Genomic DNA, 71,755 nt, shown 5'->3' with positions numbered 1-71,755 from the left:
CTTGGTGGATGATGCATTCCCGACACCAAACTTAGGTTGATATCAGGAGGGATTTTATTGGTTGTCACAAAAGGAAGTTTGAACTGTAGATTCTACTATCCGTCATTAGGGGGTTCTTGAAGGATTGGATCAATAAGCTCAGTCTGCATGCACCTCTCTTCTTTACCTGCTGAATGTATATCTTTGAAGACATGAAAGACCAGTTGCTCATTATGCACTCTGAGCACTAATTCACCCACTTCTACATCAATTAGAGCTCTTCCAGTGGCTAGGAAAGGTCTTCCTAGGATTATAGAGGCATTCTCATCCTCCCCTGTGCCAAGAATCACAAAATCTTCTGGGAGGAAGAACTTACCCACTTTGACCAAAATATTTTCCACTAATCCATATGCATGCTTCATAGATTTGTCTGCCATCTGTAATGCTATTCCTGTGAGTTGTGCCTCTTGGATTTGCAACTTCTTCATCACAGACAAGGGCATTAAGTTGATGCTTGCTCCAAGATCACATAATGCTTTCTCAAAGGTTGTGCTCCTAATGGTGCATAAAATTTGGAAGCTCTCTGGATCCGGCATCTTCCTTGGCAAGTTATTCTGAATGATAGCACTGCATTCTTTAGTCCAGACCACTGTCTCATCTCCCTTTAAAGGCTTCTTCTTTGCAACTCCTTCATGAATTTGACATAGAGAGGCATTTGCTCCAAAACCTTAGAAAAAGGAATATTGATTTGCAACTTTCTGAAGACTTCCAAGAACTTTGAAAACTGCTTGTCCTTGGCCTCCTTTTAAAGTCTCTGAGGATATGACATTTTAGCCTTGTACTCAGGAGCCTTTGGCAATGTAGGATAAGTGTCAAGAGAGTCTGGAAATGGGTTGTCCGCACGCTTTGGAGGGACGTGCTCTACTTCTTCCTTCTTCTCATCTGAAGCTTCTTTTTCAACTAACTCTTCATTGACCTTGGTCTCAGAGCCAGCTACATTACCACTTCTCAATTGAATAACCTTGCTATCTTCTTTTTCAACTGTCTCCTCATTAACTCGTGCTTTTGTACTTGCCACCTGTCCACTTATCAAGATGATAGCCTTGCATTCCTCTCTTGGATTTGAAATTGTGTTACCAGGAAGGCTATTAGTGGTCCTCTGATCAATTTCATTAACTTTTGTGGCTAGTTAACCCATCTGAATCTCCAAGTTCTTGATTGATGCTCTGGTTTCCTGTCTAAAACTTGTCAATATTGCTTCCAAATCATTGTTTTACTGGGGCTGAGAAGTTGCTTGCTGAGATGACTGAAACTGGTGGTTATTAAAATTTTTCTATTGAAAACCACCCTGAGAATTATTTTTAAAATTCTGTGGCCTCTGAGGTTGCTCTCCCCACCCAAAATTTGGGTGATTTTTCCATCCCTGATTATAGGTCTGAGAATAGGGATCATTATTGGGGTTTCTAGGAGCACTCCCCATGTAATTGACCTGTTCAGAAGACGATTAAGCATAACCATAATTATCATTTTGCACAAAATTACCTGTCATGTCATAAGAGGCCTCTTGAGGTGGATTTTGGGTGTTGATAGCTGACACTTGCATGCCACCCATCCACTGAGTAAGTAGATTTATTTGCTGAGACATAAGCTTGTTCTGAGCAAGAATAGCATTAAGAGTTTCTACTTTCATAACACCCATCTTCTAAGGAGCCTCAGAGTTCACATGATTTCTATTAGATGAGTATAGATATTGGTTGCTAGCAACCAATTCAATCAGCTCAATAGTCTCCCCTGGTGTCTTCTTCTTGTGCAATGAACCACCTGCAGAATTATCTAAGAACATCTTGGACATTTCACCCAAGCCTTCATAAACGATATCTAGTTGGGTCCATTTGTAGAACATGTCCGGAGGGCATTGCCTAGTCAGTAGCTTGTACCTCTCCCAAGCTTCATAAAGAGTTTCACCATCCTTCTGCCTGAAGGTCTGAACCTCCACCCTAAGCTTAGTCAGCTTCTTAGGTGGGAAAAATTTAGTAAGAAACTCAGTAACAACCTTGTCTCAAGTATCCAAACTCAGAAAATTAGAAATAAATTGATTTGGGTCTTCGTGGGGAAGACCATGATACTGCAGTTTTGTTACACCAGGGTGACCAATTGTGGCTTCAACTCAAAGTTGTTCGCAACTATAGGAGGCACCACAATGCTTTTTCCATAAAGATCTGCAGTAGGAACAGAGTAAGAGCCAAGCACTCTCCTTTGTTCTTCATTCCCATTCGGATTTACCACATTTGCATTAACAGCATTATTAGGATCCATAGTGGATTCTGCAGCCTGGTAAAGTCTTGCTTGTTGCAAACGTCGCCTGAAAATTCTTTCAGGTTCAGGATCAAAGTCTAAGAGATGTTTCTTGTCTCTGTTCCTGTGCATAAACAAACAGAAAACAAGCAAAGATGGGAATCTCTATGTCAGAGTGCAGAGAATTCCCAGTGAGGTAACCTGTGTAAAATAATAAAATAGAAATACTAAATAAATAAAATAGAAAAATTTCAAAAATGATAACTGAAATAAAACAAAAAATTTTGAAAATTAACACGGAAAATAAACAGAAAAAAATTGAAATAAAAATAACTAGGGGACACTAAACTTAATTTCAGAAATTAAGAAAAATATTAATGCTATTTATTTATTCATTTATTTATTTTATTTTATTTTTTTCGAAAATAACAACGCTTAAAATTTAAATGAGACTAATGAAATAAGAAAAATAAAAATATTAAAACAAAATAAAGAAGACAAAACAAAATTGAACTAAATTAAAGAAAAGAAAAGCGAAGGAAGGTAGAAACAATCACAACTGAAGTTAACGAAATAAAAAAAGAATAAAACGAAACAGGGCTTGATGAACGAATAGGAAGAAAAATAAAGGAAAAAAATGAAAAACAAAATTAATAATACTCAAATAAAACCAATTAAACGAAAAATGATCTAATCTAAACAATCAAACAATGAGTAGTTGTCAATCACTATCAATCTCCGGCAACGGCGCCAAAAACTTGTTGCGGTGTTTATAACCCACAAACTAACCGGCAAGTACACCGAGTCGTACCAAGTAATACCTTAGGTGAGTGAGGGTCGATCCCACGAGGATTGATGGACTAAACAACAATGGTTAAGTGATTTACTTAGTTAGACAAGCAGAAAATAGTGTTTGGGAGTTCAAAAGCATTTAAACAATAATTCAGAAATTTAATAAAGCAAGGAGTAAATTGATGAGTATAATATATGAGAAAACAGTTAAGCCTTCAGAGTTATCTATTTTCTGGATTGACTTTTCTTACTAATTATTTTAATCATGCAAGATTTAATTCATGGCAAACTATATGTGACTAGACCCTAATTCCTTAGACCTTTCTAGTCTCCTCTAAAATTCATCAACCGCCAATTCCTTGGTCAGTTAATTCCAATTAGAGGGTGAAGCTTAATTCTAGTTTATATGCCACAGAAATCCTAATTACCCAAATATAAGAGGATTATATGTCACGTATCCCGTTAAGTCCAGATAATTAGAAATTTAGGAGAATATGTTTTCAAGCTGTTGTTCAAGTAAAGAGCTTTTCTAAGTTATACAAGAACTCAATTAGAAAGATGGTCATACTTCCGTTCAACCCAAATTCATAAGATAAAGAACGAAAACAATTCTTAAAATATAAATCAAGACATGAATTAAAATAGAAAAATAATAGTATCAATCCATACAATAGACAAAACTCCTAACCTTAACAGTGGAGGTTTAGTTGCTCATGGTTCAGAGAGAAAATAAGGATTGTAAATTGGGCTGAGGTGGAATGAAAAGTTAACTAATTGGAATCCCCAGAAGGGAAGTTTCTTTTCCCTTTTATATCTAATCCTAATTAATTTAAAAATATATTTTCTAAAACTAAAATAATACCTTTTCCTATTAAAAATTAAAGTTTAAATCAGAATTAATAGGAATCAGCATTTTCTGCACGTGACGCACATCACGCGTACGCGTCAGTCACGCTACGCGTCGATGGTCTTCTTCGCGTGTCACGCGTACGCGTCAGGTACGCGTACGCGTCGCTGTGCAACTTCGCTTTTCACGCGTACGCGTCAGGTACGCGCACGCCTCGCCATGGAAAGCTCCAAATCACACGCACGCCTCAGGTACGCGCACGCGTCGCTCTTCGCTGTCATCTCCTGTAATTCTTGTGCTGATTCCATTTGTACAAGGTTCCTCTCCATCCTTTAAGCCATTCCTGCTCTATATGGCCTTCTTCTTTTTTTCTGCGGAAGCTCCATCAAATCCAACCAGATACTACCTAAAATAAACAGAATTGTACACAACTCAAAGTAGTATCCATAGTGGCTAAAAGATAATTAATTCTTGATTAAACTCAACAAATTAAATGCAAATTCACTAGGAAAAGATAGGAAAGATGCTCACCATCACTAGCCTTGAAGGAGAAGAGTAGAGAATGTTCAAAACAATTCATTGGTGTCTTCAAGAAGGATTCTGGCTCCTGACCCCTGGGAGTTAGAAGCGCTGTCATCATATAGCGTCCATTCTGCTGGCATATCATCGGAGATGGGAGCAATAAACTCGGCAACAAAATCGGCAAGGTATTGTGATTTGATTGAGCCTTGGGATTGATATCTATCGGCAAGGTATTGTGATTTGATTGAGCCTCGGGATTGGTATCTGATATTAAACTCAGATAATTCGATAGACCACTTTATTAATCACCCAGCTAGTTCTGGTTTTGTCAGCACTTGTCGTAACGGTTGCTCAATTCGGACGTTGATGGTATGACTCTGGAAATAAGGTCGAAGACGCTTACCTGAGAATACTAAGGCAAGGGAGAGATTTTCTATCTTTGGGTAGCGAAGCTCGGCATTTTGCAGCGATTTGCTAATGAAGTAAACAAGATGTTGCATCTTGTCCCTTTCTGTAACAAGAACAGAACTAATTGCCCAGTTAGTAATGGATAGATAAAGATGAAGCTCTTCTCCAAGTTCAGGGTTTCGCAAAATAGAAGGTTTTGAAAGAATAATTTTTAAATTTGAAAAAGCAGTTTCAAATTGATCATCCCATTTCAAGTTTTTTTTTTCATTTTGAGTGATTGAAAAAAGTAGAAAGATTTGGAAGCTAAACAAGGTAAGAATCTTGATAAAGCAGCGATTCTGCCTGTTAATCGTTGGACCTCTATAACTGTTTGAGGACTTTGTATTTCCAGAACAGCTCGGCATTTTTCAATGTTTGCTTTTATACCTTAGCTTGTCAGCATAAAGTCGAGGAATTTACCTCCTTAGACACCAAAGGCACATTTCTCAGGGTTTAATCTCATGTTGTACTCTCGAATTTGTGCGAAAATCTCCACAAGGTCGTCTATGTGAGATTTTCCGACTTTGGTTTTTGCGACCATGTCATCAACATAGACTTTGATGTTCTGACCAATTTGCTTAGCAAATATTTTTTCCATAAGTCGTTGGTAAGTAGCTCCTATATTCTTAAGGCCAAAAGGCATAAATTTATAGCAAAAAATTAACGTATTCAGTTATGAAAGCAGTTTTATCTTGGTCTAATGGATGCATGAGGATTTGGTTATAACCAGAATATGCATCCATAAAACTTAAAGTGCCAAAGGTAAATGAATTATCAACTAAAGCATCAATGGATGGTAAAAGGGTATGCATCTTTAGGACATGCTTTGTTTAGATTGGTGAACTCGACGCACATACGCCATTTACCAATATGTTTCTTTACCATGACAACATTAGCTAACCATATTGTGAATCTGAGTTCTCGGATGAAGTTGGCATCAATGAGCTTTTTGGTCTCTTCCAAGGACGCTTGTTTCTTTTTCATTCCGAGGTTGCGCTTTTTCTGTGCTATAGGTCGGATTGACGGGTTTATCGCCAGCTTATGAGATATTATAGAGAGATTGATTCCTGGCATGTCTGCGGGTGTCCAAGCAAGTAGATCGATATTTTATTGGAGAAATCGGATGAGCGTCTCTTTTTCATCACCATGCATGGTTGAACCTACAAAAGTGAACTTGTTTGGATCATTGGTTAAAGGAACTTTTTGTAATTCTTCATTTGGGGTAGGTCGGTCTTGAAACTCGGCACGCTGATCTAACTCGGCTAATGATGGAAGCTTAAGTGAGTTGTATTTATTTGTGCACCTATAGCTCGGTTAGATATAGGCATTTTCGAGACTAACGTTATAACAATGCCGAGCTTCACGGTGGTCACTATGAATTATTGTAACAAGGTTGTCCTACACATGAAACTTGACACAGAGATGAATTGTAGAGACAATTGCACCCAATTTATTCAATAAAGGTCGCTAAGTATTAAGTTATAAGGACTAAAACAATCAACCCCAAGGTATTGAACATCCATAGTTTTGGTTAGAGGACTCACACCAAACCACACTGATCCCAACACAGGTACTCGTTCACCTAAAAATCCTACAAAGTCTCAAATGGATGGCTATAGTATGTGATGAGCAGATATTTTATATGATTTTTGGCATCATTTTCAAATCATTTTAGTTATGTTTTGCTTAAGTTTTACTATGTTTCCATAGGTTTTAGTGCAAAATTCACATTTTTGGATTCTACTTTGAGTTATTGTGTTTTATGATGATTTCATATAAATTCTGACTGAAATTGAGGAGTTTTAGAAAAGTCTGATTCAGAGACAGAGAAAGGACTGCAGATGCTGTCAGATTCTGACCTCCATGCACTTGAACGAGCATTGCTAGAGCTACAAAAGTCCAAATGGCACACTCTCAATGGCATTGGAAAGCTAACATCCAGGGATTTCCAGCAATATATAATAGTTCATACTTATCTCTGGAATTGAAGATCCAAAACTGGCGTTCAACGCCAGCTACCAACCCCATTCCTGGCGTTGGACACCCAAAAGGGAGCAGCTGGCGTCCAACGCCCAAAAGGGAAGCAAGGAGGGTGTACAATGCCTAAAAGGGAGTACCAACTGGTGGAGTCACCTCAAACTCAGCCCAAACACTCACCAAGTGGGCCCAAGAAGTGGATTTTCGCACTATCAACCTAGTCTATCTTATTTTCTATAATCTTTAGTCATTAGATTAGTATTTAAGGAGGAGATCACCCATGTTTAGGATTTTCTTCCTCTCCCATTCTAACATTACACTATTTTCTGTAAAAGCATAAACAACTAAACCTCCTAATTTAGGGTTAGGAGCTCTGCTGATTCTCATGGATTAATAATATTACTATTCTATTTCAATATGCGTGTGATTCCATTCTTTTGTGCATTTTCATTCTTCATCTCATGAATTGAGAATGACTCGTGATAATCATCCTTGTTCAACATGGGTTCCGTGTGAGTCCTGCCCAGATAGTATTGAACCATAAGCTAGATAATGCACTGTGGATTCCAAGAGCGTGCCTGGGCGACTTTGGATATGTGACATATAATCCCGTTGACCGTGGGTTACTGAGGTTTCTGTGAGATCAAGGCTAGAGTATGAGAAGCAGCGTTTCTTGATTCGGAAGATACGACCTTGTTTGTGACGTTTTGAGTAGGATCGCGAAGGGGAGTGGATTGCTTAGGTCTTCACCTTCGACTATGGTGAGAAGCCATGAGTTAACTTGATGAGGATGCTACATGAATTGCTCGGATATGGTGGACTGCTATAGTTCAGAAGAGACTAACTTGATGAGGATGCTACATGAGTTCGTCAATTACGGCTGCCATTGATTGAATCGTTTATTGTTGTAGACAGTAAGAAAAGTTAATCCGTTAGAATACGCATCTACGAAGCCTTAACTAATTATCCATCATTGCTTTTACACTAATCTGGTATCTCGTTCTTATTATTTCATTTATGCTTTTAAACAAACAACCATCTTTTCTAATCGCCTGACTAAGATTTACAAGATAGCCATTGCTTGCCCAATCTGACAATCTCCGTGGGATCGACCCTCACTCACCTGAGGTATTACTTGGATGACCCGGTGCACTTGCCGGTTAAGTTGTGCGGAGTTTAATTTCGCGCATCAAGTTTTTGGCGCGGTTGCCGGGGATTGTTCTGAGATTGACAAACTACAAGACTATCTTGTTGCTTAGATTAGGTACTGATGAGCGGATAATTTATACGCTTTTTGACATTATTTTTAGTATGTTTTTAGTAGGATCTAGTTACTTTTAGGGATGTTTTCATTAGTTTTTATGTTAAATTCACATTTCTGGACTTTACTATGAGTTTGTGTGTTTTTCTGTGATTTCAGGTATTTTCTGGCTGAAATTGAGGGACTTGAGCAAAAATCAGATTCAGAGGTTGAAGAAGGACTGCTGATGTTGTTGGATTATGACCTCCCTGCACTCAAAATAAATTTTTTAGAGCTACAGAACTCAAAATGGCGCGCTTCCAATTGAATTGGAAAGTAGACATCCAGGGCTTTCCAGCAATATATAATAGTCCATACTTTGCCCAAGTTTAGATGACGCAAACTGGCATTCAACGCCAGCTCTCTGCCCAATTCTGGCGTCCAACGCCAGAAACAAGCTGCAAAGTGGAGTTCAACGCCCAAACTGGCACAAAAGCTGGCGTTCAACTCCAAGAAGGACCTCTACACGTGCAACACTCAAGCTCAGCCCAAGCACACACCAAGTGGGCCCGGAAGTAGATTTATGCATCAATTACTTACTTCTGTAAACCCTAGTAGCTAGTTTATTATAAATAGGACCTTTTACTATTGTATTAGACATCTGGGAATCTTTGGAGATCTTTGGATGCCTGGTTCTTAGATTAGAGGGGATGGCCATTCGGCCATGCCTGGACCTTTCACTTATGTATTTTCAACGGTAGAGTTTCTACACTCCATAGATTAAGGTGTGGAGCTCTGCTGTTCCTCAAAGATTAATGCAAAGTACTACTGTTTTTCTATTCAATTCATCTTATTTCGCTTCTAAAGATATTCATTCGCACTTCAACCTGAATGTGATGAACGTGACAATCATCATCATTCCCTATGAACGCGTGCCTGACAACCACTTCCGTTCTACCTTCGACTGAATGAGTATCTCTTGGATCTCTTAATCGGAATCTTCGTGGTATAAGCTAGATTGATGGCGGCATTCACGAGAGTCCGGAAAGTCTAAACCTTGTCTGTGGTATTCCGAGTAGGACTCTGGGATTGAATGACTGTGACGAGCTTCAAACTCGCGATTGCTGGGCGTAGTGACAGACGCAAAAGGAGGGTGAATCCTATTCCAGCATGATCGGGAACCTCAGATGATTAGCCATGCTGTGACAGAGCATTTGGACCATTTTCACAAGAGGAGGGGAAGTAACCATTGACAACGGTGATGCCCTTGCATAAAGCCAGCCATGGAAAGGAGTAAGCCTGATTGGATGAAGACAGCAGGAAAGCAGAGGTTCAGAGGAACGAAAGCATCTCTATGCGTTTATCTGAAACTCTCACCAATGATTTACATAAGTATTTCTATCTTTATTATTAATTTCGAAAACTCCATAATTATTTTATATCCGCCTGACTGAGATTTACAAGGTGACCATAGCTTGCTTCAAGCCAACAATCTCCGTGGGATCGACCCTTACTCACGTAAGGTTTATTACTTGGACGACCCAGTGCACTTGCTGGTAAGTTGTATCGAAGTTGTGACAAATTATGAATTGAGATTAGAGCACCAAGTTTTTGAAGCCATTACCAGAGATCACAATTTTGTGCACCAAGTTTTTGGCGCTGTTGCCGGGGTTTGTTCGAGTTTGGACAACTGACGGTTCATCTTGTTGCTCAGATTGGGTAACTTTCTTTTCGTTTTCTTTTCAAAAAGTTTTCAAAAATCTTTCAAAAAAATTTCTCCTTTGTTTTCAAAAAATTTTAAAATAAAAATGTTTTCAAAAAATATATTTTTCTTCAGAATTTTTAAGAATGAATTCTAGCGTTTCATGAAGCATGTTGAAGCCTGGCTGGCTGTAAAGCCACGACTGTAGGGCATGTTAGGCTTGTCATGTCTGAGTTACATACTAAAGCTTGGCTGGCTATTAAGCCATGCCTGACCCTTTGATTGGAGCTTTAGACTAACATGGCAAGATTCCTGGAATTCATATTAAAAATTTTGGAATCCTTATTTTTCTTTTTCAAAATGATTTTCAAAAAAAAAACTAAAAGAAAATACAAAAAAAAAATACAAAAAAATAAAAAAATCATAAAAATCAAAAATATTTTTGTGTTCTTGTTTGAGTCTTGAGTCATGTTATAAGTTTGGTGTCAATTGCATATTCATCTTGCATTTTTCGAAAATTCATGCATTCATAGTGTTTTTCATGATCTTCAAGTTGTTCTTGGTAAGTCTTCTTGTTTGATCTTGATGTTTTCTTGTTTTGTGTTGTATGGTGTTTTTCATATGCATTCTTGAATTCTTAGTGCCTAAGCATTAAAGATTTCTATGTTTGGTGTCTTGCATGTTTTCTTTGCATTAAAAATTTTTCAAAAATGTGTTCTTGATGTTCATCATGATCTTCATAGTGTTCTTGGTGTTCATCTTGACATTCATAGCATTCTTGCATGCATTCATTGTTTTGATCCAAAAATTTTCATGCATTGCATAATTTTCATGTATTTCTCTCTCATCATTAAAAATTCAAAAATAAAAAAAATATCTTTCCCTTTTTCTCTCTCATAAATTCGAAAATTAGATTTGACTTTTTCAAAAAATTTTAAAATCTAGTTGTTTTTATGAGTCAAATCAAATTTTCAATTTAAAAATCTTATCTTTTTCAAAATCTTTTTCAAAAATCAAATCTTTTTCATTTTTTTTAGTTATTTTCGAAAATTTCAAAAATATTTTTTAAAAATCTTTTTCTTAATCAAATTTTTGAAAATAACATCATCAATTAATGTTTTGATTCAAAAATTTCAAGTTTGTTACTTACTTGTTAAGAAAGATTCAAACTTTAAGTTCTAGAATCATATCTTGTGATTTCTTGTGAATCAAGTCATTAATTGTGATTTTAAAAAAATCAAATCTTTTTCAAAACTAATTTCAATCATATCTTTTCAAAAATATCTTCCTATCTTATTTTTTTCAAAAATTTGATTTCAAAATATCTTCTCTAACTTCTTATCTCCTTATCTTTTCAAAATTGATTTTCAAAATTTGTTTCAATTAACTAACTAACTTTTTGTTTGTTTCTTATCTTTTTCAAAACCACCTAACTAACTCTCTCTCTCTAATTTTTGAAAATATCTCCCCTCTTTTTCAAAATTTCTTTTTAATTAACTAATTATTTTAATTTTTGATTTTTATTTTCGAAAATTACTAACCTTTTTCAAAAACTATTTTCAAAAATCACTAACTCTTTTTCAAAACTTATTTTCGAAATTTTCCCTCTCTCATCTTATTCTATTTATTTATTCATCTACTAACATCTCTCCCTCACCCACCAAAAATCCGAACCCTCTCTCTCTCTCTTTCCGAGTTCAGATTTTTCTCTTCTTCTTTTCTTCTACTAACAATAAGGAACCTCTTTACTGTGACATAGAGGATTCCTCTTCTTTTCTTGTTTTCTTCTCTTTCTTATGAGTAGGAACAAGGAAAAAGGCGTTCTTGTTGAAGCTGATCCAGAACCTGAAAGGACTCTGAAGAGGAAACTAAGAGAAGCTAAATTACAACAATCCAGAGATAACCTTATTAAAAATTTCGAACAAGTAAAGGAGATGGCAGCCGAACTCAACAACAATAATGCAAGAAGGATGCTTGGTGACTTTACTGCACCTAATTCCAATTTACATGGAAGAAGCATCTCCATTTCTGCCATTGGAGCAAACAACTTTGAGCTGAAACCTCAGCTAGTTTCTCTGATGCAGCAGAACTGCAAGTTTCATGGACTTCCATCTGAAGATCCTTTTCAGTTCTTAACTGAATTCTTGCAGATCTGTGATACTGTTAAGACTAATGGAGTAGATCCTGAAGTCTACAGGCTCATGCTTTTCCATTTTGCTGTAAGAGACAGAGCTAGAATATGGTTGGACTCTCAACCCAAAGATAGCCTGAACTCTTGGGATAAGCTGGTCACGGCTTTCTTAGCCAAGTTCTTTCCTCCTCAAAAGCTGAGTAAGCTTAGAGCTGATGTTCAAACCTTCAGACAGAAAGAAGGTGAATCCCTCTATGAAGCTTGGGAAAGATACAAGCAGCTGACCAAAAAGTATCCTTCTGACATGCTTTCAGAATGGACCATCCTGGATATATTCTATGATGGTTTATCTGAGCTATCAAAGATGTCATTGGATACTTCTGCAGGTGGATCCATTCACCTAAAGAAAATGCCTGCAAAAGCTCAAGAACTCATTGACATGGTTGCTAATAACCAGTTCATGTACACTTCTGAGAGGAATCCTGTGAGTAATGGGACACCTATGAAAAAAGGGAGTTCTTGAAGTTGATACTCTGAATGCCATATTGGCTCAGAATAAAATATTGACTCAGCAAGTCAATATGATTTCTCAAAGTCTGAATGGAATGCAAGCTGCATCCAACAGTACTCAAGAGGCTTTTTATGCAAAAGAAGCTTATGATCCTGAAAATCCTGCAATAGCAGAGGTGAATTACTTAGGTAAACCTTATGGAAACACCTATAACCCATCATGGAGAAATCATCCAAATCTCTCATGGAAGGATCAAAGGCCTCAACAAGGCTTTAATAATGGTGGAAGAAACAGGTTTAACAATAATAAACCTTTTCCATGATCCACTCAGCAACAGATAGAGAATTCTGAGCAGAATCCATCTAGCTTAGCAAACTTAGTCTCTGATCTATCTAAGGCCACTGTGAGTTTCATGAATGAAACAAGGTCCTCCATTAGAAATTTGGAGGCACAAGTGGGCCAGCTGAGTACGAAGATCACTGAAATCCCTCCCAGTACTCTCCCAAGTAATACAGAAGAAAATCCAAAAAGAGAGTGCAAGACCATTAATATTACCAAAATGGCCGAACCCAAAGAGGGAGAGGAGGACGTGAATCCTAAGGGGGAAGACCTCCTGGGACGTCCAGTGATCAATAAGGAGTTTCCCTCTGAGGAACCAAAGGAATCTGAGACTCATCTAGAGACCATAGAGATTCCATTGAACCTCCTTATGCCATTCATGAGCTCTGATGAGTATTCTTCTTCTGAAGAGAATGAGGATGTCACTGAAGAGCAAACTGCCAAGTTTCTTGGTGCAATCATGAAGCTGAATGCCAAATTATTTGGTATTGAAACTTGGGAAGATGAACGTCCCTTGTTCACCAATGAACTAAGTGATCTGGATCAACTGACATTGCCTCAGAAGAGACAGGATCCTGGAAAGTTCATAATACCTTGTACCATAGGCACCATGATCTTTAAGGCTCTGTGTGACCTTGGTTCAGGAATAAACCTTATGCCCCTCTCTGTAATAGAGAAACTGGGAATCTATGGGGTGCAAGCTGCTAGAATCTCATTAGAGATGGCAGATAATTCAAGAAAACAGGCTTATGGACAAGTGGAGGACGTGTTAGTAAAGGTTGAAAGCCTTTACATCCCTGCGGATTTCATAGTCCTGGATACTGGAAAGGAAGAGGATGAATCCATCATCCTAGGAAGACCTTTCCTAGCCACAGCAAGAGCTGTGATTGATGTGGACAGAGGAGAATTGATCCTTCAATTAAATAAGGACAACCTTGTGTTTACAACTCAAGGATCTCTCTCTGCATCCATGGAGAGAAAGCAGAAAAAGCTTCTCTCAAAGCAGAGTCAACCAAAGCCCCCACAGTCAGACTCTAAGTTTGGTGTTGGGAGGCCACAACCAAACTCTAAGTTTGGTGTTGAACTCCCATATCCAAACTCTAAGTTTGGTGTTGGGGGAGTCTCAACAATGCTCTGAACATCTGTGAGGCTCCATGAGAGCCCACTGTCAAGCTATTGACATTAAAGAAGTGCTTGTTGGGAGGCAACCCAATTTCTATTTATCTAACTATATTTTTCTTAGTTATATGTCTTTATAGGTTCATGATCATGAGGAGTCACAAAATAAATATAAAAATTGAAAACGGAATCAAAAATAGTAGAAGAAAAATCACACCCTGGAGGAAGCATCTGCCTGGCGTTCAACGCCAGAACAGAGCATGGTTCTGGCGCTGAACGCCTAAAATGGGCAGTATCTGGGTGCTGAACGCCCAAAATGAGCAGTATCTGGGCGCTGAACGCCCAAAATGGGCATCATCTGGGCGCTGAACGCCAGAATTGCACCCTGGAGAGGAGCTGGCGCTGAACGCCCAAAATGGGCACCAACCTGGCGCTGAACGCCCAGAGTTGTGTGCAAGGGCATTTTACATGCCTAATTTGGTGCAAGGTTATAAATCCTTGAACACCTCAGGATCTGTAGACCCCACAGGATCATCTCAGGATCTGTGGACCCCACAGGATCACCTCAGGATCTGTGGACCCCATAGAATCCCCACCTACCTCCACTCACTTCTTCTCACCCCTCACCACTCTCTTTCATAAAATCCCATAAACACTCTTCCCCAAAACCCTTCACCAATCACCTCAATCTCTCTTTCCCATCACCTCCTCACCACTCACATCCATCCACTCATCCCTATAAACCTACCTCATAAACTCCACCTACCTTCAAAATTCAAAATCAATTTCCCACCCAAACCCACCCTAAATGGCCGAAACTCCACCCCCCTCCCATCCCTATATATAACCCTCCATTCTTCCTCATTTTCACACAACACAACCCTCTCTTCTCTTCTTGGCCGAAATACAACCCCTTCTCCCTCTCCTCCATTTCTTCTTCTTCATCATCTATTCTTTCTTCTCTTGCTCGAGGGCGAGCAAAATTCTAAGTTTGGTGTGGTAAAAGCATAAGCTTTTTGTTTTTCCATTACCATTGATGGCACCTAAGACCGGAGAATCCTCTAGAAAAGGAAAAGGGAAGACAAAAGCTTCCATCTCCGAGTCATGGGAGATGGAAAGGTTCATCTCCAAAGCCCATCAAGACCACTTATATGATGTTGTGGCCAAGAAGAAGGTGATCCCCGAGGTCCCTTTCAAACTCAAAAGAAATGAGTATCCGGAGATCCGACATGAAATTCAAAGAAGAGGTTGGGAAGTTATAACAAATCCCATCCAACAAGTCGGCATCCTAATGGTTCAAGAGTTCTATGCCAATGCATGGATCACCAAGAACCATGATCAAAGTAAGAACCCGGATCCAAAGAACTATGTTACAATGGTTCGGGGGAAATACTTAGATTTTAGTCCGGAAAATGTGAGGTTGGCGTTCAACTTGCCAAACATGGAAGAGAATGCACGCCCCTATACAAGGAGAGTCAACTTTGATCAAAGGTTGGACCAAGTCCTTGTGGACATATGTGTAGAAGGAGCTCAATGGAAAATTGACTCAAAAGGCAAACCGGTTCAACTAAGAAGACTGGACCTTAAGCCTGTAGCTAGAGGATGGTTGGAGTTCATTCAATGCTCAATCATTCCCACTAGCAACCGGTCTGAAGTTACTATAGACCGGGCCATCATGATCCATAGCATCATGATTGGAGAAGAGGTGGAAGTTCATGAGATTATACCTCAAGAACTCTACAAGGTGGCTGACAAGTCCTCCACTATGGCAAGGTTAGCCTTTCCTCACCTCATTTGCCACCTATGCAATTCGGCTGGGATTGACATAAAGGGAGATATCCTCATTAAAGAGGACAAGCCCATCACTAAGAAAAAGATGGAGCAAGCAAGAGAGCCCGTTCATGGAGCTCAAGAGGCGCATGAAGCTCATCACCATGAGATCCCGGAGATGCCTCAAATGCATTTTCCTCCACAAAACTATTGGGAGCAAATCAACACCTTCCTAGGAGAATTGAGTTCCAATATGGGACAACTAAGGGTGGAACATCAAGAGCACTCCATCATCCTTCATGAAATAAGAGAAGATCAAAAAGCAATGAGGGAGGAGCAACAAAGACAAGGAAGAGACATAGAAGAGCTCAAGGACATCATTGGTTCCTCAAGAAGGAAACGCCACCATCACTAAGGTGGATTCATTCCTTGTCCTTATTTCTTCTGTTTTTCATTTTCTATGCTATGTGCTTATCTATGTTTGTATCTTCATTACATGATCATTAGTAGTTAGTAACTATGTCTTAAAGTTATAAATATCCTATGAATCCATCACCTCTCTTAAATGAAAAATATTTTAATTCAAAAGAATAAGAAGTACATAAGTTTCGAATTGATCCTTGAACTTAGCTTAATTATATTGATGTGGTGACAATGCTTCTTGTTTTTTGAATGTATGCTTGAACAGTGCATATGTCTTTTGAAGTTGTTGTTTAAGAATGTTAAATATGTTGGCTCTTGAAAGAATGATGACTAGGAGACATGCTATTTGATAATCTGAAAAATCATAAAAATGACTCTTGAAGCAAGAAAAAGCAGCAAAGAACAAAGCTTGCAGAAAAAAAAAGAAAAAAAAATAATAGGCGAAAAAAAATAGAAAGCAAAGAAAAAGCCAAAAGCTCTTAAAACCAAGAGGCAAGAGCAAAAAGCCAATAACCCTTAAAACCAAAAGGCAAGGGCAATAAAAAGGATCCCAAGGCTTTGAGCATCAGTGGATAGGAGGGCCTAAAGGAATAAAATCCTGGTCTAAGCGGCTAAACTAAGCTGTCCCTAACCATGTGCTTGTGGCGTGAAGGTGTCAAGTGAAAACTTGAGACTGAGCGGTTAAAGTCAAGGTCCAAAGCAAAAAAGAGTGTGCTTAAGAACCCTGGACACCTCTAATTGGGGACTTTAGCAAAGCTGAGTCACAATCTGAAAAGGTTCACCCAATTATGTGTCTGTGGCATTTATGTATCCAGTGGTAATACTGGAAAACAAAGTGCTTAGGGCCACGGCCAAGACTCATAAAGAAGCTGTGTTCAAGAATCATCATACTGAACTAGGAGAATCAATAACACTATCTGAACTCTGAGTTCCTATAGATTCCAATCATTCTGAACCTCAATGAATAAAGTGAGATGCCAAAACTATTCAAGAGGCAAAAAGCTATAAGTCCCGCTCATATGATTGAAGCTATGTTTCATTGATAGTTTGGAATTTATAGTATATTCTCTTCTTTTTATCCTATTTGATTTTCAGTTGCTTGGGGACAAGCAACAATTTAAGTTTGGTGTTGTGATGAGCGGATAATTTATACGCTTTTTGACATTGTTTTTAGTATGTTTTTAGTAGGATCTAGTTACTTTTAGGGATGTTTTCATGAGTTTTTATGTTAAATTCACATTTCTGGACTTTACTATGAGTTTTTGTGTTTTTCTGTGATTTCAGGTATTTTCTGGCTGAAATTGAGGGACTTGAGCAAAAATCAGATTCAGAGGTTGAAGAAGGACTGCTGATGCTGTTGGATTCTGACCTTCCTGCACTCAAAATGGATTTTCTGGAGCTACAGAACTCAAAATGGCACGCTTCCAATTGCATTGGAAAGTAGACATCCAGAGCTTTCCAGCAATATATAATAGTCTATACTTTGCCCAAGTTTAGATGATGCAAATTGGCGTTCAACACCAGCTCTCTGCCCAATTCTGGCGTCCAGCGCCAGAAACAAGCTGCAAAGTGGAGTTCAACGCCCAAACTGGCACAAAAGCTGGCGTTCAACTCCAAGAAGGACCTCTACACGTGCAAAACTCAAGCTCAGCCCAAGCACACACCAAGTGGGCCCCGGAAGTGGATTTATGCATCAATTACTTACTTCTGTAAACCCTAGTAGCTAGTTTATTATAAATAGGACCTTTTACTATTGTATTAGACATCTGGGAATCTTTGGAGATCTTTAGACGCCTGGTTCTTAGATCAGAGGGGCTGGCCATTCGGCCATGCCTGGACCTTTCACTTATGTATTTTCAATGGTAGAGTTTCTACACTCCATAGATGAAGGTGTGGAGCTCTGCTGTTCCTCAAAGATTAATGTAAAGTACTACTGTTTTTCTATTCAATTCATCTTATTTCGCTTCTAAGATATTCATTCGCACTTTAACCTGAATGTGATGAACGTGACAATCATCATCATTCCCTATGAACGCGTGCCTGACAACCACTTCCGTTCTACCTTCGACTGAATGAGTATCTCTTGGATCTCTTAATCGGAATCTTCGTGGTATAAGCTAGATTGATGGCGGCATTCATGAGAGTTCGGAAAGTCTAAACCTTGTCTGTGGTATTCCGAGTAGGACTCTGGGATTGAATGACTGTGACGAGCTTCAAACTCGCGATTGCTGGGCGTAGTGACAGACGCAAAAGGAGGGTGAATCCTATTCCAGCATGATCGGGAACCTCAGATGATTAGCCGTGCTGTGACAGAGCATTTGGACCATTTTCACAAGAGGAGGGGAAGTAACCATTGACAACGGTGATGCCCTTGCATAAGGCCAGCCATGGAAATGAGTAAGCCTGATTGGATGAAGACAGCAGGAAAGCAGAGGTTCAGAGGAACAAAAGCATCTCTATGCATTTATCTGAAACTCTCACCAATGATTTACATAAGTATTTCTATCTTTATTATTAATTTCGAAAACTCCATAATTATTTTATATCCGCCTGACTGAGATTTACAAGGTGACCATAGCTTGCTTCAAGCCAACAATCTCCGTGGGATCGACCCTTACTCACGTAAGATTTATTACTTGGACGATCTAGTGCACTTGCTGGTAAGTTGTATCGAAGTTGTGACAAATTATGAATTGAGATTAGAGCACCAAGTTTTTGGAGCCATTACCAGAGATCACAATTTCATGCACCAGGTACTTTTTGAGGTTTTATTGCTCTTTTACTTGTTTTCTTATTTTCTTTTTCAAAAACTTTTTCAAAACCTTTCTTTTCTTTATCTTTTGTTAGAGTCTTGTGTCAGTTTTTAAGTTTGGTGTCCCTTTTTGTATTCATATTTTCTTACAAATTTCGAAAATTGTTCTTGGTTGTTCTTCTTGGTATTCAAATTGTTCTTGGTAATTTTTCTTTGTTTGATTCTAAAATTTTAAGTTTGGTGTCTCTTAGTTGTTTTTCTTTTAATTTTCAAAAATTAGTGTCTTTTGATTTTAAAATTTTAAGTTTGGTGTCCCTTAGTTGTTTTTCTTTTTCCTTAAATTTCGAAAATTAAAAAAAATCTTTTATCTTTCTTTAAAATTTCGAAAATCTTAACTATCTTTTCTTATCTTGATTTAAAAATTTTAAGTTTGGTGTTTTCTTATTAGTAAAGTTTAAATTTTGAATTTCAAATCTTATCTTTTTATATCTTTTTCAAATCTTTTATTTTATCTTTATTTAAATTTCAAAAATCCTATCTTATCTTACTTTAAATTCAATTTTTAAAAATTCAATTTCAAAATTTAAAATTTAAAATTTAATTTTCAAATTTAAATATTTTTATTTCAAATCTTATATTTGCAAATCTGTTTCAAATCTTTATCATATCTTCTTACTTTAGGTCCTTCTTATCTTATCTTCTTTTTAAATTTAAAACTTTTAAATTCCAAACCTTTACTTTCTTTTGAAATTAAAAATTCAAAATTAAATCTTTTATTTTCAATTCTTGTTTATTAGTTAGTTACTTATTTTATTTTATTCTCCTTCTATTTCCTTTCTCTTTCTTCTTTTCAAAACTTTCTAACTATTTTCTCTTTCTTCTTTTTCGAAAACTTCATCTCTCTTTTCTTTTCTATTTTCAAAAATATCTCCTCCTCCCTCTCTATTAATTTTCGAAAACTCTTTTAACCTAAAAGATATCTTTCTTTTCTTTTCTTCTCTTCTAACTCTCTCAAAGGACATCTATACTCTGACATAGAAAATCCTTTTCTTCTTTTCTTCTTGCATTCTTCTTTCTTATTTATGAGCAGGAACAGAGATAAAGAATCTCTCTTTGATCCTGACCCTGAACCTGAAAGGACTCTAAAGAGGCATTTACAACAAGTAAGAGCACAACACTCCGAAGGAAACTTCACAGAGCTTTTCGAACAAGAAGCTAAAATTATAGGCATGGAAGCCAATCCTAATGGTGGAGGAGACGCAAGGATGGTCCTAGGTTACTTTAATGTACCCACTTCTGACTTCTATGGAAGAAGCATCTCTATACCTGCCATTGGTGCAAATAACTTTGAGCTGAAGCCTCAACTGGTCACTTTAGTTCAACAGAACTGCCAATTTCATGGACTTCCATAGGAAGATCCCAACAGATTCATCTCTGATTTCTTGCAGATCTGTGATACTGTCAAGACTAATGGAGTGGTTCCTGAGATCTACAAGCTTATGCTTTTCTTTTTTACTGTAAGGGATAGGGCTAGGTTATGGCTGGATTCTCAGCCTAAGGAAAGCCTAGACTCTTGAAAAAAGGTGGTCAATGCATTCATGACCAAGTTCTTTCCACCTCAGAAGCTAAGCAAGCTCAGGGTGAAAGTTCAGACCTTCAGGCAGAAAGAGGGTGAATCCCTCTATGAAGCCTGGGAAAGGTACAAGCAATTAATCAGAAAGTGCCCTCCCAACATAATTTCAGAATGAACCATGCTAGATATCTTCTATGATGGCCTTTCTGAGATGTCGAAGATGGCATTGGACCACTCTGCTGGTGGTTCACTCCACTTGAAAAAAATACTTGAAAAGGCACAGGAACTCATTGACATGGTTGCTAATAACCAATTTTCATGTACACTTCTGAGAGGAATCCTGTAAACACTGTGGTAGATCAGAAGAGAAGAGTCCTAGAGATTGACACTCTGAATGTCATATTGGCTCAGAACAAGATCCTGACCCAACAGGTCAATATGATCTCCCAGCATCTGACTAGAGTGCAAGCTGCAGCTAACATCACTCAAGAAGCCTCCCATGAAGGAGAGGCATATGATCTAGATCAACCCATGGTAGATGAGGTTAACTATTTGGAGAATTTCTCAGGAAATCCCAATAATGAGCCTTATGGAAATACCTACAACTCATCATGGAGGAATCATCCCAACTTTTCCTGGAGGGATCAACAGAAGCCTCAACAAGGTTTCAATAACAATCAAGGTGGAAGAAATCAGAATAGGTTTAATAATAAACCATTCCCATCTTCTCAGCAATAGATGGAGACTCCTAGGAAGAGCTTCTCTGACCTAGCCACTATAGTCTCCAATCTCTCTAAAACCATTCATAGTTTCATTACTGAAACAAGATCCTCCATCAGGAATCTAGAGGTACAGATTGGTCAGCTGAGTAAGAGAATCCTTGAGACCCCTCCTAACACTCTTCTTAGTAACACTGAAGTAAACCCAAGAGAAGAGTGCAAGGCCATCACTGTAGAAGTTGAGGCCGAAACTGAAGAGGAGAAGCTGGTGTTGAACCCTAGCAAGGGAGAAGTTGGGCATTCAACGCCCAAAGAGGAGTATTTTAAGGCGTTGAACGCTAGTAATGGAGTAGAAGCTGAGCATTCAACGCCCAAAGAGGGATAAATCCTGGCGTTGGATGCCACAATAGGAGTAGCTGGGCATTCAACGCCCACTAAGGGTCCCCTTGTTGAAGAACTGAAAGAGACCAAGGCTCATGAAGAGACCATAGAGGTTCCCTTGAATGCTTGGTTGAAGATTATAAAATCTGAAGAATACTCCTCCTCTGATGAGGAAGAAGAAACAAGGGAAGAGCAAATTGTTCGGTACCTAGGAATTCTAATAAAGTTGAATGTCAAATTATTTGGAACAGAGACATTGGAGGAAGAACTTCCAGTGCTCACCAAGGAACTCAATGCCTTGGTTCAGCAAAAACTACCTCAGAAGTTACCGGATCCCGGACGCTTCCTAATTCCCTGCACCATAGGGACAATTACTTTTGAGAAGGCTTTATGTGAACAAAGGTCAAGCATAAACCTCATGCCTCTCTCTGTAATGGAGAGGCTGGGAATCTTTGAAGTACAAGTTGCCAAGATCTCATTGGAGATGGCAGACAAGTCACTAAAAAGGCCATATGGCATGGTAGAGGATGTATTGGTAAAGGTTGAAAACCTCTACATCCCTGCAGATTTCATAATCTTAGATACTGAAGAGGACGAGGATGAATCCATCATCCTTGGAAGACTTTTCTTGGCTACAACCAATGCCATAATGTGGCAAAAGAAGAGCTAGCCCTGCAATTATAGGAGGACCACATCTTATTCAAAATGCCCAATCCTAAATCCTTCCCTAAGGGAGAGACAACTATGAAACACTTAGTGTTTCAACCCTCTTTTTCAGTGCAGAGCTATATAGAGCCACCAGACACCAAATCTAAGTTTGGTGTTGTGAAACCATCCACAAGCACTGAGAATAAGGGTACTAAAAAGAAGGTACCTAAAGGCTGGAGGGATAAGAAAATTCCCACTGAAGGGCTCTCACCTGGCATGAAAGTTGTCTTCACAGATAGCCCAGTGATTCCACACACTGTGAATAAAGTCATGTCTCTAAAACACGTGGAGCTCTTCCATGAGAGTACAGGGAAGAAGTTCACCGTAAGGGGTGACATTCTAAGCCCCTATCCATCTTCGTAAAGGAGCTAACCGTCAAGCTAGTGACGTTAAAAAAGCGCTTGTTGGGAGGCAACCCAACCATAACTAGAATATTCCTGTTTTTTTTCCTTAAGTTTATTTACCTAATATTAGTTTATTTTCATACTTGTGTCTTTTTAGAGTTTGTGATTATGTGCAGTAGTCAGAACAGAGATAAAGACGTTCAGATATAGAAGTAGAACACCCTGGAAAACATCCCTTGCTGGCATTGAACACCAGACAAGGAGAAAAGAGGGGCGTTCAACGCCCCAATTGGGTGAGGAAGTTGGCATTGAATGCCAAGGGAGGAGTCCCTAGAAGGTGTTCAACGCCCAAGATGGAGCAGGAAGCTGGCGTTGAACGCCAGCTAGGGAGCAGAGGCTGGGCGTTCAATGCCCAAGATGGAGCAGGAAGCTGGCGTTGAACGCCAGCCAGGGAGCAGAGGCTGGGCGTCCAACCCCTAAGAAGGAGAAAGAAGCTGGCATTGAATGCCAGCCAGGGAGCAGAAGCTGGGCGTTCAACGCCAATAAGAGGGCAGGGAATTCAAATTCCGTAGCCTTTCAGGATCAGTGGGTCCCACAGAATCTCCACCTACCCCACGTTCTTCTCTTTCTTACTTTCCATCTTCTCCATATACACCCTTCCCCATACACCCTCAACCAATCACATCCACATCACCTTTTTCTCTTCCCAACACCCTTCATCACTACCATCCAACCATTCTCACCAACTCCACCCACTTCAAATTCAAAACATTTCCCTTCCAATTACCCCTCTCCATAACCGAACCTTAACACAAACCCCTATAAATACCCTCTCCATCACCCTTTCATACCCACACATACACAACCCTCATACACCATCTACCCCCTACTTGACCGAATTCATCTCTCCCTCTATCTCCACTATTTCTCTTCTTCTTCTACTCTCTTCTTTTTTTTTGTTCATATTTGCTCGAGGACGAGCAAAGCTTTTAAGTTTGGTGTTAGAAAAGCCTTGCTTTTTGCTTTCCATTCACACTTATGGCACCCAAAGTCGGAGAATCCTCTAGAAAGAGGAAAGGAAAAGCCATAGCTTCTGCCTCCGAATCTTGGAAAAGGGAGAGATCCTTACTAAGGCTCATCAAGACCACTTCTATGAAGTAGTGGCAAAGAAGATAGTGATTTATTAAGTCCCCTTTAGGCTAAAAAAGAATGAGTACCCGGAGATCCAACAAGAAATCCGGAGAAGAGATTGGGAATTTCTGACTAACCCTATCCCAGAAGTTAGAATCTTAATGGTACAAGAGTTCTATGCCAATGCGTGGGTCACCAAAAAATTATGACACTAGTGTGAACCCACACCCCAAAAATTGGCACTCTATGGTCCGAGGGCGTCTTGAACTTCAGCCCAGAAAGTGTAAGGTTGGCGCTCCAATTACCATTAATGCAAAGAGACCCACACCCTTACACTAGAAGAGTCAATTTTGATCAAAGGCTGGACCAAGTCCTTTTAGACATTTGTGTGGAAGGAGCACAGTGGAGAAGGGATGCGCACGGCAAGCTATCCAACTAAGAAGGCTTAACCTTAAGCCCGTAGCTAAAGGATGGTTAGAATTCATCAAATGTTCTATCATTCCTACTAGCAACCGGTCCAAAGAGACCATTGACCGAGCCATCATGATTCACCGCATCATGCTTGGGGATGAGATGGAGGTACATGAGGTGATACCTCAAGAATTGTACAAGGTGGTAGAAAAGACCTCTACCCAAGCAAGGTTGGTATTCCCTCACCTCATATGTCACTTATGCAATTCAGTTGGAACATAGAAGGAGACATCCCCATTGAGGAGGACAACCCCATCTCTAAAAGAAGGATGGAGCATGTTAGAGAGCCGGCACATGAACTACAGCAAGAGCATGTGGAGCTGCCTCAACAAGAAATTCCTGAGATGCCTCAAGAGATGCATTTTCCTCTCCAAGGATATTGGGATCAACTGAATACTTCTCTGGAAGAATTAAGCTCCAACATGGATCAGCTGAGGATGGGACACCAAGAGCATTCCAACATCCTCTATGAAATAAGAGAAGATCAAAGAGTTATGAGGGAGGAGCAACAGAGACAGGGGCGTGACATAGAAGAAATCAAGCGCTCCATTGGATTCTCTAGAGGAAGCAGTAGCCGCCGTCACTAAGGTGGCCACGTTCCATACCTCCTTTGTTCATGTTATTTTCCTGTTTTCTATTGTATTTCATTATCTGTTTTCTGTTTCTAAGTGCATGATCATTAAGCCTGAAATTACTCAACAAACACATCAAGGCATCAAATGGAATTAAAGTGAATAAAATTTAGCAATTATAAAGCTTAAAAAGCATGTTTTCACTTTCAAGCACAATTTAGGGAGAAATTATGAAACTATGCTATTTCAATGGATAAATACAAGAAAAGTTGATGAAATCCATCCAAATAGAGCAAATAAATACCATAAAATGTGGATTCATCAATCATCCTTTGTTTTATCTTAAAGCTATGAAATTTTCATGCATCTCTCACCATACTTAAAAGAAAAAATTTATTCGAAAAAGAGAAGTGAGATGCATGAACTTGAGTTATATAATAAGAATAGTCCAATTAATTGATGTGGTGGCATTACTTTTACTTTCTGAATGCATGAATAGACAGTGCATGTTTGATGTTGGAGTAATGAATGTTGATTCTTGAAAGAATGATGGAAAAGGTGAAGTATTACTGGTAATCTGAAAAATCCAACTATTGATTCTTGAAGCAAGAAAAAGCAGCAAAAAGAAAGAAAAAAGAGAAAAAAATGAAAAAGAGAGAGAGAGAGAGAGAGAAAGAAAAAGCCAATAGCTCTTTAAAGCAAAAGGCAAGAGTAAAAGAGAAAAAGAAAAAAGCCAATAGCTCTTTAAATCAAAAAGCAAGAGCAAGGGGTCCAAGGCTTTGAGCATCAATGGTTAGGAGGGCCTAAAAGAAACTAAATCTTGGCCTAAAAAGTTCAATTGAGCTCCTCTCCTAACTAAATGCTTGTGGTGTGAAGGTGTCAAATGAAAAGTTTGAGACTGAGCAGTTAAAGTCATGATTCCAAAAGCAAAAGAGTGTACCTAAGAATTCTGGACACCACTGGATGGGGATTCTAGCAAAGATGAATCACAATCCGAAAGGGTTCACCCTGTTAAGTGTTTGTGGCATTTATGTATCCGGTGGTAATACTGGAAAACAAAGCGCTTAAGGTCACGGCCAGGCTCTAAAAGAAGCTGTGTTCAAGAATAAAAAAGAACTAAACTAAGAAAGTTAATAATATCATCCAGATTTTGAATTCCTAAAGACGTCAACACTTATGAGCTTCAAAGGATAGTGAGATGCCAAAACTGTTCAGAAGTGAATAGTTACAAGCCCCGCTTATCAATTGGAACTGAGCTTCATTTAAAAAATGCTGAGATTTATTGTATCCTTCTCTTCTTGCTGATCTTACTTTGTTTTTGGTTGCTTGGGGACAAGCAACCGTTTAAGTTTGGTATTCTGATGAGCAGATATTTTATACGCTTTTTGGCATCATTTTCATATCATTTCAGTTATGTTTTGCTTAAGTTTTACTATGTTTTCATAGGTTTTACTGCAAAATTTACATTTTTGGATTCTACTTTGAGTTGTTGTATTTTATGATGATTTCAGGTAAATTCTGAATGAAATTGAGGAGTTTTGGGAAAGTCTGATTCAGAGACAGAGAAAGGACTGCAGATGTTGTCAGATTTTGACCTTCATGCACTCGAAGGAGCATTTCTGGAGCTACAAAATTCCAAATGGCGCGCTTTTAATGACATTGAAAATCTAACATCCAAGGCTTTCCAGAAATATATAATATTCCATACTTATCTCTAGAATTGAAGATCCAAAACTGGCGTTCAACGCCAACTACCAACCCCATTCCTGGCGTTGGACGCCCAAAAGGGAGCAGCTGGCGTCCAACGCCCAAAAAAGAAGCTAGGAGGGCGTCCAACGCCTAAAAGGGAGTACCAAATCGTGGATTCACCCCAAGCTCAGCCCAAACACTCACCAAGTGGGTCCAGAAAGTGGATTTTCGCAGTATCAACCTAGACTATCTTATTTTTTGTAATCCTTAGTCATTAGATTAGTATTTAAGGAGGAGATCACCCATGTTTAGGATCTTCTTCCTCCCCCATTCAAACATTACACTATTTTCTGTAAAAGCATGAGCAACTAAACCTCCTAAGTTAGGGTTAGGAGCTCTGCTGATTCTCATGGATTACTAATATTATTGTTCTATTTCAATATGCATGTGATTCCATTCTCTTGTGCATTTTTGTTCTTCATCTCATGAATTGAGGATGACCCGTGACAATCATCCTTGTTCTATATGGGTTCCGTGTGATTCTTGCCTCGATAGCATTGAACCACAAGCTAGAGAATGCACTGCGGATTCCAAGAGCGTGCCTGGGCGACTTTGGATATATGACATATAATCCGGTTGACCGTGGGTTACTGAGGTTTCTGTGGCATCAAGGCTAGAGTATGAGAAGCAGCGTTCCCTGATCCGGAAGATCCGACCTTGTCTGTGGCATTTTGAGTAGGATCGCGAAGGGGAGTGGATTGCTTAGGTCTTCACCTTCGACTATGGTGGGAAGCCATGAGTTAACTTGATGAGGATGCTACATGAGTTTCTCGGATATGGTGGACTGCTATGGTTCAGAAGAGACTAACTTGATGAGAATGCTACATGAGTTAGTCAATTACGGCTGCCATTGAATGAATCGTTCATTGTTGAAGTAGATAGTAAGAAAAGTTAATTCGGAAAGAATACGCATCTCCGAAGCCTTAACTAATTATCCATCATTGCTTTTACACTAATCTGTTATCTCGTTCTTATTATTTCGTTTATGCTTTTAAACAAACAACCATCTTTTTTAATCGCCTGATTAAGATTTACAAGATAGCCATTTCTTGCTCAATCCGACAATCTTCGTGGGATCAACCCTAACTCACCTGAGGTATTACTTGGATGACCCGGTGCACTTGCTGGTTAAGTTGTGCGGAGTTTAATTTTGCGCACCAATATGTTATCACTCAACTTCATTTTCTTAAATGTGGAGTAAAATAGAACATCGGCGCTGCTTCCTGGGTCCAGCAAGACTTTCTGAACTATTAGGTCTCCTAGTTGAATAGAGATGACGACTGGGTCGTCTAAATTAAGTTCGGTTGAATTGAAATCGGACTGTTGGAACGTCATTTCAGGGAAGATGGGCAAAGTTTGATGATTGTTGTTGGTGCTTTCTACAGCGAGCATAGCTCGGTAAGTGAATTTACAAGCAGAGCTTGATGCTCCACCTCCAGTGAAGCCCCCAGATATGCAATTAATCACACCTCGGGGTTGATTGGGCTGAGCTGTATATGCTATGTCCTTATCCCGAGAAGATTGACCTGCAGAAGATAAGTCAGATTGATATGTGTTGCGCTTTTGGATGTGGCTATCGATGTATTTGTCCAGATGTCTTTGCTGAGATAAGCGCTCGAGCAAGTCTTTGGCTACAACACACTCATCAGTAATGTGCCGGTGTTTTTGATGAAAAGCACAGTACTTTGTCTTGTCCACATTATTCATATCTTGGTAGGTTCCAGCCTTTCGAGGAGGTTTTATTAGCTTTAAATTTAGTATTTCTTTGATGATCTCCTCCCTTTTGGTGTTGAACTGGGTATAAGATTCGTAACGCGGTGTCAACCAAAAAGGTTTCTTGTTGTCCCGAGTTTTATCGTCATCCTTGTTGTTTTGATTCTTCTCGGATTTTTGAGCTTGGTACAACTCTTCAATTTCCATTTGACCCTTGGTTTTCTTTCGAAACTTAGCCAAGATTTTGGGTTTGGCCACTATGATGGCTTCTTGAAACTTTTCGGGACGAAGTCCACTTTTTATAGCATGCAGATGTACCTTAGGGTGATGGTTTGAGATGCCCATAGCTACTTTGGTGAAACAGGTGACATGCTCCCTTAAACTTTCGTGCTGACCTTGCTTGATAGTGTTCAGATAGTCAGAATCATGTAGATAGATGGAAGATGCAGCGAACTAATCTTTGAATTGCTTAGCTAGCTCCTAAAAGCGTAAAATTGAACATGCAGGCAAAGATGAAAACCAATCAAGTGCAAGACCGTCTAAAAAGATAGAAAAATAATGACATAAAATAGGATCAGAAGCATCGTTCACTATCATCATAGATCGGAATTTCTTGACGTGTTTTTTTTTTTTGTTTTATCTCCCATGCCATCATAGGGAGTCAAAGTGATTAGGACCTAAAGAAAGAAGGGTTTTTGTTTCTAGACCCCACGGTGGGCACCAATTGTTTCTGTGGAGGTTGGCCGCTGCATAGCTCATCCGCCGATGAGTTTCTAGAAACTTTCCGTCGAGATGAGTTATACGTCGAAAATAAGAGAACAAGGGAGTGAATACCTGCAAAAGACACTCTGACGCTCAAGTCATTAAGTGAATAATAGGCTTTGCAATTTGCAACAATTTGAACAACATTCTTACTCTTTCAGATAATTGTTGAGTCTCCAAGTAATTTTATCATTAAACGGAGAGTAATAGCGCATTTGAACGTTTTAATATCTATTTTAATGATTGTTGTTGATAACCGATCTATAACATTTATAACAGAATTATAACATATAACCGATTTATAACAGTCATATCATTAAGTAAAAGGTGTTACGTTTTTTTATTAAATAGACAAATTTTAACTCTATTAATAATATTTTATGTGTGGTCATACTATATGACTAAGTATTTTGATCATTAAATTCAATTAAGTTAATTCAATTATTAGTGGTTATATAGGCCACATTTAAATATGTTCACCACCACTCCACAATAGCCACCACCTTTCTTTCCTTTTTTCATTGTGATTATACAAATTTATTATTGTATTTTTTTTTTCTCTTATTCTTTTTTTATTTTTTCATCTTCTACTTCAGCTTCTCCTTCTTTTTTTTTCCTCTTCCTTCTCTTTTTCTCTCTTCCTCTTTTTCTTTCTCTTTGTCTTCCTCGTGACTTCTCTCTTCTTCTTTTTCTCTACTCTTTTTCTTTTCTTTTGTTCTTCGATTCTAAATTCGAATACTCTAAATCTAAACACTCTAACTCTCTTTCATCTAAATTCAAACAAAAATAGTATTTCTTGTCAATGCAAAAGAAAAAAGAGGAAAAAAATATAAAAAATATGAAAAAAAATATAAAAATACTAACTTTTGGATGTATGATGAAAAATAAAAAAAATGAAAAAAATGAAAGAAGAAATTATTTTTTAAAATAATAGTTACAGAATATGAAATATACAATATAATCAATGGAATATTTACAAATAGTGCGATTCTAAAGACTAAAATAAAAGGGAAAAAAAATTAGAAATCGAATTTTACTGAATTCATTTTATAAGTAATAATAATAAAATTAAATCTACAAAAAAATATCTATATTATGAAGATAAAAGATACTATAAAAAGATAAATGAACATTTTTAACAATGTTATCTTTTATATATATTATTATATTATACTTTTTAATATTTTTATAAATACAAGTTAAATTTAAAAAAAAAAACTTTCTTAATTTTTAATATTTTCAAAAACATCTCTAATTTTAAAAAATTTTAAATATGAACATAATTTTTTTTTATTTACCATACACAAAACAATATTTATACAATGAAATATTTCTTCAAAAATCTTTTAAGAAAGTAAGTCTGAGCATAACCAGACTCTCAATTACAACTTAAAACGGGGTAAATATGGCTACTTTTGAATTATTTTAAATAAAACAAATTTGGTTATTATTTAAAAAAATATATAAAAAAAATATTAGATAATTATTTGAATTTATAATTTTTGGCTATCAATATTTAAAAATATAGGCTAAAATATATTGTTAGATTACTAAACTAAAAGAATTGAATTAGATATCTAAAAATAATGACTAAAAATAATAATTTTTAATGATTTTCTAATATTTTTAAAACAAAATTATAAGGGCCAATAATTTCAAGTTATATTAGCTAATATTTTTAATCACAAATTCAAAAATTTTAATCCAATAATCAATTACTATGTTTTTAGTTAGGATCATTTTAGGATGACTATATTATAGTGATTACTATGATTATAGTATTTTAAAAAGTGTGACTAAAATTAAAGTAACACTTTTTATTGTTAAACAACGCTAAAAAATGTTACTTAAAAAAAGTGTTACTTAAATATAAAAAAAATAATTTTAATTTTAATAACACTTGCATAGTCATCATAGCCACTATAATATAGTAATGTTTGAATTTACCTTTTAGTTAATATTGTTAAATACTACTAACTAACTACTAATAGAAAATAATAAAGTATACCGACCTAGTATCACTATTCTTAAACAAAAGTTTAATTATTCAATTGTTTTTTATAATTTTATTAAATTTACAATTAGATTTTTATATTTTTTTCAATTAGATCTCTATATTATTTTTAATTTAGTAATTAGGTCATTTGCATGTCAAAATTATTAAAATTATTAGAATATTTCTATAAAAAAAAATATGTAATTAAAGTTCTAATGAAGATTTAATTATGGATACTTTTAATTTGCAAAAAAATAGTCAGTTAATTATAATACTTTTTATATTAGGAAATACTTAATTACAAAATTAAAAGCAGTATAAAAACTCAAATAAAAAAATATATAGAGACCTAATTGTAAATTTGGTAAAACTATAAGGATTAATAGAGTAATTAAAAAAAACAAATTTCAATAATAATTAATAGAATAAATAGTCAAATTATTCCCTAAAAAATCACTCATTCTTTAAATTAGTCTCCAAAAATTTTTTTTTAATCAAATTCGTCTTACAAAGATTTTAAGTTAGTCATTTTAGTTCTTCTGTCACTTCCATTGCTAACGACATCAAAATTTATTGACGTGACACATTAAGTAATACCATAACGCACACCTAATAGTCTTAATAGGCGGTTAACATGATAACTTTATAAAATTAGATCAAATCAACTCCAAATTGAGGAATTTCAATGTTTCAAGTTTTTCCCTCAATTAAATTTTTATTTGATCTAATTTTATAAACTTATCATACTAATAGTCATTTAAAACTCCTATGTGTGTTGTAGTATCACTTATTGTGTCACATTAAAAAATTTTGATACTATCAACAAAGAAAATGATAGAAGAACTAAAATAATTAATTTAAATTTTTTGAAGGACAAATTCAATTAAAAAAAATTTTTAGAGACTAATTTGAAAAACGAATAATTTTTTAAAAATGAATTTAACCATTTATCCTAATTAATAAGTTTGGAAGCATAGTATCATTTCCTATTGAAGCATTGATGGTTTGTTGGGATATTTAGATTTAGTAGGGAATATTGTTTTTATTATTTTTATTATTATTATTTGAACAATGTTATATAATTAATAAATATTATTATTTTTAGTTAGCAATAATTTATATTTATATTTATAAAAATGTTGTACACAATAAATATATAATTTATATTTATATTATTAAAATTTAAAATATATAAATTAATAAAATTTATTTATTAAAAATAATTTAATATTTATATTAACCAAATAATAATAAAAAAATACTAAAAGTTGCTTAGCCTTTCTCTTATTATTATTATCAATGGTTTTTTTTTTTTAATAAGAAGAGAGGAATGTTAAGGGATCAGTAATTTTTGTGTTTTTTAACTATCAATTGGTAATTAATAGTGTTTTTAATGGTGTGAGATTATATCCAATAATAAAAAATTACTTATTTTTTTTTTATAATTAAGTGCTGGCCACAAAACACAAAAATTGCTGCTTCATAGACTTTCTGGTAAGAAGAGGTTAAGCATGAGCCTCACCAACCATCTCAAGGTGCCTCCCAAAAGCTTCGATTTTAGTGGGAAAAAGAAAAAGCCTCAGGCAGGTAAGGTAACTAACTCAGTGGCAATTATTCAAACACCCTTCATGCATTCTTGGATCCAATAATCTAGTGCATAATCTTCTTCTTCCTTCTTTGATTCTCCATTTTCTCCGTTATTACTTGATTGATTGAGATTTAAAAACAGGTTAGAGGTACTTCAATTGGTTTTCATGGAAGGGTTGGTGAGTTCTGGGATCAACCCAGTTTGCGTTTTTTGTTGCAAGAAACACCAATCTCTTTTCGTTCCTTCATCGACGCTGCATCTGAAGAAGAGGAACAACATTGCCTCTGGGATTGGTGTTGAGATCGTGAAGCATTCTTCGCCAATGGTTGTTGTAGCTGCTGCTTCGTCTGTTGGTGGAGCTAAAGTGGGCCATTTTGAGAACACTATTCCTTCCAAAGGTTACAAATAGGATCTGTCTCTGTTATGGTGATTTGTTACTAATTTGATGAAGACTATCCTTTCAGTCCATTTTTCCAGAATTAGGATCTAATATTATGAATTTATGATCATAATACTTCATATTCTCATTGGCATATTCATGTTATTTGATTTCAAGTTCTGTTATTTGAGAATTATGATTTACATAATACACAGTTAGTATGAGAATGTAGGTGTCATTGTTCAAACAAGTTTAGGTATCTCTTATGCAGGCCTTGAATTGACATTACTGCTTTCTCTAACAGTGTCAAGAAATTTGTCCATACTTATTTGAACTGTAATCACTATATGTCAATTTGAGTGTCTTTAATCATTGTGTACAAATTCTTAGCTTTAATGAATTGTGCAATCATAATAATGTGGATGGGATTCTCAAAAATTGTAGAAACTCTTGATCTTTGGAGAAAGTGTAGTGCTGTGTGCTTTGATGTCGATAGCACCGTCTGCTTGGATGAAGGTATTGACGAGCTTGCCGAGTTCTGTGGTGCTGGAAAGGCTGTTGCTGAATGGACTGCTAGGTTGGATTATTTTAGTTTAGAGTTATTTTTAAAAGATTTCATCTTTGGTTATTTTATGCTCTCTCTGAATCCATTTACTAGTCATCGTTACTTTCTGGTACATCTTTGGAACAGTGCATCCGAATAAAAGGATTCAAAGTGGTACAAAGATGTTGCAGTAACAGATAAATAGGGTATCAAGGAAGTATTTGTTTGTGATTTCTGATTTAAGTGTTAAATTTTTGCAGAGCTATGGGTGGTTCTGTTCCTTTTGAGGAAGCCTTGGCTGCTAGACTGAAATTGTTCAATCCCTCTTTATCTCAGGTTCAGAATTTTCTTGAGCAAAGGCCCCCACGGTATTACTAACTACTTTTTCTTAACCATCTTTGGCAATTATTGGATAGAACTGATTTTACATTCTTAACCAGTTAACTTCCTATATCTTGATTTGCTTTGAATAATCTTAATCATTCTTTGCCTTACAAATTGAATGAATCATTCATTTTATATGAAACATTATCGATATGCTAGTATGTAAAAGACCTTAACTCAATATCGTTTTCTTCTTCAATGCTCTGCAGTTTTTGGATAAAAAAGAATTTCATTAAGATGAGGAGTAGGCATATTTATTAACTATTAGTTTACATGTAGTTGTGCATTTGATAAATGGGTTAAACACTGAGAGAGTAGAGTATCAAGTACGTACTACCCAGTTTTCTGTGCCCATCTCAGACAGATAGATCAGGAGAAGGTGTAGGGTTAAAGACTGACGTATAATCTAGAGAAAATAGTCACTCTAACCAAGGATGGTCTTGACTATGGCAGTAACCAATCCAAGAAATGATGTATTTTTCCATCTGATGCAGTTTTAAGATATATTTGATTTTCGTGCCTCAACAGGAAATGCTGCATAGTATCTAGATTCTAGAACAAAAATAATATATATTCCTTTATGTTGAAATCATAGTTTACCATTTAATGAATGTTATTGAGTGAAAAAAAAAAAAAAAAAGAAGAAATACCATAGATTTACCCCTTGATATGACTAGCCTAAACTTTGACGAAAGATAAGGTTTTATCTGCATCACCAAAGTTCAACTGGGTATCCTCTTTTCTCCTTGTTGAAACAATTCTACTAATTAATATGCAGGCTTTCCCCTGGCATTCAAGAATTAGTCCAGAAGCTGAAGGCCAATCACATGGATGTATATTTGATATCTGGAGGCTTTCGTCAAATGATCAATGTATGGAAAATAGTAGTACTTTCATGGGTTTTCTGATCCATATTGGTTACTATAATTATATTGTGAACTTGGATAAATTTCCTTTAACTGTTGCATTTGAAAATAAAATATGAAGTATTTGAAAACTATTACTAGCATTCCATCGGAAAAAAATAAAAACTATATAACAGAGAAAAAACTAGTTCTTCCATTTAATCAGGAATTGCAAATGATATTTTTCTTTCTAAATGTTATTGTGTTTCTTATGAAGCCTGTTGCATCGATTCTCGGGATACCAAAAGAGAACATTTTTGCCAATCAACTACTTTTCGGAAGCTCTGGAGAGTTTCTGGGTTTTGATGCAAATGAACCTACTTCAAGAAGTGGCGGCAAAGCTACTGCAGTACAACAACTGAGGAAGGTTAGGCTTGCACTTGCATGTGAACTTCAATTATTTTGTTTCTTGTAAAATCTGATCAAAATATTTCATCAGGCTCATGGATACAAGGCATTAGCTATGATTGGGGATGGTGCAACTGATCTTGAGGTAAGAAAAGAAACCTTCCGTAATACTTGCTGCTTGTTTGATCAAATACTTTGTTTCTAATTATGGTTTTCATGATTAGACTCGAGAATATGTTGAATTAACTAATGTTTTTGCTTATGATAAATTGTTTCTAGTTTATATCCTTTGCAATTTCCTATTACACCAAAACAGTTGTACATTTCGCTCAAAAACCAATCGTGATGTTGAAGTGTGGATACACAAATGAACCCACCCATGCTAGTTATATTTTTGGTGAATTTCATTGAGTCATTGATGGAAAGACTTCAATTCTCCATAAACTTCTAATCTGTAAATATAAAATTGTAATGATAATATTCTCTTCCTTTTATCAGTTTGTATAGTCAAGTTTAATTCTTATTTCATATCAAATGTAATAATTTGATTTTTTTTTAATCGCGTTTAGGCTCGCAGACCAGGTGGTGCTGATTTGTTCATTTGCTATGCCGGTGTTCAACTTCGAGAAGCTGTTGCTACAAAAGCTGATTGGCTGGTTTTCAATTTTAAAGACCTCATCAATTCGCTAGAGTAACCTTTTTTTTTTTCAGCTTTTCCTTTTTGGATCCCAATCTGATAAGTGTTCCAAATTTTATAAAGGTTCTGGTAACCTTCTATGATATTAGAGCATTATAGAAGTATGAGTAAACGAACATGGTAACCTGTCTGTGGTACACCTAAATAAGTATGGTGTACCACTAGATCCAATGGTGAATATGTAAGTCTAGAGATGTGTTAACCATTGGATCTAACTAATAATCTGTTGTACTCCATACTTATTTTGGTGCACTGTAGCCGTGGCCAAGAAATATTTTTCGATCTGTATTTCTGCCAATTTCCCCCCTTGATTTAATTGTACAAATGTTCTTATCTTTATGTAATTTTTGTGCTTGAGAGCATTCAGAATTACCCTTTGGTATAGTAATGATAATACTATGATCATACATGAGTTAGTACTCAAATTAGCTCCTGGAATTTTTTCCGAGACTAAAGTTGGCCCTTGAATTGAGACAAAAATTTAAAGGATCAATTTAAGACTCTTGGCAAATTTCAGGGCAATTTGAGTGTTAACTCCATTATACATATATATTGTACGAAATAGGTATATTTTATGTCTGACAAATGCAAATTGTTTATGGAATTGTGTATGAAATTAGAGCTTTGAATTGGAATTGGGTCCATTAATTTCATTTTTTTTTTTATTTTCGGGGTAACATAGAATTGGAATTATAATTCCACATACCAATTCTATGAACTTGAAATCTGAGAATCGATTCTTAGTTCATATGATATGAGTTATGAAAAGTAGGGATACTTTGAAAACAACTGAAATTTACAACCTATGAAGCACGGACACTTCCCTATTTTGTCGCGTCCGTATGTCGGACACATTTCGAACACGACACTCATCGATACTCGTCCGATATGCGATTTTTCCTTGCATCGCCGTGTCTGGTTTTGCCTTCTTCTTCTGCGTTCCTCTTCTGTGTCACTGGTTGTGGTTCTGCGTTCCTTCAACGTCTGGTTCTATCTACTTCTTCAGCATTTCTCTTCTGCGTCACTGGTTGTCTGGTACTCTGGTTTTGCGTTCTTCTTCTGCGTTCCTCTTTTGCGTTCTTCTTCTGCGTTCCTCTTCTGGTTCTGTCTTCTTCTGCGATCCTCTTTACTCTTCAGTCTTCAGTTGTTCAGCCTTCGTCCTGCTGCCGTTGGGCGCTGCACCGCTGCTGGCTGCTGGTTGCTGCCTCATGGAGTCTTGGACTCTTGGTACATTCATGATTCATCAAAAGTCTGAAATACTGAATCATTGATTTGCTTGCTTCATTGCTTATTTTCTTCATTGTTTGATAATTGATATAGTTGGTTTGTTAATTGTGATTGAATTTGTTTTGACGATGTAATTACTAATTTGATTTCATTAATCTGATTGTTAATTGTTTATGTGTATTGACTTATTTTGAATTAGGAATTTAGGATATTATTAGTTGTGTTGGAAATTAATTTGAATGACACATGTTTGTCAGTTTTGTATTTATAATTGTATACTATACTTTTAAATTTGTATAGAATTGTGAATTATTTTTATTAATCAATTAAGTTAGGTTTATAATTTTATCCTACTAGTATTTTACTCGTAATAATATTACGAGAATATACATTTTTTAAAACTACAGTCCAAGATTTATAAAATCAAATTATTTCTACAAAAAAAATTGTAGGTTGACAAAAATCTCTGACTAAGAAGACCAAGATATTTATAAATAAAAAATCAAATAATAAGATTTTTAGTTATGATTTTTATATGAAAAAGTCTAATTTTTTATTAATAATTAATTTTAACATTCGTTATCTAAAATTTAAAATAATTTAACGTGTATACTTTTATATTTAATTAGGTGTTAAGTCTGTTGCATAAATAGAAATAATTAATTTTTATACTTGTTATTTAAAAATAATATTTTTTCTCTCTATGTATATAAAATATAATTAGATATTAGCATAAAAAAATTATATTGATAGTTATAAAATTAATTCAAAATTAATTTTTTTTTAAAACAATCGAATCTTGATTCTAACTTTTAATTATAACATTAGTATTCTCTTCAAATTATATGTAACAAATATTTGAAAGAGGAGAAATGAAAATATAGATTAGAAAGATAAGTGGTGAAAATTTAAAATTAAATAAAAAACTAAAAAAATATGTATATTATAATAATAATTTTTATTTGAATTATATTATTTTGTTAATTTTATTTTCTGTAGAACAGATCTACAGAAAGGTAGAAAAAATAGAGAATGAAAGAAAAAAGAGAGAAAGATAAAGATGAAGAATGAGAGTGAGAGTGAGAGTTTGTTAATTTTGAAAGAAAAAAATTTATTTTAATTGTAATAAAAAAATATCGGATTACATATTTTGATTTGTCAAAATTATTAATATAAAATATAAATTATATATAGAGTAAAAATGATAGAGAGAAATAGAAAAATGGAGGTAGATGAGAGAATTTAGGAAGGGAGTTTATTAATTTTGGAAAAAAATATTTTCGCTCAATTTTAATAAGAGAGTGTCATGTGACACATTTGATTATTAAATTAGATAGTAATATATGATACATAATATATGTATATTTCAATTTCAACTTCAATTTTAATATTTTAATTTTTCTTTTAATGTAATTAAAGAATGTCATGTTGCACATTTTAATTGTCAAATTAATAATTATTAGTCATTGATATTAATATTAATAATGATATATAAAATAGATAGAGTGGTTGAAGGAATAAGAGAGATAGAGAAAGGAAGACGGAGGAGGGGAGAACTCTTTAATTTTTAAGGAAAAAATTTGATTTCAATTGCAATGAGGGAGTGACATGTGGCACATTTTGGTTGTAAAATTAGTATGGAGAAGGGAAGGATTCTCTAATTTTAGAGGAAAAAATTTAATTTCAATTACAATGAGGGAGTGACATGTGGCACATTTTGGTTATAAAATTAGTAGGGAGGAGAGGAGAATTCCTTAACTTTGGAGGGAAATATTTAATTCCAATTGCAATAAGAAAGTGACATGTGGGACATTTTGGTTATAAAATTAGAAATATATAATAGATTAGTAATGGAAAAATATTACAAAAGAACGCTATCATTGAAGATTGGATCTCAAAACAATTTATCAACCTCTTCTAACAAAAGGAGGTTTTTAGAATCCGAAGTAGTCTTATAACAGATCCAGAACAACGATCAAAGATTTTAAGTTATCATCCGAATGACAGAGACAAAATTAAATGTGCATATTTGCAAAAAAGTCCTTGTCAACTAAGGTCTCATGATTTTCTGCAAATTGCTTGTGGTTCTTCTTTTTGAAGATTTAATCCTAATTAGTTTGATGGCTATGATGATGGAGAATTTTTCAAAACCACAACCCGACAAGTGCACCAAATTGTATCAAATAATACCATAGTGAGTAGGTTATCATTTTCACAAAGAATAATGGATTAAGCAACAATGATTAATTGACTATTCTAATTAGACAAATCAAAATCAGAAGAATGAAGGAATTAAACATGAACAGAGGCAAATAAAAATAGCAAATAGTGAGGGAAGACAATGATGGTGAGAATGTTAAGGTTTAAGAGAGTTCACTCCTTAGGAAAACAATCCTTGTATTCATTTATTTGAAGCATGCAGACATCAATCATGACAAATTATAAATAATCAAATTTCAATTTCTTGGCAATTCAATTTCTTTTTAATCTAATTAATCGCTAATTCCTTAGTCAATTATTTAAGAAACGAGGTGAAGCACAAATCTGATTTATAGTTTCAAATAAGATTCAAAAATAGTTCTTAGGTTGAATTATATGTCACTTATCCAAACTAGTCCTAAACAATTGAAACTTACAAGAAAAAATGATTTCCAAAAGTTTTATAATCTAAATTTTATGTCACTTATTCAAACTAGAGCAATTAAGAATCATAAAGCGTCGCACACTCTTTGAAACACTATTCTTAGTTAGATCAAAAAGTAGTGAGAAAGAGTTTTCAAACTAATTCTAATATTACTTTTTTCAAAACAATATTTAGAATCCAAAAAAGAATTAGAATGTTTTCCAACAATTCTAAATATTTAGGGATGAAGAACAAAAACTCAATTATGAAATAGATCAAAACATAAACCTCAAATAAAGAAAAATACTTAGATTAATAATCCATAAGAAAGATGAACAAAACTCTTAACCTTTTAACAAAGGGAATTAGTTACTCATGGTAGAATGAAAATAAAACTGTAAAGTGTGGTGAAGTGTAAAACGTGATATGTTATTCGTGGAGTAAGTCCTTTGACTTATTTAAAATCTAAATCTAAAATTCAAATTCAAACTAAATCAAAACAAAATCAAATCTAATCCAAATCAAATCTTTTTTTAATGACTCTTAACTAACTAGTGACCTTTATTGTAATTGAAATTCAGAACTTAATACCTTGCTTAGTTGAAATCATAAGCTTGAAAATCAATCTTGGGCTAATAAAACAAACTCTTAAAGTTGGAGAGATTAGCGAAAGATTGTGAAATCCTTAGATGATAGTTGATGACAAGTCATCTTAGCCTAGTTTCACTAGCCTTTTTCTTTTGTTTTCAATTGAATTATGCACTTTCTTGAGCCAAAAGCAAGCCAATTGGGTAGATTTTCATGTTTCCTTTGATTTAATCAACCATGTATGAATTCATGCTATTTCATGAGGTTTTATGCTATAATTGTCACATATTATGAAAGAATGAATATCTCATGATTTTGAGCATAGCTTTGATGTGTTTGTTGATTAATGATAGGTGAAGAAAGCTTGGAGAAAGGTTGATGCAAGAAGGAATGGCTAGGAGGAAGAGAGAACAAAAAGTTTGAGCAAAAGTTTGACTCAAACTTTAGCTCAAACTTTTGGATTAATTGAAAATGAACCAGGAAGCAAAAAGCTGGACCAAAAGTTAGCCTCAAACTTTTTGGCTAACTTTTGGGCAAAAGCTGGAGCAAAAGTTAGCCCCTAACTTTTTGGCTAACTTTTGGGCAAAAGTTGGAGCAAAAGTTAGCCCCTAACTTTTTGGCTAACTTTTGGCATGAAAAACACTCCCTGGATGAGCAAAAGTTTGCGCCAACGTTAGCCCCTAACTTTTTGGCTAACGTTGGCACATGAAAAACACTCCCTGGGCTAGCAAAAGTTTGCGCCAACGTTAGCCCCTAACTTTTTGGCTAACGTTGGCGCCATGAATAAGCAAGGGGAGGCCAACGTTGGAGCAAAATTTAGACCCCTAACTTTTACCCCAACGTTGGTATCAGCAAAACAAGGGTGCTGATGTGAAAAGTTGGAGCAAAAGTTAGCCCCTAACTTTTACTCCAACTTTTACTCAAGCTTTCATGATTCCAACCCGGTTCAATTCGGTTCTTCTCCAAACTCCAAGAGCAATCAACCAAGGCCTCTCTCAACCCAATTCCACCAAGAACAAAGGCCCAATTGAAGGCTTGAAGACCATTTGAAGAAAGTGTATAAATAGATTAGAATTTAAGTTTTAAGGGAGCTTCCCTTTTAGTTTTTCAGAATAGCTTTCTTTTCGGTTTGCTTAGAGCTCACTTTTACATTTCTTAGCATTGTTGTTTTAATTCAAGAGAATTTGGGAGGAGAATTGATCTCTCTTCTTCCTTGTTCTTGCCCAGCACTCTTTACTTTTCTTGTCTTGGATTTTGGGTGGAGAATTGAAGAAATTCTGTTTCAATCTCACCTTGAGATCTTGTTTAATTTTCTGCTTAATTGAATTTCAGTTTCGGTTACTTGCTTCTTCATCTACTTTCTTTGCAATTTACAATTTCCTTTGCAATTGTGCTTGTTGGATCTAGGAAGGCATTGAGATCTAGACTTGGTTTTCTAGTCTCTTGGGTCCTGAGATCCGGATTTCCCATTTCCCATTCCCTGTTTACTGTTTTCATGCTTATTTATATTTCTGTTTTAAGATCCGGTTGGATTCAAGACATCCTTTACTTCTCTGTTTGTTGTAATTTACTTTTTCTTGTTTAATTTCTGCAAATCCAACTCCCAATTCCCTTTACAATTCAAGCCATTTACATTTCTTGCACTTTAAGATTCTGCAATTTACATTTCTTGCGTTCTAAGTTTCTGCCATTTAATTTCTTGCTCTTTAAGATTCAGCACTTTAAATTCCAGTTCTCTTTAATTTCATGCAATTTACCCATTTCTTTTACTTTCTATGCAATTTAAATTCTGCAAATCACAAATCTCTCACCAAATCTTGATTCGCTTGACTAAATCAACCACTAAACTAAAATTGCTCAATCCTTCAATCCCTGTGGGATCGACCTCACTCCCGTGAGTTATTATTACTTGATGCGACCCGGTGCACTTGCCAGTTAGATTTGGGTGTTTTGGAGAAATTCGTTTTTCCACGAAAATATCCCATCAAGTTTTTGGCGCCGTTGCCGGGGATTGATTAGATTGACAATGATTAAGTGAGGTGGTGATCTAGATCTAGAATTTTTATTTTATGTACCTTTAATTTTCAATTAACCCACTAACTGTTTGAATTTTTGCTTAAGCTAACTAAAACTTCATTCTAGCAATAGATTGAAGTGTCACTGGTTTGTGTGTTTCTTATGTTCTGCTTGTATGTCAGGTACAAGAAGAAATACACCCATCTTTCATGAACAAGATGAAAGAACTCTTAGAAGATTAAGAAGAGCTGAAAGAGGGAAAAATATTGTTGGAGAAGAGGAATCAGAAGAAGAATTCCAAGATATGGAGGAACATTCAACCAATCCACCAGGTGGAGCAAACAACAACAATAACAATCCACCCCAGAGGAGAGTTCTAGCCTCCTATACTTTTGCAAATCCTAGACATTGTGGAAGTAGCATCTTAACTCCAAATGTCAATGCAAACAATTTTGAACTAAAGCCACAACTCATTACTTTGGTTCAAAACAATTGCTCTTTTAGTGGAGGACCACTTGAAGATCCGAACCAACACCTATCCACCTTCTTGAGGATTTGTAACACTGTTAAAACTAATGGTGTGCCTCCTGACAGCTACAAGCTATTGCTATTCCCATTTTCTCTCAGAGACAAGGCCACTCAATGGTTGGAATCCTTTCCAAGAGACAGCATCAACAATTGGGATGATTTGGTAACCAAGTTCCTTGCCAAATTTTACCCACCTCAAAGGATCATAAGGTTGAAGACTGAGGTACAAACATTTACACAAATGGAGGCTGAACCCATCCATGAGGCATGGGAGAGATACAAGGCTCTAATCAGAAAATGTCCTCCTGAAATGTTCACTGAGTGGGATAAGCTGCAGAATTTCTATGAGGGCCTAACATTGAAATCTCAAGAAGCTTTGGATCATTCAGCTGGAGGTTCCTTGCAACTCATGAAAACTGCAGAGGAAGCTCAAAATCTCATTGATATGGTGGCTAACAACCAATATTTCTTTGCTCATCAAAGAAACTGCCAACCATCACAAAGAAGAGGAGTAATGGAGCTAGAAGGAGTGGACTCAATCTTGGCTCAAAACAAGATGATGCAGCAGCAAATTCAACAACAATTTGAGCAAATGGCCAAGAGGATTGATAGTCTCCAAGTTGCAGCAGTTAACACTAGCCAACCATCAACCACATGGGGATAGAATGAAGAAACTCAAGAAGAACAACAACAAGAGCAAGTACAATATATGCACAACCAAGGACCAAATGAAGTGTATGGTGATACATACAATCCATCCTGGAAGAACCACCCAAACCTCAGATGGGGAGATAATCATACCCAAAACCAACAACCATGGCAGAGGAACTCAAACCAAAACAACCCAAGAAGCAACCAAAACCACAACCAGCAGCAGACTAACCAAAACCCCTACAGAAAACCTCAAAACAACTACCCCAACCCCAGCCAGTACCAATCTAATAACCAACCCACCAACCAAAATGCCTACCATCCACCACCCACATCTCATAACCCACCTCAAGTATCACCTGAAGCCCAAAGAATCACTAACTTGGAGGCCGTGATAGACAAAATATTGAAACACCAGGAAATGACAACCAAGAATCATGAAGCATCCCTGAAGAGCCTAGAGAGACAGATGGGGCAAATCTCCAAGCAGATTTCTCTTGAGAGACCCTCAAGCTCTCTGCCGAGTGACACGATTCCAAATCCGAAGGAAGAATGCAAGGCGATACAATTAAGAAATGGGAGAACATTGATGAGCAACAATGACACTACTAAGAAGCAAGTAGAGAGTAGCACAAGACCAATAGAAGAGGAACAGCCAACACACACAGAGGAAGCCAATGATGATGATGCAATGGCAAGCAAGGAAGCTTCAAAGCAAACTCAAGCAAAGGAGGAACAATCAAAAATTCCAAAAAAAGGGAATGAAGTAGTTGAAGAGCCAACCAAGAATCAAAAGCAACAAGCAGAGAAAATCTTTGTACCTCCACTGCCATATCCCCAGAGGCTCAACAAAGAAACCAAGGACCAACAATTTCATAAGTTCCTTGAGACTTTCAAAAAGCTGGAAATCAATATTCCCTTGGCTGAAGCACTTGAGCAAATGCCTCTGTATGCCAAGTTTTTGAAGGAGCTTATCAACAAGAAAAGAAATTGGCAAGAGAAGGAAACCATACTGCTCACTGAGGAATGCAGGGCTTTGATTCAAAAAGGGTTTCCCCCTAAGCTTGAAGATCCAGGGAGCTTTTTGCTACCTTGCACCATTGGGGAATTAACCATCACTAAAGCAATGTGCGATCTAGGAGCAAGTATCAACTTAATACCATCCTCCTTGGTAAAAAAGCTGCATATAGAGGAAGTTAAACCAGTACAGATATCTCTAGAGCTAGTAGATAAGTCAACAGTATACCCCAGGGGTATGATTGAAAACCTTCTGGTCAAGGTGGACAATTTCATATACCCTGCAGATTTTGTGGTTCTAGATTCAGAAGGGGATGATGGTGACTCTATTATTCTGGGAAGGCCATTCTTGGCCACTGCTAGAGCTATCATAGACATAGAGGAAGGAGAATTAACTCTTAGGATGCATGATAAGAGTGTCACTCTGAAGGTGTTATCAGAAGCACAGTTTGGTAATGAGAAGAAAAACTATATGGAACTTGACAAGGAAGAATCACAGTTAAAGGAAGAAAGCAACAAGGCGATTCACAATAACATCCCAAGGCAAAAGATTGTGCAAACTGATGAAAAAGTCCAAGAGAATATTGGAGTATTAGCCACTGAAAGGATGAAAGATCCCCAAGGTAAGCCTACGGCCAGAAAAGAAAGGTCAACGAAAGAAAGGATGAAACACAGAAACAAAACAAAAAAGGGTTGGAAGAACAGGAAGATTCCAACAGAGGGGCTTTCCAAAGGTGACAAAGTGCAACTGACATATCAACAGCTGGGAGCAAGCCAACAGACTGATGACTATTACACTGTCAGCAACATACTCTCATTAGAGCATGCTGAAATTGAACACCAGAGAACAAAGAGGAGGATCACAGTCAGGGGAGACAAGCTGAGGCACTACAATCCTCAACCACCATAAAAGAAAGCCCCAATGTCAAGCTAGTGACAATAAAAGAGCGCTCCATGGGAGGCAACCCATGATTTAAGATTTATGTCATTTTAAATTCAATAAGCTATGATCATCTGAGAATGAAATTTGTTTTCATGGACTAACTCAATGAATGCAAAAAAAAAAATTTCATATGCTAAGACTTCTAAAGTTTGGTGTGCCTTCAAGCACACCAAACCAGTGTTACAAATATTTTCACATTATATGCCTAGCATATGACCAAACACTAAGTTTGGTGTTTCTCTTCTCATGAAAATAAAAAAATCATGCATCAATGATCATACATTATCTCTTACTGAGACTTTTCAATTAAAAAGAAATCATATTCTGTGATGAAGGCATCAATTGTGATTTACTACTAGCATCTCACATTTACCCCTTAAGCAAGATACAAGTTTGGTGTTCACCAAACTTTGATGCACGGATTTAGGGACACAATTGATCCTTCATGAAAAAAAAAAGAGAGAGAAAAAGGAAAATTATGATGAAAACATTTCTTATAAACATTTGACCATGAATGACATTGGGATTTCAATTTCACTAGTTGGAGGGAGAAACACATATTTTCAACTATATGACCAAACATTAAGTTTGGTGTCCTCCAAGGAAAGTCACGGTTCAAATGGATATAAGGAATGATGATTCATATAGTGTTAATGAAAAGAAGCACTATTGCCACGGTTGGATATAGCTAATGTGTGTTGTCTTGTTGTGATGACTAGGTGGTCAAAGAACACTTTATAAAAGAGACAAGACAAAGGAAAGCATAGCATGAGGACAAAATCTCATCACATGCCTCAAAAAGAGAATCTGCCACTCCTTGAAATGATCACGGCAGAGACAATTGAAGAAGGAAGCTTTGTCTTCATTCATCTTTACATGCACACCTTTGATTCACATAGTATCTAATTGCATCCTAACCCTTCATTGTTCATTTAAATGACATACCACCTCCAAGCCATGCATGTGACCGAATCCTTGCACTCCAACCATTTAAACTTCCCTTCATCATTTCTCATCATAACAAGCTCGGCCTCAAATTTCATCTTTCTCCAAGACACACATCAAAATCTCTAACATTCTTCACACTCCCTTTAACCTCAAGAGTCTCAAACAACCAAGTGATCATGGCCTCTTCCTCAAGAACCAAACGAAGAAGAGGGAAAGATCCCATGGTGGAAGAGAGCACCCCTGAATATGACCAATGGAGATTCAAATCTCGGTACCATCAGATGCAAATTGAATGGATGAATCAGAAGAAGATATATCCAGAAATTCCACTCTTGCTGCCGGATGATGGATGCCAAGAAATGAAGGACAAAATTCGAAAGAGGAGGTGGGAGGAACTCATATCACCAATCACCCGAATCAATGCTAATATCATAAGAGAGTTCTATGCCAATGTCTCAAGGCTTGACATGAGTGAGGCCCCAACATACAATAGCTATGTGCGGGGAGTGGAAGTAGATTTTAGCTCGGATGCAATCAAGAAAGTCTTGGGACTAAAATCAGTTCGCTTTAGTGAACCGGGATACCACCAAAGGGTAAATGGTGATCCGGATTATGATGGGATTGCTAGAGATATTTGTATGGAGAACTCAGAGTGGGAAGGAGATGACAAGAATAAATACAAGTATTTGAAGAGAGTTAACCTTACCCCGGAAGCAAAGGGATGGTATGAGTTGTTGAAAAGATCAATTCTGGGCACAGTAAACACCTCAGAAGTTAACAAGAATAGAGCTATTATGTTGCATTGCATAATTGTGGGAGGAGAGGTAAAAGTTCATGAAATTCTGGCAAAGGACATTCAAAAGCTTGCTGAGAAGAATTCGGCCGGGTCTTGGTTGTACTATCCGAGTACCATTTGGAGGTTGTGTGCAAAGGCTAAAGTGCCAATGGAAGAGGAGAATCCAATGTGGTTAAGCCAAGGCATGCCTATAACCATTGAGAGAATGATGATGGCTCCCGAAGCACATCAAGGCCGAAGACCACATGGAAGAAGGGAAAGAGAGGAACCAATGGAGGGAGAAGAATTACAAGAGGAAGAAGAGCCACAAGAGGAGGATGAACAGCAGCACATTCCTCTACATAACAATCTGGACATGACTCAAATGCAGGAAGCAATTGGAAGATTATCACAACAGTACATGAGAATTCAAGAAAGGCAAGAGGAATACCATTCACTATACATGAAAAACCAACAAGCACAAGAAGAACGGGAGCTAAGAATGATGAACAAACAAAGTGAATTCGAGTCAAGATTCCTTGTGATGCAAGAAGAACATGCTTTTCAATCTCATGAATCATTTGGAAAGTTGGAACAAATGCAGGCTGAAAATTTGAGGGCTCTCAAAGAGTTCACAACACTCCAAGATGCAAGATATGAAGTCCAAGCCGACTACAACATAAATAGTCAAATCAAGCTGAACTATATTGGAGAGCATCTGCACAACATGGATCCAGCTTTTCCAACTTTTGATGAATTCTTCAAAAGGAGAAGTGAGATAGAAGTAAGCAATGTAATGAAGCTTGAAGATAGAGTAGAGGAAGCAATGAATAGAGCTAGTTTCTGGCGGGATCAACAGACAACAGACATGGACACAGGAAACACCAGCAACCAGGTGTATGAAAGAAGAAAGAAAAAGCATGACAAATAAAAGGTGGACTTGCTCCTTGTTCATCACTAAGAAAGCATGCATTGTGTCTGTTTTAAGTGGTCCTTGCATCTTTAAGTAGTTATCATAATCAATAGTGTTTGCATCATGTTTGTTTCTCCTAGAATAAGTAAGCTAGTCTATGTGTGTGCTTGTATGTTTACTTTCACTGAACAAAAAGCATGCTTTGTCCCCTGCATTTTCAATTCAATAAAAGAAATGTTTGAATGTGAAGTGAGATAGTTCTCTGTTAGATAGAAGTAAAATAAAAGTAAGTGGTGGTATGTGTGTGATTGTATAATAGCTCACCTTTAATGAATAAGAACACTAGGATGTCTCCTCTTAAGTAGAAAGTAGCTACTGTCTATGAATCTCAATCGAATAAAAATCCTTGGTTAGAAAGAAAAACAAAAAGAAAGAAAAAAGGGGAGAAAAAGAAATAGCCAAAAAGTGGCAGAACAAAAGAAAAACAAAAAGAAACAAAGCTGGACACCAATAGCTTGAACCTTAGAATATATGCCTGTGATGTCTTTGTATTAGGATCTGCTTGGATTATTAAGCTCTTTGGAGTGCATCAACACTTGATGACTTGGGTTAACTAACCCGGGATCATCAGCTGAAAGTCCACTATCAAGAGCAACCTAACTACAAGGCATTTAGTAGCCCAAAGAGGTGCTGGGCATCAATGTTCTAAGAAGGAATGTGAGCCAAGTGTCTATAGTGAATAATGTGTCAAGTATAAAGAAAAGGAAATGAACTTGCTACACATGACACTCAAATAAAGCTTATGAACAAGATAATAGCCAATGATAAAGGAATAATGAGAGGTCATAGCAGTATGTTACTTGAAGCTTGAAGGAGGCTTTCTAGGCTTAAGAGTCAATAAGAGGTGAGTGTGTACATATCCACATAAAACCCCATGAACTACCAATAACACTCTACTAGCATGAACATCCTCTTCCATTTCATTCTTTCTTCTCAATAAATCATTTCTTGCTAGGGGACAAGCAAGCTTTAAGTTTGGTGTTGTGATGACAAGTCATCTTAGCCTAGTTTCACTAGCCTTTTTCTTTTGTTTTCAATTGAATTATGCACTTTCTTGAGCCAAAAGCAAGCCAATTGGGTAGATTTTCATGTTTCCTTTGATTTAATCAACCATGTATGAATTCATGCTATTTCATGAGGTTTTATGCTATAATTGTCACATATTATGAAAGAATGAATATCTCATAATTTTGAGCATAGCTTTGATGTGTTTGGTTGATTAATGATAGGTGAAGAAAGCTTGGAGAAAGGTTGATGCAAGAAGGAATGGCTAGGAGGAAGAGAGAACAAAAAGTTTGAGCAAAAGTTTGACTCAAACTTTAGCTCAAACTTTTGGATTAATTGAAAATGAACCAGGAAGCAAAAAGCTGGACCAAAAGTTAGCCTCAAACTTTTTGGCTAACTTTTGGGCAAAAGCTGGAGCAAAAGTTAGCCCCTAACTTTTTGGCTAACTTTTGGGCAAAAGTTGGAGCAAAAGTTAGCCCCTAACTTTTTGGCTAACTTTTGGCATGAAAAACACTCCCTGGATGAGCAAAAGTTTGCGCCAACGTTAGCCCCTAACTTTTTGGCTAACGTTGGCACATGAAAAACACTCCCTGGGCTAGCAAAAGTTTGCGCCAACGTTAGCCCGTAACTTTTTGGCTATCGTTGGCGCCATGAATAAGCAAGGGGAGGCCAACGTTGGAGCAAAAGTTAGACCCCTAACTTTTACCCCAACGTTGGTATCAGCAAAACAAGGGTGCTGATGTGAAAAGTTGGAGCAAAAGTTAGCCCCTAACTTTTACTCCAACTTTTACTCAAGCTTTCATGATTCCAACCCGGTTCAATTCGGTTCTTCTCCAAACTCCAAGAGCAATCAACCAAGGCCTCTCTCAACCCAATTCCACCAAGAGCAAAGGCCCAATTGAAGGCTTGAAGACCATTTGAAGAAAGTGTATAAATAGATTAGAATTTAAGTTTTAAGGGAGCTTCCCTTTTAGTTTTTCAGAATAGCTTTCTTTTCGGTTTGCTTAGAGCTCACTTTTACATTTCTTAGCATTGTTGTTTTAATTCAAAAGAATTTGGGAGGAGAATTGATCTCTCTTCTTCCTTGTTCTTGCCCAGCACTCTTTACTTTTCTTGTCTTGGATTTTGGGTGGAGAATTGAAGAAATTCTGTTTCAATCTCACCTTGGGATCTTGTTTAATTTTCTGCTTAATTGAATTTCAGTTTCGGTTACTTGCTTCTTCATCTATTTTCTTTGCAATTTACAATTTCCTTTGCAATTGTGCTTGTTGGATCTAGGAAGGCATTGAGATCTAGACTTGGTTTTCTAGTCTCTTGGGTCCTGAGATCCGGATTTCCCATTTCCCATTCCCTGTTTACTGTTTTCATGCTTATTTATATTTCTGTTTTAAGATCCGGTTGGATTCAAGACATCCTTTACTTCTCTGTTTGTTGCAATTTACTTTTTCTTGTTTAATTTCTGCAAATCCAACTCCCAATTCCCTTTACAATTCAAGCCATTTACATTTCTTGCACTTTAAGATTCTGCAATTTACATTTCTTGCGTTCTAAGTTTCTGCCATTTAATTTCTTGCTCTTTAAGATTCAGCACTTTAAATTCCAGTTCTCTTTAATTTCATGCAATTTACCCATTTCTTTTACTTTCTATGCAATTTAAATTCTGCAAATCACAAATCTCTCAACCAAATCTTGATTCACTTGACTAAATCAACCACTAAACTAAAATTGCTCAATCCTTCAATTCCTGTGGGATCGACCTCACTCCTGTGAGTTATTATTACTTGATGCGACCCGATGCACTTGCCGGTTAGATTTGGGTGTTTTGGACAAATTCGTTTTTCCACGAAAATATCCCATCAATAGTCCAAGCTATGCGTTATACACAAGAAAAGCAAGTAGAACGCATGACTTGAGAAGTGTCCACTGGAGGTATTCCAAGCCCATGCATTATATGCATGGTGCTCAAGTATAACGCATGAAGAGAGTTGGCTACTGGAGGTTGCATCAAGCCATGCATTATACGCATAGTGCTCAAGTATATACGCATGGTGTTCAAGTATAATGCATGAAAGGAGTTGGTCACTGGAAGTTGCATCAAGCCATGCGTATAACGCATGGATGCCCAAGTATAATGCATGGTGCTTTGCTTAGTTCAAGAGCTCTTCTGTTTGCTTCCTTTATGCCTTTCTCTTTAGTGCTATGATTGTTTGCTTCTCTCCATTCTTTGTTCTTGCTAGATTTCTTCCAAAATCTTCTATAACAAAAGAATCTAAAACAACTTTAAAAAATATTGATTAAAGTACTAAAAGAGTAAAATCTCAATTAAGAATAAGAAAATCATTAACTTTATTCAAATAAATGATAAAGAAAATAACTAAAGATACTTATGTATCATATAGTAACTGGCTAGAGTATAGTATATCAAAAGATATTTTTTTTTCTTTGTTGTTATCTTATAAAACCTGAGACTGAAGGTGGTGATATTTTTGTAACTAATGACTTTTTAAATTGAAAAAAAAGGAGAGACTACAAATTCATGTTGGGATTCATGATAGTGCTCATAATCAAATTTGAAAAAAATGTGAAGCACTTATGAAGCCAAAACAACACATCAGTGCTGCTATTGAAAAAAAATATGAGCAAGATAAAAAGAATAATCAAATTCACTTGACAACCATAATTGATTGTATTAGATTTCTTTTGCGACAAAGATTGGCCTTTCGTGGTAATGATGAGATAGATGTTTCTATTAATCAAGAAAATTTTTGGAACTTCTAAACTTTCTTGCGCAACATAATGAAGAGATTGATCGTGCTTTTAAAAATGATCGTAGGAATCTTTAATTAAGAGCACCCTCAGTTCAAAAAGACATTATAAAAGCTACTGCAAGTGAAACGACAAAAATTATTGTTGATGATCTTGGAGATGAATTGTTTGTTGTTTTGGTTGATGAAACCCGCGACATTTCTATGAAGGAGCAAATGTAAGTTTGTTTAAGGTATGTGAACAAAGGAGGGCAAGTTAAAAAATATTTTCTTGGTCTTGTTCATGTTTCTAATACCAATGCTTTATCTTTAAAATTAGCATTGAAGTCATTATTAGAAACATATCATTTAAGTTTTTCAAGAGTACGTAGACAAAGATACGATGGTGCAAGTAATATGGAAGGAGAATTTAATGGTTTGAAAACGTTAATATTAAAAGAAATATCTTATGTTTTCTATGTACATTGTTTTTCCCGTCAACTTCAGTTAGCTCTTGTAATTGTTGCAAAAAAATAAGTTGAAATCGCTCTACTTTTTAATTTATTAACCAATTTGTGCAATGTTGTTGAAGTTTCGTGTAAACGAAGAGATAAGCTTCGTGATAGTCAGATGATTAAGACAATTGAAGCATTAAAAAGTGGAGAAATTTCTAGTGGACGTGGTTTGAATCAAGAAATAGCTTTAAAAAGAGTTGGAAACACTAGATGGGATTCACACTATGAAACTGTACTTAGATTAATTTCTTTGTTTCTTTTCGTGGTCAATATTCTTGAATATGTTGAGAAAGATGGAAATAATTTAGAACAAAAAGCTGAAGTATGTCATTTATTAAATGTCATTCAATCTTTTGAATTCATTTTCAACTTGTACTTGATGAAAAATATTTCGGGAGTTACTAATGAGTTATCTCAAGCGTTACAAAGGAATGATCAAGACATTGTAAATGTTATGGAGTTAGTTAAAGTGTCTAAGCAATGGTTGCAAAATATAAGAGATGATAATTGGTCTCTTTTACTTGACGAAATCACATTATTTTGTGATAAACATAATATTACTGTTCCAAAAATAGATGATATATTTGTGCCACAAGAAAGATCAAGATGCAAGGCTTAAAAGATTTTAAATTTGCATCATTTCAAAGTTGAGATATTCTATCAAGTAGTTGATAGACAACTTCAAGAACTCAACAATCATTTTATAGAGATGAATACTGAATTGCTTCTTTGTATAGCTTGTCTGAATTCAAGATTTTTTTTTTTTTTTTGCATTTGATAAGGAGAAGTTGATCCAGTTAACTTAATTCTATCCATTAGAATTTTTTTCCACTCAACTTTTGGCACTTGATAGTCAACTTAATTGAACACTTCATATTAGATGTACGTTCTGATGATCAATTCGCAAATTAAATGGGTTTGGTGCTTTTTTTGAAAATTGGTTGAAACTAGAAAAAATATTGTTTATCTATTAGTGTTTTTTCTTTTAAAGTTAGTTTTAATATTATCCGTAACAACTGCAATAGTTAAAAGAACTTTTTCTACTATGAATATCATAAAGAGTCGACTTCATAACCATATGGGAGATAAATTTTTAAATAATTATTTAGTGACATATATAGAAACAAAGACATTTGATTGTATTGATATCTTTTCAAAATATAAAACCTAGAAGAATGAAATTCTAAATTATTTGTTATTATTTTAAATTATTAATTTTTTATTTAATTTGTTAGTTAAATAATTTGAGGAATAATCATATTTTATAATATCATAGTATAATTATAAAAATTATTATTATATAATATATTTTGTCCCATTGACAAAATTTTATGAATCTGCCACTAGACACATATTTCTTTTATGTCCAATCGTGTCTTAATAAAAAATAAAAAATTTTTTCTAGACACGTTTGGATACACCTAAATACTATCACGTGTTAATATGTTTAGTGTTATTCTTAACATTATGTATTTTTGAAATGAGTTTAAATAGTATATATTATTAATTATTAAATAAAAAATTTTAAATATTTTATATAATTAAAAAATATTAAAAATAATTAAAAAATTAATTTATATTTTAATATTAATAAAATTAAAATATTAAAACATCATTATAATTTATTTAAAAAATAATTTATATATATATATATATATATATATATATATATATATATATATATCATATCTTTATATTTTATAAAAATTTTAAATTTGTGTGTCCTATATCTATGTCTGTACATCATAGTTTACAATAATTTATTGAATTCATGATCAAACGTCAACTCAAGTACCTTTTTCTGTCAATTGCTTAAAATGGTTAGCTCGATGCCATATTGTAAACATTGCTAATCCGTCTCTTTCAACTTGTGGTGGTTGTTGCTTAAAACTAATTTCTTTATTTGTGGGCCTTTCTTGATTTAATCTTGGCGAGAAAGGTTGGTACAACTCTAAGCTCTCTATGTTGTGTTGTCATTAAAGTGCTTGCTTCTAATTTCATGGTGATGTGTTTATATAGTTTAGATTCCATGCTAATAATTCACACACTCAAGACTCAAGGGGATAAACTAAAATGCTTAATGAAAAAGCGTTTCCACTTTCAACATGTTACAAGAAAATGTTTATATGTCTATGATTTGTTGTTACTACCATTGAATTTACTTTCACCACATGTGCAAGTGTTTGTAATGGTTATAGTCACTTTTACTTGGCATTATTATTTAAGAATTTGACTTCTCTTCTACTAAAGAAAAGAATTTGGATCTAAAATAAAAAAGTTAGTATAGTGATAAAATGAAGAGTTAATTACTATAAATTTTGTAATTTTTATAAAATGTGTGTGCTATTATTTTAATTTAAAAGTGATTACTTTTTTACTTTACTATTTTACCAAATTTTAGATTATCTTGATCTAAAAGTAAAGTTTTTGTCTCAACACAATCAAAAAAAAAAAAAAAAGGAAGAGGAAAAAATAAAAAGACGAAGAAAAGGAAGAGAAAAGACTCCAATCTTAAGTATTTGATATTCAAATCATTGAAAATTAATAATATTTTTTCGGTTAGGTCCATTAAAATTTAAAAACTTTTTACTCGAAGTATTCATTACCATAATTATTTTACATTTTTATTTTATTCTTTTGGTCAAAACTCTTTTAAACTTGATATTTTAAGGGAAAAAGAAGAAAAAAATTACTCTTTTTTAAGGCGCAGCCAAGATTTGCAATACGTATCAAATTCTCAATAATGAAAATAGAGTAGATATTAATTTTTTTTAAAAAAATTATTTGTTTTTTAAATTAGCTTTTAAAAGATTATTTTTAATTAAATTTATTCATCAAAATTTTAAATTAGTTACATTAGTCATTTTATCTCTTTTGTTGTTCACGACGCCAAAATTTGTAAATTTAACATATTAAGTAACATTATAACACACATTTAGTAATTTTAATTGACTGCTATTATAATAAATTTATAAAATTAGACTAATTTAAAATTTATTTGATCTAATTTCATAAATTTGGTATGTTAGCAACTAATTGAAAGACAAATTTAATTAAAAAAAATTTTTAAACAACTAATTTAAAAAATAAATGATTTTTTAAAAATAAATTTAATTATTTAGTAAATAAAAATATTAATTTATTACATGACAAATGTTTCTTGTCTAAAGAAATCAACATTGGTAAATGGTAATGACAACAAAGACAAATTACTGTTCCACCAAATTACTATAATTTGTCAATAGCAGAGCTGCAGAGGGTTTACGTTTTGGTGCAAAACTGCAAATTTTTTTATTCTCATATTAAAAGTAAAGTATATATTTAAATAGATATTAAGAAATTTTGTATTAGATGTTTTTGTCTTAAAAAAAATATTATATCAAAATTCTTAAACTTTATAAAATTAGGACATATAAATCTTCACCTTAGTTAAATTTATCGTTTTTATTTGAACAAATAAATTTTTAAAATTGTGATGAAAAAACCTATATATTATAAAGTTAAAAAACATCTATATGATAAAATTTTGTTGGAGATGAAAACGCACAATACAAAATTTCTTAAGACCTATTTGAGTATATACCAAAAAACCTTATCTTATAAGAATTAATAATTTTTAATTTCTTTTAATGAAAGACTAAAAAAGAATTAAGAATGAACGTTATCACTCCAAAATTATTTATCTAAACCTGAAATTTTCTAAATAAATATTTGTTATTATTTTTATTTTATTAGTTTTAAAAATCTAAACTAAAAATAATAATAAACCTATAATAATAATAATATAAGAGATAATTAACAAAATAAAAGAAAAACACTAACTTACACTCCAAACATTTAAGAATTTCTCAACAAATTTTGTCACTATAAAATCCACGAACACGACAATGTGGATGAGACTTGAGAATCAGTGGCCCTATAAAATTCAGAAGAAAGAAAACAAAACAGCATTGAAATATCTCTCTGCACCAAAACAAATGAGAAAAAAAGAATTTATTTCATTTTCGTTACATATATTTTAATTTTAATTATTTATTTGAGAATTGAGGGCGTTTTTCTGTTACTACCGGTTCCGTTCTGTGGAGATGATGCTGTTGAAGGTCTCATTCAACGGATTCCATTTCTCAATTCTCAATTCTCAGGTATCACCATCATTTCGTTTCGCAACACCCCCACCCATTTTTCAAACATTCATTATTTGTTTCCTCCAATGCAAGAAAATTAACAAGAAGCCATGTTCCTTTCTTGTTATTCTAATTTTTATTTTTCGAAATGCTGCGACTTGGGAGCATTTGCTTCGATTATTTTGGCCAAATGAGTTTTTTTTAATAATATATATGTTTTTTTTGTAATAAATGAACGGGTTTTTGCACTGAAATAAGCTACTTTTACATGGATATATAGCTTATAGTTTCTTGCAATTTTTTTTAAATTGAATGATTGGTTTTCAATTTTTCATCAGGCTTGCTTTTCAATTTTTTTTTCTGCTTTTGAAGTTGATAGAAGCATCTGAATTCAACTTTTGAATTCTTGATGTTGCTTCTCTATGGTGACCATAACCTGTTTGATTTTTTTTTTTGGCCCAGTAATTTTGTATTGGTTCTCCTTGCTTCAAGTTGGGAATAGTTTCTTATGATTAGAGTAGGATTGGAATAGGGACTCAATGAAAAACACTATGGTTAGAATTGGGAGGAGAAACTGGAGGAATGCATCTTTGGTGAATCAAGGATTGTGGTTTTGTTTTCTTGGGTATGGTTTCAAGCTCTTCATTCTTTAGCTTCTCATTCTCAGAAAAGAAGCTTTTTCCCCCAATTCATGGAAAGTTCTTCCTTCTTTGGCTTGTTAGTGCTGATCATTGAGAGAATTAGGAAAATCTGTATTGTCGAAGAGTTTGGATAGTAGTGCCTTTATTTTTGCTTTGCTGAGGTACTGGGGACTGGGGAGTGAGCCGAATGGACTTTTGGTTTGTTGCGGCTGCTGCTGGAGCTGGCTATCTAGCTAAATATTGGAATAGCATATCAAAGAATGGTAATGATTTGTGTCGATTGTTGTCAGAGGATTCGTATCTTAAGAATCCTGAGTCCCAAACCTGTACTTTTCCTTTTGCCAAATTAGCTCGAAGAGATAGATTTGGCAAAGATGTTTTTATGGATAGAAGGGCCACAGATGTGAACTCGTTGGATCAGTTTTTTACAACAGAAGTAGCTTCTGACAGAGGGCTTGATGGTGAAAAACTAAACTGTGATCGGAATTTGCTATCGATATCCAACTTACATGTTTTGTTTTCACCAAATGGTCACTTTAAGGATGTTGAAGATGGAAATGAAGAAACCTTAAATTTTGGCGAAAATCATGGTTTCTTGCCTCCTGATTCTTCTGCTGAAGGGGTGGGCGTCCCTAATGCTTTCAGAAATAAAACCTCACTTAGGGCAAAACTTTTATCTGGGAAAATTGCTAGACCTTTGAATTCCATAGAGAGTTGTTTCATGGCTCAGCTATACAAAGAACACGAAGAAATGGAAAAGTATGTTGTATGTTCTCCTTCATCACCATATAGATACACACGGCCGTTTCTTGTAAGTGATGGAAGCCGAATAATTAGCAGAGGGAATGATATTTCTTTCAGTCCATCAATTGGAAGCAAGGAATACAAGCTGCATGAAGAAGCTTGCCAAGTAAAAGATGAAAATGTTTATGGGGTCCCCTCCTTACAAGAAGTTGGATCTTTGGATGATGCCAAGAAGATAAAATTTAATGCAGCTGGTGAGCGAAATCAAAGATTGAGCTCATCCAACAATGCATTCAGGGAAAAATACATCCATACACAACATGGTATAGTTAATACTTGATAGTTCTTGACTTACGAAAGTGTTATTTGCATAAGCGATTGGAAATGTTGACCTTTTAATGATTTATGTTATTATTTTTATGGGTGGATATCATGCCTCCATTACTTGATTTTCATTTGTTTTACTTTGATAACTAAATTTCTTGGCACATTCATAATCATCAGATGCAATATTTCTCTTCAGTCTTGGGGTTTCTTTTGGGATCCTAACCTCTGTCATGGCAAATAAACGAGAAATGGAAGAGTTAAGAGAATTGGTGAATCAGACAGATAACTTGATTCAAGACCTACAAGAAGAACTTGAGATGAAAGATTCAATGACCGTGAAGGAGTTGCATAATGAAAATTACGGTTCGCGAGATACTTTTGATCATTCGTGCTACAGAAAGGAGCTGACTGGATTATCCCCTGGAAAGCGTAACTCTCCAAGAATGGAGTGTGGAGAATCATGTGCTCAGATGGAAGAAGATGGTTTAGAATCCATGAGCAAAATTGAAGCTGAGCTCGAAGCTGAACTTGAGAGGTTGGGGCTGGAAATGAATGCATCTAGTCTAGAAAGTAAAATGTCTGAACTTGTTGAGGCAAGTATAAATGTCTATAAATGTTTATCTTTACATTTTCCTTATTACATGATCCTACATGCACAAAATGTTGTATGGGATTGTATCTTTGTGCCATGCCTGCCATGTCTTTGCGTGTGTTCTATCTGAGTTAACTGCTACAATTTGTTTTTCTCTTTATGTATGAAATGACAGAATAACCTATACATGTAACAATTTATTTCCTGGCCAAAAATCTTGGGTAAATAAATCCATTTTAGCTCCCTTCGCGAAGTTTTATATGCCGTGTTTTGCTTGAATTGGATGTTAATCTTTAACTTGAAACTCATGCTGGTTTCAATTATCCCCCAAAAGTTTTCCTCTGCAATCTGTATTCCATTATTCTCTTTGGTTGATGTTTACTTTCTCTTAATTGGGTCCATGAGTGTTAATGGTGCACAAATTCTTGCAGCTTGACCCCAATTTCGTAGCAGATTTGGCTCAAGGTGAGTTGCGAGCTGACTTGTTCAAGGAGAAAGAATTTGTCCACACAAAGTCAGACGATGATGCCGGTGATATTACACCTCTTCCTGGGGAGTATGCAGTTTCACCTCATGAACTGACTCTGCGCTTACACGAAGTTGCAGAATCTCGGCTTGAGGAACGAGTTAAGGAGCTCGAGATTGCCCTCGAAAATAGCCAGAGGACAGTGCGGTTTATGGAATTAGAGCATGAGGGTTCTTCAAAAAGAGCACAGTCATCCTCTAATGGAGGAAACATGCTGACTTATGAAGCCTGTGACCCTATGGTCCAGCCCCTAATTCTCAATTTATCAGGTGAAGCTCTGGATGCTTACAATGAAGCGTATGAGGAACTGATAAATATAGGTGATTGTGAAGAAAATTCACCAATAGACATCCATCATAATGACCACGAAGATGGTTCACCTTCACATGATTTACACGCATCAGGGTTTCAACACTCTGATGCACATGATTCTGGAAATTGTTCTGCCATTGACAATGGCAAGCTTGCAATACTGGAAGAACAAAGCTCTAGTATTTATGATTTAGATGTCACTGAAGATGAAAGTTGTAGTTATGATGAGTTGGAAACACAATTGATAAGGCAAATAGTTGAAAGGACCAAGAAAGGTTCTTCTGTTTTTGAAGATGCACAAAAGACATTGTATTGTATGGATGAAGATGAATATTGATATGAAATAGAACATAGGAATGTAAGAATAGTAAGCTATTACATCTATTTAACACACAATATCTTCCGCTATTTTAACCTCATTTTAACATCATGTCATATTTCCATTAAATAAACCCCATACCAGATTTCTTTGCCTGAAAAAGTAGCTATAACCATTACTACCTCGATGGGTTCTCTTGGCCAATTAATTACTGCAAATACAAGAAAAATAAGTAATAATTTTGTGCATAGTGACTTGTAATTGATACTGTCTTGATAAAATTGTGATGTCTTTAAATATAGCTAAATAAATTTGCCTTTGATATACTTTCCTAGACCCTTCATTGACGCAAAATGTTTGAATACCTGCTTGTCTTTTTTTTAACGCCAAATTTGCCCCTAATAAATTTTCAATCAAATACTTAGGACCCAATAGAAAAACCACCAAGCAACAAAAATTGAAATTTTAGCAGAGGGTTATGAAACAGAGCACTAGAAACCTAAGCACTCTTTAAATTCAAATCAAGCCCGTTTTGCATAAGCACCGGATTCCTCATAGTTACCCTTGAAATTTGATTCCATGGAGCCTCCAAAATCATCCACAGTAGTTCCTTGATCGTTATTGCATTCATTAGTGCTACCATGTCCCGTTGCTCCATATCCACTGGCAAAACTGCTGCCAGAACCCACACCACCACTGCCATACCCGGCCATGGCACTTCCATTGTATTGACTACTGGGGAAACTGTTTCCACCACCACCAGCAGCGTTGGCATAGTTATCACTGTTAGGAAATCCAGCAGAAGTGTTGTAATTATTGCTCCTGTCAAATCCAGAAGCCGGGACATAGCCACCATAGCCTCCACCACTAGCAGCAGCATTACCATAAGTACCAATATCATTTCCTCCACCATAACCTCCGCTACTCTCACTGTTGTAAGTGTTTCCACTTGGGAAGCTACTGTCATTTGCATGCTTCATCCCATTTCCACTGTAATTGCTACCAGCTGTTCCAGTTCCAAAACTGTTATCAGCAGCATAGTTATCGCCAGAGACACTGCCTGCAAAATTACCACCTGATCCATAGCTGTCTCCGCCATATCCACTGCTTCCGTTACCATAACCTCCAGCAACATTGGCACCATATGCACCACCATAGCTGCCACCACCACCTAAACTGGCACCATATGGAGAGTTACCATAGGGAGCATTGTCAAAAGAGCCACCGAAACCACCACCTTGAAATCCACGAGGTCTTTCGCTTGCAAAATTTACCTTAACTCGGCGACCATGTAGATCCTGAAAAAGTCCTTACAGTCATTGGGTATTATTGATGTTGGGCATCATATTTGCAAAATTAGAAAATCATGAAGTGTCGATGTAGCACCGGAAAATATAAACTACAAGATACAAAGCATCACTGGAAGAAGATGTCTTGCTAGGATCAAAGATAAGTTGTTGAGAAATTTACACATAAAACACAAGAAGTAGAAGTGTTCTACATCCCTGAAACTGACACACATGAAATATCTATGGCACAAATTCAAAAAATAATGTTTAAAAAAATTACCTACATATAATTACACAAAATTTGCTTGACAAGTATAGCATCCATACTTCAACAGATTTAAACACGAAACTATGTAGCTCCAGAAATGTATCAATGACATGATTACTAACACCATAGAAGCAGCAAATCTGCATACCTGCCCATCTAAGGCCTGAATGGCACTTGACGCCTCCTCAACCGAACTGTAAGTAATAAACCCAAATCCTCTGGATCTGCCAGAATCACGGTCCACAATTATCCTTGCTACAAAAATCACAAGATAAAACAGCAATTAACATTGAATCACTAACTTGAAACTAATCCCAAACCAACAAAAAAATAGCAATAAGAGAATCCAACTATTTACCATCAACAACATCACCATATTTCCCAAAAACCTCCCTCAAACTTTGCTCATCAGTGGAATACGAAACACCTGCAATGGATAAACACAACCATGTTCATTGCATAATTGTTATTATCAACTAAAGGTGAAAAAGTATGCCAGTTCATGGATGCAACTCAGGTAATCCTACAACGGCGCACCTCCTATAAACAGCTTTGTACTTGGAGCATTTGACATGCACCGTACAGACCGGAAAACAGACGGGATTTCACATAAATCCGAACTGATCTTCCTACTTGTCACTTGCCTTAGTATATTTCCAGCTCTACTGAGGAAAGCCATTCTGCAGCCAGAAGGAAAATCAGAAATTGTAATCACTGAAGCTACATTATGTAAATCACATTACTCAAAAAATGCACCATTGAATCCATCCCACATAAACCAGAGTAACAAATTCATCAAACAATGAATCAGTACAAAAGGTTTTCCATTTAACCTAACATTCAGCTTATTCTTTACCCAAACAAGCAAACATATTTCACAGAAACCGTTAATTAACCTCCACCTAACAAAAATATGAAAAATTGGACCATTCTAACCTAAATTTCGTCTGATTTTGGTTCAGGCGTAAAGAAGTGTTCTTATATATCAAGATCACCAATTCACCACAAAATAATCATAAATAAATAGCAAAAGGAATCAACAGAAGAGAGAAAAAGAAAAGAAAGATTAACTCACGTTCCTTTCCTGGCTGTGGTGGATTCTCTTGTGCTGAAGAGTGGCGAGGTGAGTTCTAAAACCCTAAAAGAGGGGTTTAGAAAAGGAAGGGTTTACGGGTTTCACGTAAATTGTATGTACGGAAAAGAGGTCTACCTGTAGACCTTGACGGCTACCAACCATTGATTCCTAACGGCTACATCATAGCCGTTGAAGGGAAAATGGAAAATGAATTCTCTCTTTTTTATGGAGTATGTACTCAAATAAATTTCCAAAAATTCTCAAACAAACATTTTCATTTCCAATTAAATTTTATTACATTTGAGGTTCTCAAATTTTATTAACGTAACTAATACGAATAGGTTCCTCTGGTAATAATTTTAGGACCTCAAATACAATAAAATTTAAATAAATGATCAAATTTATTCTTGAAATATTACTCATTTTTTAAATTAGTTTTTAAAAGAATTTTTTAATCAAATTCGTCATGAGTTGGTCACATTAATTCTTTCGTCACTTTTATTACTCATGCCTCATGGCATTAAAGTTTGCTGATATGACACTTTAAGTAATGTCACAACAACCATGGAACAATCCTAATTAGGTATTAACATGATAAATTTATGAAATTAGACCAAATCAATTCTAATTTAAAAGATTTCAATATCTCAAAAGTCTTGTTCAATTTGGAGTTGATTTAACCTAATTGCATAAACTTAACATGTAAATAATCAATTAGAATACCTAAGAGTATATTACAATTAATATAGTGTCACTTAACATGTCACATCAATAACAAAAATGACAAAAGAACTAATATAACTAATTTAAAATTTTTACAAAATAAATTTGATTAAAAAATTTTTTAAAAATTAATTTAAAAAATAAATAATCTTTTAAAATAAATTTAACCATTTACTCAACAAAATTTAGTTAAAAACAAAAGTGTCCAGTACAATTTTTTAATAACCTATTTCAGTATATTTTATTTTATTTTATTTTAAGTGATGTTTTAAGTTTTCCTCATTCCCTGTACGCTCTTGAAAATGGAGGAATATCTTGTGCGATAATTTTAATTATCAGGTTAAACTTTTATTCTATTTATTTTGTGGTAAGGCATGCATCAATATATGAGGTTGATTAATTTAGATATGTCTTACGTGTGTGTTATGTATTGATATAAATGATGGAGGTGTTATATATGGATGTGAGACAGTTTTTGGCTGATGGTGCAAGAAATCGGACCATTTGAATTTTGTTAAAAAAATTGGGTTACCAAATTGAATGGTCCGAGTTGTGAGGACGAAAAAATTTGAATTTTACGGTTAACTAATCGGACCGTCCGATTAGTTTTTTTTTTTTGTAAAAGGAAAACGGACCCTCCGATTAGAGTTTTTTATTATTTTTTATTTTTTATAAAATAAAAACGGACCGTTCGTGTTTTTCTCTCCAACTTCTTCGGTCCGAGTTGTGCTCCCCTGACACCACATGCAGGTGAAGCTTCTATGCTCTCCATAACGCTGCAACACACCATCCTCTCCTTCATATTAAAAATAAAAAGCGAATATATGATTCATAACTAAACTAACAACATAGTATGTATACACTTAAAAAATTAGTTATTTATATAAAATATATATTAACAATAAATAAAATAATATATATTTATACATAAATACATAATAATTAATTTAATGTGATTAATTTTTATATAAATAATATTAGAAAATTAATAATTTTTTAATTAGAATTATATTTTGTTATTTTTTATTATAGTTTATGAATTTATTTAGTAAAAATTTAACAAAAATATCTAAATTAATTTATTATTAACTAATATTATTAGATAAATAAAGAGTGATATTTATGTAAATTTCAGATTATATTAAAGGTGATATGACCGTTATACGTTATAGCTCAGCAGGTCTATTCATAACCGACGTATTAAACGTCACCGATCTTATGCCATTAAATGATTTTGGTCGGTTACGATAAAATAATCAATTCAGGAGAAAACGGCCGATTATCGTCTCCGAGTTATAAAAGAGAACAATCCGAGTTGAAAAGGTAGATCATTGTTCCAAACTAAAAACTCTCCATATAATTCTCATTAACTGACTTGAGCGTCGGAGTGCTTTTTGCAGGTGCTCCCCCTCTTGTTTCACTTGGTGGTCGAGACACATCGTGGTTCATTTACAAGGTCGTACAACCCCTTCTTCCGAACGAGATATAACTCGGCCACAACCAGGCAGGAACATTTGGCGCCCACCGTGGGGCCGATGGTTTAGAAAATTTTCCTTACAGGTCCCAAATACCCTAACATCTGTGAATGGCTGATGCACCTCCCCCCACGCCGTCCGAGCTACTTCGGATGGTAACTGAGCTTCAGCAGGCAAATCAACGCATGGCAGAGGCAAATCAACGTATGGCGGAGGAGAATCAAAGAATGCAGCAACAAATTCGGCAAATAGCCAACGCCCGACTTGAGCACAACGACAACCGTCATGGAGGAAACGCCAATGACGAACATCAATCTCAACCGACCCACGTTTCGGAGACCCCCTAGGATGATGATGGAAGGAATCCTCAAAACAATGAAGCCTTGCCGGAAGACGAGGAAGAAGAGCCTGACAACTCGGCAGGACCTTTCACAGCTGATATCATGAATTTTCAACTGCCTCGGCAATTTACATTGCCCACGACTTTAACTCCGTATGACGGCTTAGGAGACCCAAAGCAGCATATAAAAAAATTTCGATCTATCATGATCGTTAACGGTGCATCCGACCCTATTTTATGTCGTTGTTTTCCCTCCTTTTTAGATGGTCCTGCACTTGACTGGTTTTGCTCTTTGCCTGCAAATTCAATTTCACGTTTCCAGGAGTTAGCAAAGCAATTTGAAGATCATTTTGCGGCGTCAGCAATATATTTGCATGATTCCGACTACCTGACGACTGTAAAACAAGGTCCTCAGGAAAGCCTAAAGGACTACATCACCCGTTTTACAAAGATAGCCATGCGCATTCCCGACCTTCATCCCGAAGTACATCTTCATGCCATCAAAAGTGGCCTTCGACCAGGGAAATTTCAAGAAGCCATCGCAGTAGCCAAGCCGAAGACTTTAGCCGAGTTTAGAGAAAAGGCAAAAGGACAAATAGACATCGAAGAGCTTCGCCAAGCTCGCAAAGTGGAAAGGTCGGCAGCTATCAAGGAAGACGATAAGCCTCGGGACAATAAGAAGACTTTCAGACCGACTCCTCGCTATGAGACGTACACTCAGTTTAACGCGAAGAGAGATGATATTATTAAAGAAATTTTGAATTCCAAGTTGATTAAACCTCCTCGTAAAGCTGGCAGTTATCCCGAGCCGAAGAATATAGACAAATCCAAGTATTGCACATTCCATCAGAAGTATGGTCACACAACCGACGAATGTGTGATCGCTAAAGACCTTCTGGAGCGTTTAGCAAGACAAGGACATCTTAATAAATTTATCTCAGGTCATATGCAGAAAAGATCCGTTCCCACTTCAAATCCACCCCCTGCAGGACCATCATCATCATCATCAGAAGACAAAGAAAAGGCCCCTGCTCAACCTAGGGGCATAATCAATTGCATCTCGGGAGGTTATGCCGGAGGTGGAAAAACAAGTTCTGCAAGAAAGCGGACATACAGGGCCATGTTGGCACTGGCAGATACCTCCAACAATCCTCAGCCAGTGCAGGAGATTCCGGAGATGACATTCTGCCCGACCGACTTTAATTGCAAAGATACTAATCTGGATGACCCTGTTGTCATCTCTCTACAGCTGGGCGACTTAATAGTTCGGAAAGTGCTGCTAGACCCAGGCAGCAGTGCTGATGTGTTATTTTTTACTACATTTGAAAAAATGAAATTAAGTACTAATATTTTGCAACCATCTGTAGGTGATTTGGTCGGTTTTTCCGGGGAACGCGTTCCAGTGATGGGTTCAGTGTGGTTACAAACCACACTCGGTGAGCAGCCTCTATCTAAAACACATGACATCCAGTATCTTGTTGTTGACTGTTTCAGCCCCTATAACCTCATCTTAGGAAGACCTTTTTTAAATAGATTTACTGCAATTGTATCCACTGTTCATCTCTGTGTCAAGTTTCCTGTGCAGGAAAATATCATGGCCACCGTCCATGGTGACTTGCAAGAAGCTCGGTATTGTTATAATACAAGCCTAAAACCTATCAAGAGGAGTTGCGAGCGACGTATAAACTCCATCAATGCCGAACAACCAATACTAGCCGAGCTTGACCCTAGAGCCGACTTTCAAGATCGCCCTCTGCCAAACGAAGAGCTAACAAAGCTTATGTTAATTGATGACCCAATGAAATTCACTTTTATAGGAACCTCCGTAAAAGACAAAGAAAGGGAGAAGCTCATCCGTTTTTTGCAGGAGAACGCCGATCTTTTTGCTTGGACATCTGGAGACATGCCAGGCATTGATCCATCTATTATTACTCATAAACTGGCAATAAGCCCGGCAACCCGACCAATATCTCAAAAAAAGAGAAATCTCGGAACTGAGAAAAGACTCGCGTCCATGGCTGAAGCCAAGAAGCTCATCGATGCAAACTTCATCCGAGAAATCAGGTTTACAACTTGGCTGGCCAACGTCGTCATGGTAAAGAAAAATAATGGTAAATGGCGCATGTGCGTCGACTTTACTGATTTAAATAAAGCATGTCCTAAAGATGCCTACCCTTTACCTTCTATTGATACTCTAGTAGATAACTCTTGTGGTTATGGCACCTTGAGTTTCATGGACGCATACTCTGGTTATAACCAGATCCTTATGCACCCATCAGACCAAGAAAAAACGGCCTTCATTACTGAATATGGTAATTATTGCTATAATGTCATGCCTTTTGGCTTAAAGAATGCAGGTGCAACATACCAGAGACTAATGAACAAGGTCTTCGACCAACATATAGGCCGAAATATTGAGGTGTATGTCGATGATATGGTCGCCAAGACAAAGGTCGGCCACTCCCATACTGAGGATCTTGCTGAAATATTTGGCCAAATCCGAGCTTATAACATGAGGCTCAATCCGGAAAAATGTGCCTTTGGTGTTAAGGGAGGAAAATTCCTCGGCTTCATACTTACTAGCCGAGGAATTGAAGCAAATCCTGAAAAATGTCAGGCAATCCTTGATATGAATAGTCCCACAAACATTAAAGAGGTTCAGCGATTAACAGGGCCGTTGGCAGCACTATCCAGATTTCTACCATGCTTAGCGTCCAAGTCCTTCAGCTTTTTTCGATGTTTACGGAAAAATACAACTTTCCAATGGGATGAAAACTGTGAAATGGCATTTAAGAGTTTAAAGCAATTTCTTTCTAAACCACCTGTTTTGCAAAAACCTAACATCGGTGAACCATTATATTTGTATTTGTCGGTTACTGATATAGCAGTTAGCTCTGTTCTTGTTGCAGAAAAAGAGAGAACACAACAGCCAGTTTATTTTGTAAGCAAATCATTGCAGAATGCCGAGCTTCGCTATCCGAGGTTAGAAAAGCTCGCCTACGCACTTGTTTTTTCTGCAAGACGGCTCCGCCCCTACTTTCAAAGCCATACAATTTATGTCAAAACTTCTCAACCCTTACGCCAAATACTCGCCAAGCCCGAGCTTGCGGGGAGATTGATAAAGTGGTCCATTGAACTTTCCGAATTTGATATTCAATACCAACCTAGAGGATCTGTCAAATCACAATATCTAGCCGACTTTATCGTCGAGTTCACAGGACCAAGTCCGAACATAGAGGATGCGAATTGGGTGTTATTTGTTGATGGGGCCTCTAACCCCCATGGATCTGGAGCAGGGATACTTTTGGAAAATGCTGAAGGAGTTGTTATTGAACACTCTCTACGATTTTCATTCAAAGCTAGCAATAATCAAGCCGAATATGAAGCTCTGCTCGCTGGGCTCAGGTCAGCAATAGAACTACATGTTGTTAATTTACAAGTTTATTGTGATTCTCTGTTAGTTGTTCAACAAGTAAACCAAAGTTTTCAAACCAAAGATCCAGTTTTATCCAAATATGTAGTCATTGTTAAAAACCTCATGGATCGTTTTTCAAAAATTGAAATTCATCATATAGCAAGAGATCAAAATCATAGGGCAGATATATTATCTAAGCTAGCTTCCACTCAGTCACACACTGCCTCACTACTACAATCCACTCTTCATGAGCCGAGCATAAATATCATTAGCATTTTTCATATAGACAACGAAGCTAGTTGGCAAAAGCCGTACATTCAGTACCTTAAAAGTGGAGAACTCCCACAACAGATGGAAGATATAAAAAAGTTCAAACGAAAAGCATCTTTCTTTACATTGCTGAATAACCAATTGTATAGGCGAGGTTACTCTCGACCATTATTGAAATGCTTAGACAGGACAGAGGCCGACCTAGCCTTAGCCGAGGTTCATGAAGGCATTTGCGGAATACATTCAGGAGCCAGAAGTCTAGCACAAAAGATTCTTCGTGCTGGTTTTTATTGGCCGACCATATGGGAGGACAGTCGGCAAAAGGTCCGAACCTGCGACCACTGCCAGAGACATGCCCCGATCATTAACATTCCCGCCGAGGATTTACATCAGTCAACGGTAAGCTGGCCATTTAATCATTGGGGAATGGATATCCTAGGACCCTTTCCCACAGCCCCTAGACAGGTAAAATACTTGGTTGTCGCAATTGATTACTTTTCTAAATGGATTGAGGCTCAACCTCTAGCTAGGATTACATCAGTTCAAATGATATCATTTGTTTGGCAAAAGATAATTTGCAGATTTGGTATACCTCGTCACATTATAACTGATAACGGTCGCCAGTTTACCGACCATAATTTCAAGACCTTTTTACAGAATTTAATGATTAAGCAGTATTTCTCCTCAGTGGAGCATCCTCAATCAAACGGCTTAGCCGAAGCTGCAAACAAGGTCGTCCTCCAGGCTTTAAGGAAGAAGCTCGATGACGCTAAAGGACTATGGGCTGAGCTTGTCCCAGAGATTTTATGGGGTTATAATACCTCACCACACTCGACAACTAAAGAAACACCATTTCGTCTGGTATATGGATCGGAAGCGATGATACCAGTTGAAATATCACAAAGCTCCTTCAGAGCACAAGCAGAAGATCACGAACATGCTCGGCGAGCCGAGCTTGATTTAGTTGAGGAGGTACGGGACATAGCGGCTGTTCGTCATAAAGCCTTACAACAGCGAGTAGGCCAACGACATAATAAAAGGGTGAGACCGAGATCTTTTCATGTCGGAGACCTGGTGTTGAGGAAAACTGAGGAAGCACGGAGACCACCTACTCACGGAAAACTTGCAGCGACATGGGAAGGCCCCTACCGAATTCATCAGGTACTTGGCAGAGGAGCATACCAATTGGAGCAATTAGATGGTACGGTACTACCTAGCACTTGGAATATTAATTCCTTGAAACAATACTATAGTTAATACTGCAGAATGCTGGCACTCTTTTTCCTACCTTGAGATTTTTCCTAAAGTTAGGTTTTGCTCAAGGAGGTTTTAACGAGGCTAGCGTCCCTAATTCAATTTGTAAAGGTGCTGCATACCAATAATAATTATTTTTTGTCAATATATTCTATGCATACCAGTAATAATTATTTTTTGTCAATATATTCTATACTAACGCGAACTTCTTAAAGATTATTGCCTACGGCAGTAAACCATTCCTGTTTAAACCTGAAGCCGCACCGATAATACGTGTGCAATCCGGACTGATGACTCCTTATCAGTGATCAAACCCTAAATATAGGGATATGCAAAGGATAAAACAAATATATCCTAAATTTATCAGAAACGCATCAGTTACAAAACAAGCACTGATTTTAACAGCTCTTAAAAGGGACCCCATAATGCCCTACTCAAAATAAAATAGAAGTTTTTTCATACTACTTAGTCATTACAAAGATCAAAAAGATCGAAAATACAACCGCACATTATCAATCAGCCAAGTTATCACCCCTTTCCTTTGGAACCTCTTCATCATCGACCAAGTGCCCATCCCGAACTACCTTACTCGGGTCCATAGCTGCAAAATCTCCTTCAGGACAAAGAAACTTTGCTTGAATAAGGGCGCGTTCAAAGCCCTCGGCAAAAGCATCAAGAATCTCAACTTCACGATTAGTTTCCATCCGTTTTAACTTTAGGTTCATCTCAACAAGTTGCTCGCCCTTATTGGCGATTTCATTTTCCTTCTTTTTTAGTAACTCTGCACCTTTCTCACACTTTTCCTCTTCAAGTTTCAGTTTTTCTTTTGCATCAGAAACCTCCTTTTTCAATTTTGTCAAAAGAGCCTCTTTGGATTCCAACTGTTCTTTCAGCTCGGCATTTGCCACAGAACTCTGCAAAATCTTTCTATGTCTTTTTTCTTGGCTTCGGCCTATGCTAGCCAACCGAAAACCCAGAACCTACAACCCAAACATAATATTAATCTTGCTAGTCATTATTAAAAAAAAAAAAAAAAACTAGGCCAACCTGCATGAACTGATCTATGCCAACATCCCCAATTTCCTCAATACGAGAAATATCCGAAGCAGATTGAACAATTTCATCAGCAACTACATTAAAAGGAAATTTTTTGTCCCAGACTGATGATCCATCACCCTCTTCTTCAAAAAAGTGCAGTCTCTCTTGCTTGACCATAAAATTTGCCAACTCATTAAGCTGAATCACGTTGTGCCCTTCGTCTACATTGATTAAATCAGCCTTACTCTTCTTGAAAACAATACCTTTTTTCTTTGGCAAGGGTTGATTGACTTCAGCCTCGCCATCTACTTTGTCCAAGTTTGACGAAGACCCTTCAAAGTTCTTCATCCTAAACCGCGACCTTAGGGTTGATGCTGAAACCCCAGGATACTTGCCAGCTGAAAGGATATAACATAAAAAGTTAGATAAATATTACCCTACAACACCAAACAAAATACAACAGTTATGCCTCACCAAAATAATCTAAAACAGACGCCCTATCTTCCTCCCACGGAAGCAAGTCCGATACAGATATTAGGCCACCCCGATTAACCATTTCCATCAGAAAGCTTATTATACATTCGTTCCGAGGAGTTATAAGCTCGGGACCCAGTATGTGATTAGGCTGACAGCACCAGTAAAGGGGAAATTTTTCTCCGA

At 36.0% G+C, this 71,755-nt stretch overlaps 4 protein-coding genes and 1 non-coding gene across 8 annotated transcripts; 2 read left to right on the top strand and 3 right to left on the bottom strand.

The window, feature by feature from the left end:
• Positions 1-20,477: 20,477 nt before the first annotated feature.
• On the bottom strand, positions 20,478-20,586 carry LOC148581838 (small nucleolar RNA R71). The gene has a single exon (XR_015896536.1). It is a non-coding gene; the product is annotated as a small nucleolar RNA R71 (small nucleolar RNA).
• Positions 20,587-32,448: 11,862 nt separating this feature from the next.
• PSP (3-phosphoserine phosphatase) lies at positions 32,449-36,182 on the top strand. 3 transcript variants are annotated; one of them, XM_016326306.3, is made up of 8 exons: positions 32,449-32,557; positions 32,695-32,951; positions 33,377-33,509; positions 33,737-33,844; positions 34,639-34,732; positions 34,983-35,132; positions 35,205-35,258; positions 35,683-36,182. In XM_016326306.3, exons 2-8 carry the CDS (start codon positions 32,720-32,722, stop codon positions 35,806-35,808), a joined length of 897 nt encoding a protein of 298 aa, XP_016181792.1. In that variant the 5' UTR covers positions 32,449-32,557; positions 32,695-32,719; the 3' UTR covers positions 35,809-36,182. The 3 variants fall into 3 exon arrangements, with proteins under 3 accessions (XP_016181792.1, XP_016181791.1, XP_088339796.1); XM_016326305.3 differs by having other exon boundaries at positions 32,457-32,552; XM_088483670.1 differs by lacking the exon at positions 32,449-32,557 and having other exon boundaries at positions 32,569-32,951.
• A 20,076-nt stretch (positions 36,183-56,258) lies between these two features.
• LOC107622858 (uncharacterized) lies at positions 56,259-60,060 on the top strand. Its single transcript, XM_016324910.3, has 4 exons — positions 56,259-56,505; positions 56,950-58,195; positions 58,377-58,792; positions 59,223-60,060. Exons 2-4 carry the CDS (start codon positions 57,316-57,318, stop codon positions 59,964-59,966), a joined length of 2,040 nt encoding a protein of 679 aa, XP_016180396.1. The 5' UTR covers positions 56,259-56,505; positions 56,950-57,315; the 3' UTR covers positions 59,967-60,060.
• Positions 60,061-60,177: 117 nt separating this feature from the next.
• LOC107622859 (uncharacterized) lies at positions 60,178-62,652 on the bottom strand. 2 transcript variants are annotated; one of them, XM_088483663.1, is made up of 6 exons: positions 62,581-62,647; positions 62,043-62,185; positions 61,864-61,932; positions 61,654-61,760; positions 61,024-61,246; positions 60,178-60,896 (listed from the first exon to the last, which is right to left on the bottom strand). In XM_088483663.1, the coding sequence occupies exons 2-6, from the start codon at positions 62,182-62,184 to the stop codon at positions 60,448-60,450; spliced, it is 990 nt and encodes a 329-aa protein (XP_088339789.1). In that variant the 5' UTR covers position 62,185; positions 62,581-62,647; the 3' UTR covers positions 60,178-60,447. The 2 variants fall into 2 exon arrangements, with proteins under 2 accessions (XP_088339789.1, XP_016180397.1); XM_016324911.3 differs by having other exon boundaries at positions 60,178-61,246; positions 62,581-62,652.
• Positions 62,653-70,569: 7,917 nt separating this feature from the next.
• On the bottom strand, positions 70,570-71,455 carry LOC148581837 (uncharacterized). Its single transcript, XM_088494025.1, has 2 exons — positions 71,105-71,455; positions 70,570-71,037 (listed from the first exon to the last, which is right to left on the bottom strand). The coding sequence occupies exons 1-2, from the start codon at positions 71,441-71,443 to the stop codon at positions 70,570-70,572; spliced, it is 807 nt and encodes a 268-aa protein (XP_088350151.1). The 5' UTR covers positions 71,444-71,455.
• Positions 71,456-71,755: the final 300 nt, after the last annotated feature.

Source organism: Arachis ipaensis, chromosome B10 (assembly GCF_059453495.1).
Source record: "Arachis ipaensis isolate K30076 ecotype BB chromosome B10, ASM5945349v1, whole genome shotgun sequence".
Taxonomy (NCBI): Eukaryota; Viridiplantae; Streptophyta; class Magnoliopsida; order Fabales; family Fabaceae; genus Arachis; species Arachis ipaensis.
The sequence above is the reverse complement of the archived record's forward strand: the minus strand, read 5'-3'. Positions and strand labels throughout refer to the sequence as shown.

Bases quoted from the DNA above. Each gene is read 5' to 3' on its own strand.
- PSP (XM_016326306.3), top strand. From the start codon at position 32,720: ATGGAAGGGTTGGTGAGTTCTGGGATCAACCCAGTTTGCGTTTTTTGT. The intron at 32,952-33,376 runs GTTACAAATAGG...CAAAAATTGTAG, and splicing joins GAACACTATTCCTTCCAAAG to AAACTCTTGATCTTTGGAGA. The intron at 33,510-33,736 runs GTTGGATTATTT...AAATTTTTGCAG, and splicing joins GTTGCTGAATGGACTGCTAG to AGCTATGGGTGGTTCTGTTC.
- LOC107622858 (XM_016324910.3), top strand. From the start codon at position 57,316: ATGGACTTTTGGTTTGTTGCGGCTGCTGCTGGAGCTGGCTATCTAGCT. The intron at 58,196-58,376 runs GTATAGTTAATA...CATAATCATCAG, and splicing joins ATACATCCATACACAACATG to ATGCAATATTTCTCTTCAGT. The intron at 58,793-59,222 runs GCAAGTATAAAT...AAATTCTTGCAG, and splicing joins AAATGTCTGAACTTGTTGAG to CTTGACCCCAATTTCGTAGC.
- LOC107622859 (XM_016324911.3), bottom strand. From the start codon at position 62,184: ATGGCTTTCCTCAGTAGAGCTGGAAATATACTAAGGCAAGTGACAAGT. The intron at 61,933-62,042 runs GTGCGCCGTTGT...TATCCATTGCAG, and splicing joins TACAAAGCTGTTTATAGGAG to GTGTTTCGTATTCCACTGAT. The intron at 61,761-61,863 runs GTAAATAGTTGG...TGATTTTTGTAG, and splicing joins ATATGGTGATGTTGTTGATG to CAAGGATAATTGTGGACCGT.
- LOC148581837 (XM_088494025.1), bottom strand. From the start codon at position 71,443: ATGAAGAACTTTGAAGGGTCTTCGTCAAACTTGGACAAAGTAGATGGC. The intron at 71,038-71,104 runs GTTGGCCTAGTT...TTTGGGTTGTAG, and splicing joins GCATAGATCAGTTCATGCAG to GTTCTGGGTTTTCGGTTGGC.